General features: G+C 41.6%; 2 protein-coding genes and 1 pseudogene across 4 annotated transcripts; 2 read left to right on the forward strand and 1 right to left on the reverse strand.

Moving 5' to 3' along the window:
- Positions 1 to 5,045: 5,045 nt before the first annotated feature.
- On the forward strand, positions 5,046 to 15,794 carry LOC147903764 (cyclin-dependent kinase B1-1 pseudogene; annotated as a pseudogene).
- A 3,988-nt stretch (positions 15,795 to 19,782) lies between these two features.
- LOC147903765 (proteasome subunit beta type-7-B-like) lies at positions 19,783 to 27,919 on the reverse strand. Its single transcript, XM_087372584.1, has 8 exons — positions 27,687 to 27,919; positions 25,073 to 25,214; positions 24,878 to 24,974; positions 24,645 to 24,714; positions 24,377 to 24,481; positions 20,810 to 20,908; positions 20,554 to 20,644; positions 19,783 to 20,244 (listed from the first exon to the last, which is right to left on the reverse strand). Exons 1-8 carry the CDS (start codon positions 27,828 to 27,830, stop codon positions 20,171 to 20,173), a joined length of 822 nt encoding a protein of 273 aa, XP_087228710.1. The 5' UTR covers positions 27,831 to 27,919; the 3' UTR covers positions 19,783 to 20,170.
- A 29,362-nt stretch (positions 27,920 to 57,281) lies between these two features.
- LOC147903766 (putative polyamine transporter At3g19553) lies at positions 57,282 to 59,881 on the forward strand. 3 transcript variants are annotated; one of them, XM_087401043.1, is made up of 4 exons: positions 57,282 to 57,491; positions 57,612 to 57,686; positions 57,819 to 58,858; positions 58,945 to 59,880. In XM_087401043.1, the coding sequence occupies exons 3-4, from the start codon at positions 57,819 to 57,821 to the stop codon at positions 59,465 to 59,467; spliced, it is 1,563 nt and encodes a 520-aa protein (XP_087257169.1). In that variant the 5' UTR covers positions 57,282 to 57,491; positions 57,612 to 57,686; the 3' UTR covers positions 59,468 to 59,880. The 3 variants fall into 3 exon arrangements, with proteins under 3 accessions (XP_087257169.1, XP_087257178.1, XP_087257187.1); XM_087401052.1 differs by having other exon boundaries at positions 57,282 to 58,858; positions 58,945 to 59,026; positions 59,271 to 59,426; XM_087401061.1 differs by lacking the exons at positions 57,282 to 57,491; positions 57,612 to 57,686 and having other exon boundaries at positions 58,015 to 58,138; positions 58,288 to 58,858; positions 58,945 to 59,881.
- Positions 59,882 to 66,167: the final 6,286 nt, after the last annotated feature.

Raw genomic sequence — 66,167 nt, forward strand, 5'->3', positions numbered from 1 at the left:
CCAAGAAAGAATGGAGAAGGCATAAGAAATGTCGATAAATTTAGACTTCAAAGAGAAGCTGCAGAGGGAAATTAAAGAGCATTCAAAGACAAAGAATGAGCTACGAAGAACAAGAATGAAGAGAACAATTCTTGGAGATAGACAACGAAGCAAGAGAATTCGAAACATTACGGAGTTGAAAGCTGGCACTAGAGGATGTAAGTGTAGAGTAGAGAAAGCAAGGTAAGAGCACGTCTTATTTAGCCATTGTATTTGTATATGTGTGTCTTTCTTGCAAGTAAATCTGTGATATTGCAAAGTGTACTTGTTGCAGGGAAATTTTGAGATCTCAAAAAGAAAACATTGATCCTAATTTAATTCATGTCAAATAAATGAAGAGTTTAGTCTCCACTATTGTTGCAAAGAACATGATTGAGGAAAAAAAGTTTAAGAAGATAAAACGTGAAGTTATTAAAGACTTTGTGTTGAAAAGTAGAGCTAATGTCACTAAAATTCAAGAGGCTCTTGATGTGAGCGGAGTGAGCAAAAAAGGATATTCTTCAATTTTTAAAGTTGTGTCATCAACATTAAAAGATCAACGGATAAAACGTGTGTTGTTACCAACACCAACACAAGTGTGGAAGGGACGAGGTCTTCTCAACCAAGTACTTTCATATCAAAAGTGTATATGAAAGTGAAAAGGGACGAGGTTTATTAGACAGTACTTTCATATCAAAAGTGTATATGAAAGTGAAAAGGGAAGCACTACATATAATGCTTGGAATAATTATTTTGTAGATCTTAAGCAACTGCAGAGACTAATGGTTAAGTTCTACAATATCACATTTGAAGAATGGAAAGAAGTTTTGAAGTTTGTTGTGAAGCTAGATGAGTGTGAAATTGTCAAGGAAAACAAGATAGAGAGACTTTCTATCACTTCAATAAATTGAGCACTTGATCAATCGATCACAAGCTCAAAGTACTTCAGTGTCCAATCAAAAAAGCATGTATGGTTGTTGGGCTCATTTGAGGTATGTAAACTATCAGCTTCCAAATTAGTCTTTGCTCAAGCTGTTATAAATGTTATATGTCTTGCAAACCTATGGTTTTAAATGATAGGTGAATGATAGGTGAAGACTAAGGACCATGCAATACTTTACTGGTGGGTATTTCATCAAATAGATATACTATCGATTATAAAGAGTCAAGTCCAAAGACGTCAACTTCATGTTCTCCTTGCTTGTACTACAATGAACTAGCACATGTCTTAGATTCTAAATGGTGGAACACAACACCCAACAGAGATAAATTAGATAAAAATTTCAAAGCAATTCTTGAGATCCCATTATGCAATGTTCACATTTGTACATTGCATGCATTATGTAGGATCATTGAGAAACTAGTTTTCCCATATATTGGATTTGCATGGAAACTTCGACCCGAGAGCAGAAGAAAAGAGGCACTACAATCATTAGAATCAGTGCTATCAAAAATTGGTCTCCATGGAGGAGATATACATATCACAAAGGATCTTTAAAAATCCACAAATGGAAAAGATGTCCCTATCAAGCCATCTATTGGTGGAGTAAAGGCTAGAAGATTTTTTTCTCATCCAAAGAAAAGAAAAATAAATGGCAGTAAAACAACATATGTATCAAGGATAAATCAAAGATCATCATGCAGACGGATTGGCAAGAGATGTTAAGGTAGGTGGAAATGCTTAGATAAGGTTTTTGTTTTTTGTGACCAAGCTACCTAGAGCAAGAATGATCCACAAGCATTTGAAGAAGCGGTAAAGAGTTTTGGAGAGTCAATGAAAGAGGCTTGGACAACATGTAACATCACTCACTAGCAAACAATATTATTTTTGTGTATTTCTAATGCCCACCTGCCTATGTATCAAAACAACATATAATCTACAATCTCCTCCCTTTCTTTGTAAAAAATTATGGATGCCCTATAATTTGGTCCACATAGGGAATGGAGAAATCACATTACATGGCACAGAATGCATTCTTTAGACATACACAACATTTTCAAGAAAAACAGAAAGCTAATAGTTTAAAAGAAATCTTTCTATGGTTCTATCGAGGAATACCACAAAGGCTTCAATCCAATAAGAAAATCAATACATCATAAGTTAAGCTAGCTTTCAAATTGGCTCAAAAGGAAAGAAGGCGGAAGATTTTAGAGAACGCAAATGCAGCACAGAGACATGATCAGTGGAGGCACTCAAAGATATTTGTAAACCACAAATGGGTAGATGGAAGCTAAGTTTTAAATCTTTTTCCTCAATAATTGTCATTTAATGTAACAAATGTTTTTTTGCAATGAACAATGACTTGGATCTTTCATGCATAAGAAGATAGCACTTATTGTGTCATTGTATGCAACCATTGAAATATTTGAAATGTAATACATATATTTCTATTTCAAAATGTACATTTTTTTTGTCACGACGAATACACATAAACATAATTAAGACATTCTTAAATGATCTGTTCTCACAATTCAAGTCTACTTCCATCTTGTAAAATATACAATGCCATATAGGCTCTTTCTCCAAAGGTTTGCCAACTTTTCTTGGAATACTTCTTGTAACTTTGATTGGAAACCTTTTTTTCTTGAGCTGAGGAGCAACCAAACTCTTCTCATCTTGTGCAAAAGTTGTTGTCATCGCAGTATGATCTTCATCTGTTTTGTCGATAAGGAACACCAAAGAAGGCTCTTTATTCTATATGAGCTTATGCTTTCCATAAACTCCAAGGCGAGGGGATTGTTTACACCACAAGATAGTGCCTAGGAAGTATATGTCAAAAAGTAACCACAAGATAGTGCCTAGGAAGTATATGTCAAAAAGTAATCACAAGATAGTGCCTAGGAAGATATGTAAAAAAGTAACCAAATCTTGAGCCTTGCTTTCCAACATAACACCCAAAAATAATTAAAGCAAACTGCTTCTCTATCAGAACGATCTTATCTATTTGCCATGATATAGGATGACCACCCAAAACTTTCGACAAACACTTTGAAAAAATATGTAATAGCAGCTCCATTGTTACGAAGCAATTTGTGAAAAATCAATATCTTTGCAGTAGACAGGTCTTTAATATAATGCAAAAGGCTTGATAGTTTATCAAGCCCAAGAATTTTACTTCCAACTGCCCTCAGGTCAAAACGAACAACTTCCATACACAAAACACACTCAGATTTAAAAACGGTCCATTAAATTGCATATCTAAACTCCAAATTCAAGAAAGGTAGGTGCTTTACCTCAATATTATCATCTTTCTGGAGCACATCATCCTTAAACAAGGAGATACCCATCTCCTCCTTCCCCTCGGAGCTCTGACTTATATCCAAGCTTATTGTGAGGCTCATTCATGTTTGCATTTCTTGGAAGATTGTCTCATCCACATCTTCATACATTTTGGCTTGCTCAAAACAGATGTACAATTCTTTTAAAGGATTGAACATCTTCTAGCTCTAACAAAGGATCATCATCAATCTTGACTTCCTTGTCAACCCTGCAAGACTGAGCAATAAGGGTAATTGCATTATCCTCTCTCAAATTGAATAGACACTATATGTCATACAACAAGACATGTATACTCTTTTCCCTCAATGTTGAAAGAGGGAAGAAAGGGCACAGTGAGGTTAGAGCTTTCAGCCTCAATGTCATCCACTAGAACAACATCTCTTAGTGACTCATTTTTTAGAGCCACTAGATCCAATGCTGCAACTGCAAGCTCCTCCTCTTTTGGGTTGATATTCTCTTCCGCATCTTGTATATCTGACTTTTGTTCTATTTCCTCTTCCTCATCACTATCCTTTGCCTCCTCAATTGACCCATCAACATAGTATATGTACATTGCAAATGCAAGTGACTCTTCCAGTATCCTACAATTGCCATTGTGTATAGTGCAGATTCCCTTATTATAATCTTTAAAACCATCAAATAGTTTGTGCATTTGATACCTAATCTTGTCATTTCTGAAAATTTCCTTAATATGTACAAAGGTTTTATTGTTGACAACTTTAGATCCTTCAATTGTCAGCATGTTGAAAGACTCATACACCTCTCCAAGAAAATCCTTGTGCTATGCCAAAAGAGAATGCAAATCCATCTCCTTATTGAACATATCATGTTATTTGTGATAATGCATTTGACATTCAAACTTCTATACAAATTCAAAAAGTTGCAGTTGAGGTGACTTCTTTTCCTCGTCCTTTCCCTTAACAACAACTGCCTCTCCACCTTTGTCTAAACCCTTCTCTTGACTGCATAATACAAAATTAAATTTGAGTCCTAGCACATGTAGCTAAAGTAAATAGAAGCACTCAAAAAGCAATTCTCACAAGGAGATTCCTCCTCCCTTACAGCATAAGCTGACAGCAGGTCAATGGTCTTCCTAAATGGTCTTACTGCATCACTTGCACAAACACACATAAAGGTTAGGTTCCCCTGTTTGAATGTTTGCACATAAATGCAATATGAATGTTTTTCAGATTAAATACCTTAAAGTCGTGTTTTCAAGAAAATAATCTTTTCTATGGAAATAATACTATGTACCATAATGTTGGATGAATCATATGCTTGGACTAGGTGTAGCAGTAATAGGTATTGCCCATAAACATGATATAGGATGTTTCCTAACAATATACGCTCAAATCACATTTTCAAGAAAACACCTTGGCCTCAAAGTAACAATATCCAAGCTCCAAATAAAACATGAGGTCCAAACAAATTCATATACATCTAAAAAGAAAATGGTCTTAGATCGTGCAAAAGATGAAGCAAATGCCTAAGATTTGGTGTAGTGGAATTGTGTTCTTAAGCAAACATATAGAAAGGTAGATCAAGAAAACACATGGAAAGGTATATCCAGACTGTGGTATATTTAAATACCTGGATTTTTTATCTGCATGGATTTTTCACACTAATAGGTAGGCAAGGATGATGATGGGAGAAAAGCCAAGGCTAAAGTGTTGTCCAGATGAAGATGAGGAAGAAGATAAGGCTACGGTGTAGGAGAAAAGTGATGAAGATCAAAACTGTTGAAGGGATGGAGAAAAGTGAAGATAAGAGGAGATGGCACAGATATCCATGCAACTCACACTTGTCAGCCACACATGCCAAAAACGATCTTCTAGGTACTAGTGAATTCTTGCACCTATTTTGAGACCAATCCGGCACTAAGTAGAATTAATCTCCCCTTGTCATCTCCATCTCAAGTTTCATCTTCCTCCCTACTGGCTTACGCTATCCAACCTCACCAACTCCATCACATTGACCCACTACAACTCTAGCTCCATCACCAAGACCCACTACAGCTCTAGCTCACCCATCAAGCTGTCTGTTACCCATCAAGCATACCAATAAGGTTAGTCTTTTTGGTATAATGGTCTTGCTCTATGCATTCTAGAGAATACTACACAAAAATTCGATCCAAAACATGATTTTTCTAGTATCTTCAAGTCTGTTGCTCCAAATCGTGTTCTCAAGCAAATCAAGGTAGACATAGCACATTTTTCCCATAAACGTGTTATGTGGTCTTTTTTTGCTAAGATACTCTCAAATCGGGTTTTAAAGAAACAATCCTAGCCTCTAAGGAACAAGGACTAGGATCCAAGGAAAATTGAGGTCTAGACAAACACAGATCAAGAAAACAATATTACCCATAAATATAGCAAATTCCAAAGTGGTATATATAAATACCTGGATATTTTCTCTCCATGGCTAGCCTTTGTGACTTGTCTATGGCTCTTGCACAGGTGCAAAAAGGCGCGGATGATGGCAGGGATGATGTTGTCCAGATGCAGATAAGGATGTGGTGTTGGTTGGAGAAAAGGAAAGAAGATCAAAACTATTGGAGGGATGGAGAAAACTGAAGATAAGAGGAGATGGCACAACTATGTATGCAAGTCACATCAGTCCTGTCAGCCACACGTGCCAAAAATGGTCTTCTAGGTACGTGTGAATTTAAGCATCTAATCATCACATATTTTGAGACCAAGCCGCCACTAAGTAGAGTTAACCTTCTCTTTTCATCTCTATCTTGAGTTTTAGTTGCCTCTGTACTATCTTGTGCTATTCAACCTCACCGTTTCCCATCACACAGACCCACTGCAGCTCCAACTCCATCCTGAACCATCATGTGGACCTATCTATCATTAGGAGACACAAGCCAAGGTAAGAAATTTGGCACCCATCAAGCTCATATTACCTTCATAACTCTAAGGGAGTCATTGTGTTCTGCCTGTTGTTAAGGTAAAATGGTCTTTCTCGAGCTTTTTCTCAAAGACACTATTTGATTTGTTTCTGTTAAGCACAACTCATCTACATTCTAGAGTATTCTACATCAAAATTAGGAGGATGCTACATCAACCTTATTTGTTAGAGTATGTTGTAGACAAATTTGCTCTAAAACATGATTTCATCGGTTTCTTTAAATCTTTGCTCCAGTTGCATTTTCAAGCAAATGTTTGCCTAGCTTATTTCTTTGGTATGTTTGGATTTATGTTTAGGAGAAGACAACAATAGAGTATGGCAAGAACAAAAGCAACAGCCAGGAAGAAAGGTAAGGGACCTGACATTGCAGGGGCTGCCACAGCTACATCAAGATCAAAATCCTCAAAGAAGGGCAAGCCTATGCATAGGCTAGCAAGAAACAGGAAGAAAAGAGTCAACCAAGGTAGATCTATCTTAATGGAGCTCAGGAAGGCATATCCATCAACTGGAATTAGACTTCAGGTGGCAAAGGACTGCATTGCTTGCTCTCCTAGAAGTTGTTAAAGAGTGGCTTATAGAGTTATTCCAAGACACAATGCTGATAGCAGCATATGCACACAAGTTGACTATAATGAGAAAAGATATCCAAACACTTGTAAGGGTAAGGTGGAGATATGACAGGATCCTTAATGAAGAGGATTGGGATGATCTTAAAATGAGAAATATACTATTGATACCTCTAGCCAAGAAACCTAAAGCAAATGCAGTAAAGAAAATCGAGGTCACTCACTCACATGAGACCAGAGGCAAGGTTGCATATGAAGAGTCCCTGAGGGAGAAAGTTAAAGTAACAATTCCTACCTTGGAATCCCATACATTATTGAGGTAGTTGCAAATTCAACAGAAGCTACTACAACTTGGACCAAGGATCAGAGTGCAGCATTGTTCCAGTGAGATGGATGTTAGAAGGATGTCAGTCTCAATAACATTTATTTCAATAATTGGACCCAAAGAACTCTCATCTTGGTCCATTGCCACAAGTTTTGTGCCTATCATCCTGCTACATTTAAATTAAAAAGAGAAGATAAAGTTTTGCAAGGCAATCATGTACTTAATGTTGATGGAGTTATGAGCAACCTCACAATACACATTGTTGGCCACCATTCTATCCCAACTATTATCCAAGAATTTGGGAATTGGAATTTCATCATACCTTTTGCTCTGAATGTCAACATTGACTTACAAACATTAACTGGATAATCTTGAAAAAGTTCTACTACAAAAGCTATAAATGGCATGAAAACGTTGATTCAACTATTCTGGTAGCAATATTTGGTTTCAGGAAATATTGTACTTCTGAAAACTAGTTTGGCTCTGTATGATTTTGTGATGCTGCCATCAGGGACTGGCCAATCAATTGTATTCCACGCCAGGAGATCTTTCTTTTTTAATAAACCATGTGAGTGAGCATTATCCACATCAATTGATAAAAGTGATCATAAAAAATATACCTGATTCAGCCAGCTTTGTTGATTTTCTACCTTTGTACTATAGCTCCCCAATAGCACCATGTAAAGCATCAAAGAATCCCAATATGCACTCCATTGGTTACCACTCTTCATCTGATGAGGGATATATATCTGAACCAAAACAAAGATCCTCTGTCATAGGAAGCAAAACTTCTTTTGTTTCAACTATTTCATTATACAAATACACTTTTAATTGGGTTGGGTCTATGGTATGGAAGATAAGTAGGAGAATCTCGCAATACAAGTTCTCGATGCATGTTGACATGTTGTATCTGAACCTCTCTTACACATTTTGTGCCTTCTTTTTTACTCTGAAATCTTTTACTCTGCCCTTCCAAGAAGCCAAAAAAGTGTTAGTTGATTGTTGCTTTCTCTTCTTGTTGGGTTGCATTAGCTCACCCATGCTCCTTTCGCCACCATTGCTATCCTTTTCCAGCCACCATCCATGGTCACAGTATTGGAAACTTCTACACATGAGATCAGTGAGGCACGTCTTCGTGGCAAAGAGATACTTTGTACATGCACATCTTCGCCAAATAGAGCGACAGACCGTTTCCTAGTGGCATGACCATAGTTTTTGGTTGCCATTTGAAATCCTCACTCTAATACCTAGAAAGTCAAAGAAACACACAACAAAATAGTCAAACATTATACTTTATCACTCTAAAGTATTTTACCCAAAGTAATCGATGTTTTTTTTAAAAAAGCTGAATTAAACTTAGAACAAGCAAATGAAAGGTAAAAGGGCCTTATTGTCTTGAAAGTTTAAGAGCATCACAACAATAGTAATGCAAGGAGGAATGCTTGTCAAAGAGAGAATGGAATGGCTCATTGGCGAAAGTAAAGGAATGCTTGTTGAAGAGAGAATGGTGCCTGAGAACAAGAGAAAGTGGATGGTTGTTTTGGGTCACCACACGGGAAGGTTTCGAAATGGAGCTCTGTTTTGATTAATGAAATTTTAAATTTTAGTAAAGGTAATCTATGATCACAACTTTGAGACCCAGCGAATCGGGTCTCTAGCTTGTCGCAGACACGTCGGTTTACTCATTTAGTAAATCCTTGCTCAAGATGCTGTAGTTGAGACAATATTACCCTTATGCAGCTTGGGTGATTCCTTGCTAGGGTAGAGGAATGGACGCGCAAAGAGCCCAATGCCTGTGGAAGGTCATGATCACACCATATGCTTTGACTACCACCAATGATATCAGTGTCATTTTCTTTTGTTGCGACTCGTCAACAACGTATCCACGATCGCACTAGCATGTCAATGGAATTTTTTGAGGCCCCGAGGTATTTTGAGATTCAAGTCACCCCATCTCCGCGGAATGAGAATGCTACTGGCTCTATCGACGTGCCCGATGATAGATTCCTTCTTGCAAGTAATAGTCCATTGACTGCAAAGTGAGAGAAAATGTGGGTTCTTCGCAAAAACATTGCCCTAGCAAAGAGCCTGTTCGCGGCCCTGAAGTGACGCAATCCTCTAGTAGCAGTACTCACACATGTATTCTCGAATTTCTCCTCTTGATCGAGAAACGGCATCCACAAGTTTTGTGGATGCTTTGGCGCCAAAATATGCCGAAATGAATATGGAATTTCGCGGTTGGAAATCGGATTAATGTGAAGGGTGGAGTGTTGTTGTTAATGAAGTTAATCAATCATGTAATTAAATTATGGTGGTCCACTAACCTAATCAACTTAGGTTAATCATTGATAAGGTTTAACTATGTTAAATAATTAATTGGATGTGAACAGAGTACAATTAGAGAGGCTTTAATTGGAAAACCAATAGTTCCAAAATCATGAACACGGCGGAGATGCCAGCTTTTTTTTTCATAAAATGTGAAAAAACTTAAATAAAGCTTTTTGGGAGGCTGCGTTTGAGACCAAAATCCGGATACGCTTTTAAGAAATGTCTTGTCCATGTACACGCACCACCTTTGTTAGTCTTTTCTTCATTGTTGCAGCAGCCATGGATTGCTACGAGAAACTCCAGCTGATCGGCCGGGGCAACTACGGCAAGGTCTTCAAAGCTCGCGACAAGCTCTCCGGTCGCTTGGTCGCCATCAAGGAAACTATTGTCCCCTTAGATGACCATCTCCAGCCGCCCAAAGGCCTTCCCTCCACCTCCCTACGTGAGATTTCGCTCCTCCACCTCCTCTCTCGTTGCCCTCACGTCGTTCGCCTTCTCTCCGTCGAGTACCTCCACAAGAAAGGAAAATCCTTCCTCTGCCTCGTCATGGAATTCCTCGATACTGATCTTCACCAGTTCATCCTCCGATCTCACGCTCCCTTCCCTTGTCACACTGTCAAGAGCCTCATGTATCAACTATTCAAAGGAGTCGCTTACTGTCACCAGTATGGGGTTCTGCACCGAGACTTGAAGCCACAGAATCTCCTGATCGATGAGCAGAGCGGAGTTTTAAAAGTTGCAGACTTTGGACTTGGAAGAGCCTGTAGTCTCGAACCCTCCCATTGCTACACTACTGAGGTCATCACTCTCTGGTATCGGGCACCTGAGCTGCTTCTAGGGGCCACCCATTATTCTAGTGCAGTTGATATTTGGTCAGTGGGATGCATTTTTGCTGAGCTCGTTCGGGGGCAGCCGTTGTTCCCTGGGCATTCTGAGATTGATCAACTTTCTTGCATATTTCGTTTGTTGGGGACTCCCACCAAAGAAGTTTGGCCTGAAGTGCATGAAGTGATCGATTGGCACATTTTTCCTGTCTGCAACTCGCAAAATTTGTCCAAGCTAATGCCCAACCTTTGTCCGGATGGAGTAGATCTTCTTTGCAAAATGTTATGTTATGAACCCTCCAAGCGCATCACTGCGGGTGCAGCCCTCCAGCATGCTTATTTTGTGTCTTAAAGATGTATAGAAAAACATAAAATCTAGTCTTGAAAGAGATCCTTTTATTGGCAAGTGGACGTGTATGCCAAATACGGCTCACTTTCAGAGGCACTAGATCAGTTTTTCACAAGCTGCCAGTTCGAGATAGTGTGTAGCATCTTGAACGTTCCTTCTTTCTTTAGTCATGTATTCAATTCGTACTTATCTCCAAACTTCATGCTACAGAAAAATACTTTACTCTTTAAACCATACCCTATGGAACCCTCAATGTTGTTTCTTCCCATTGAATAAGGCTTTTGACATTGCTCATGAAAACCAAAGTATGGAATTATAAGCTAAAAACATATTGTAACGAAGTGTATTATACCATAGGAGTTAACGTCGCTTAACAAATATCGTTTGCAAAATCCAGATCACTATCGATCTTATGACAGGATCGTGTAGGGCTGCATCTTAAAGCTGTTGCAACATTTAGGATTTTTGTGATGCATGGAGGGGTTTGTTTGCAAAAGCAATGGTTGTAGGACATAAAATGCAAAAAGATCGATTCCAGTTGCACTTGTCATTGAGTCCTAATCGGTGCACTTCAACATTTCAGCAAACGAATGGAGAGTTTCTTAATCTGCAACTTTTCGCAAATGATACCAACACATTGTCAACAGCCTTGATTGGATTCCCTTGTGATAATGATTATAAAGGCTTTCTATACAGCCTTTGGTTCAGCATGTATTCCAACTGCAATTTGATTGTCTAGAGCCCGCAATCCGGATGGGCTAACAAGTATGGCTTCACTTGGACTATTCTTCAGGCATTTAGGAGCCCACTGCGGTGGTTCTTCTTGAAATTCAAACAAAAGTTAGGTAGATCAAAGTTTGTCTTCCTGAGGATTGAACATGGACTGGTTTTCAGACATCTAGGAACCCTGACGGGAGTTGATATTTGTATTTTGATCAGATCTGTTTCAATTCGTCAAATCAATTTGAACAAGGCTAGAAGGAAATACATCTGCATTTATTTGGGAATGTACGCTCTCTAAAAACGTGTGGTGGAAAGTCCGCAAATTGCTTGAAGAATTCTCTTTGGTTATTCTAGCCTGGTCGCTATTCTAGGAGACAAAGGGAGACTAAATGATGCCTATTACAATGTTTGGCAATCGATAAGGGCAGTTTTTTAAAGTCATGTATGGAAGCACATGAAGGCAATGTCTTCAACGGATGTTCTTGTGCTACTCTTCAATATGAGGAGATAGTTCTAGGCATTGGAAGAGTTCTTAAGTATCTAAAAGACATCAGTCTGTTTACTGTGTCTCAAAGATTATATCTCGTTGATAGCGTTCCTTTTCAAAAGGCAGCTTTCTATTGTATTTTCTCTTTTTGCTTTCAATAAATATAAATTTTGTCTTTTTTGACGGCAACAATAAAAAATACAAGGCTAGAAACATACTCTATATACTCCATTGACTTTATCATTCTTGCTATCTCTAGATGAACCAGAGGTCATGGGCAAGTATTGTTATATACAAAATTCACAAGTATTTGAGACTTTTTTACTTCGAGCTTGTGCAATGTTGATCACACCTTCACTACAAAATTAACATCGCATAAACATGCATAATAATTGTATTCATAGATAGAGCCAAGTTACTGCAAAATTCCCAAAAAATGGTTCTCTTTCCCAAAAAATGGTTCTCTTTCCACTTGTCATACATATAAGAACTTAACTTTTCATGCCCTCTAGGAATTCACATTAAATCCATTAGTCATTTCTTGCTCTTAGGCATATGACTTATAATGTCCCTCGTTGAAGACTCAAAGCGTCAGTAAACACATCACCGCAAGACATGCCTAGTGAGACCTTCCAAGTTCATATTACATTCCAACTAGGACATAACATTCTTTTTCTCTTGAGACATCAACATCAATATCTATTAAATGGATTCTAAAGTAGCTGGCGTCTAGTAAAGAAAGTCCATGCTTTGCAAAATTTTTCATTAAACATTCTATTTCTATACGATTCACTTAGCTCCATGCTTGGAAACGTCCATTTTGGACTGTCAAAAGAAGGCAAGGGAAGAGATTCTAATCTACTGTACTGGCCTTCTTCATCTGGCACAATGAACATTGAGTCATAGAATAAGATCCCATCCTTTTTTATTTATGATGGTGTGTGACTATACTAAAGGGGGCTTGGAAATTTGCGTGTAAGTTTTTGCGATTTGGGAAAGCAAACCAACAAGTGTAGGCTCAGCAAGTGTTGAAGAGTTCAGGGGGAACCTTCCAAACACGGCCTAGACTTTGTGGGGAGGCACCAATGGGGAATATTGGATAATGGGCGAAAGCGTGATCCAGCAAAATCGCACAAGTGAGTGAAAAGTGATGCATTAGCAAGGAGGGGCAATGCTTCTTGTAAAGCTCTTTTGTTTGGTGGCGATTGTGATAAGACTCGAGGAAGAAGCCCTAGCAGCCAATAGCCATGGTAAGACGGGGCAGAAGGGGGGGTGTAAGCATTATTTGGGATGACTGCTCTAGGCTTGATGTCCAATCTCTATTGGCAGCTAGCTCTTGTTATGAAGCTAATTGTTTATATATCACTTTCTCTCTACTACTCACTCCTCTACTAGCTCGCCTCCTTGCTCCTGTGGGAACTCTAACTTAGTGCCTATGGTCTCCTCTTGCTTTTAATTTGTTAACTTTTATTATCGTGGTTTCTCTAAGTAGTACATAAACTTGGCAATGATCTTGGTACCACTTTGTTGATAAATTTCATATGCTAAGGGAGGATTTCATGTATGCAATAGGATAAACTTTTGTGTAGATACTCCTTCTCCCTTCAATGACCCTATATACATCTCTCTTCATTAGCCATAACTCAAAAACTTCTTGGGCTCCTTTGATTCCACACCTCTTCATAGGAGGCTTCGTGCATGGCTTTCCTCCACCTCTTAGTAAACTTACCATTATGGGTATATGCCCCCCACATTGTTTATTGTGTCTCTTCAGCTACTTAATTTGGAAATTGGTTGCCGCTCCTTTTATTTTGTTTTTGCCATGCACCTAGATCTACACAAAAGATGATCCTATTGTATACATGAAATCCTCCCTTAGTGTATGAAATTTATACAACACAATTGTACCAAGCTCATTGACAGGCAAGTGTACCAAGCTCACATCTTCGCAATTGCTGATGTAGCATATGGATTCAAGATTAAAGATTGTTATCTCATGAGGGTGATTGGGTTTCAGACTGTGATTGGTGGAGCAATTGTAAGGACAACAAGTTGATGAGGATTTTGGGCAAGGTTATTGAGTTGCAGCAAGAGGCCATATTGAGATATTGTAAGGAGGTCAAGTTACTGAGGGTTTCGGGCAAGGCTGTCAAGCTGTGGGGCAAGAGGATAGTCGAGCCACTGTAAGGAGGTCAAGCTACCGAGGGTTTCGAGCAAGGCTATCAAGATTTTACAAGAGGATAGATTGAGTGAGTTTAAGGAAGTCAAGTTCCCAAGGGTTTTAAGTAACGCTGTCAAGCTTTGGCAAGAGGATAGATTGAGTGAGTTTAATAAGACCAAGTTGCCTAGGATTTTGGGCAAGGATGTCAAGCTCTCACAAGAAGATAGATTGAGGGATTATAAGGAGGCTAAGTTGCCAAGGGTTTCATGCAAGGATGTCAAGCTACGGCAAGAGGATAGGTAGAGCCATTCTAGGGAGGTCAAGTTGCCAAGAGTTTTGGACTGCAAGGCTATCAAGTTGTGGCAAGAGGATATATCAAGTATGCATGAGGAGGTGAAATTGTAGAAGGCTTTAGGCAAGGCTATCAAGTTGTGGCAAGAGGATAGAAAGAGGCAACATAAGGAGGTCGAGTTGCCGAGGGTTTCTAGCAAGGGTGTCAACAAGTTGTGGCAAGATGATACGTTGAGAATTTTAAGGAGGTCAAGTTGGTGATGCCTTCGGGCAATATAGTCAAGCTTTGACAAGGGGATATGTTGAGCCTCTATAAGGAGATCAAGTTGCCAAGGGTTTTGAGCAAGGCTATCAAGTTGTGACAACAGGATAGGTTGAGCGACTCTAAGGAGGTCATATTGCCAAGGTTAAGCTATAGCAAGAGGATAGGTAGAAGAACTGTAAGGAGGTCAAGCTTCTGAGGGTTTTGGGCAAGGCTATCAAGCTCTAGCAAAAGGACAGGTTGAGGAGCTTTAAGGAGGTCAAGTTGCTGAGTGTTTCAGGTAAGGCTATTGAGCTATGACAATCAGATAGGTCAAGCTTTTCTAATTAGGTCAAGTTGTTAAAGATTTCAGGTAAAGGTGTCAACTTGTGACAAGAGATTATATGTAGTGAGACGATAGGGAAGTCAATGAGGGTGGTATTAGGCAACTAACCAACCAATGCTCACACATTAAAATATTCAGCAAATAACTCAAACACAGATTGGGAGCTAGAATGCTCCTACCCAAGACTACGATGGCAGACTTGCCCCAAACCTTGGCATCCCTTTCGTATTTCTTTATTGTTGGAAAACCTTGCCAAAGAGATACACAGAGGAAATTCAGTCCCACTTGCATTCGATGCATAACCCACTCTCAATAGGCATCAATGCCTCAAGCAATACCCATGATGGGCTCTATTCACACCAAATTTTCTAATAGGAATTCAAAATCTGTTTCTAGTGCTAACATGAGGTCTGGAATTGTTATTAGCATTCGTTTCGGACAAGGCTATCAAGATTTGGCAAGAGGATAGGCTAAGTGATTGTAACGAGGTCAAGTTGCCTAGGGATTTGGGCAAGGTTGTCAAGCTGTGACAAGAGGCTATATTGAGTTATAATAAGGAAGTCAAGAATAGGTAGAGTGACTACAAGGAGGTCCAATTACCGAGGGTTTTGGGCAAGGATGTCAAGCTATCACCAAGAGGATAGATTGAGCGAGTGTATGGACCTCAAGAAATTGAGGGTTTTAGGCAAGGCAATCAAACTCTTGCAATAAGATATGTCAAATCAGTAGAAGGAGGTCAAGTTACTGAGGGTTTTCGACAAAGCTATCAAGCTATGGCTGGAGAAGAACGCACTAGACAGAAAGTATACAGACGCTCGAGGTGGAGCACACGGGCTCGAGTCTAGAGATAGAGAGAAAGCTATGTGCTCATTCACAAGAAACAAATTAACATGGCAAAGTTATCGGAAGGATTGTGCAGTATTGCTTTCAAAAGGAGTGTAATCGAATTCAATTATTAGAGATTGTTTATAGTGCCCCCATTGTGCTATTGGAGAAGATGAGAGAAAGCTATGTGCTCATTCGCAAGAAACAAATTAACACGAAAAATTTATGGGAAGGTTTGTGGAGTATTGCTTTTTAAAAGGAGTGCAATCGAATTCAACTATTAGAGATTGTTTATAGGGCCCCATTGTGCTTTTGGAGGAGATGAGAGGAAGCTATGTTCTCATGTTTAGTGAATGTGAGAATTCCTAGTTGTTTTATTTTCATTTGCATTTTTATGATTGGGCTAAAGTTTCACTTGCTATTTGTATCCCTATAAAGTGTATGTCTTTCTATTTGTACCCCCATCTTTTTCTCCCATTCTCTCTCTCTCTCTCTCTCTATATATATATATATATATATATATATATATGGTCAAGCTCATTTACAATCAATCATCCATAACACAACATGGCTAATCTTCCTTCTGCATCATCATCTCACCACCATCAACTTCAGCTCCAAGCTCCCTCCACCCCTTCGGATGTTAGTCGCCCTCCCCAAGAAGATCTGATCCCGCACATCCTACACACCATGTACAAATCTCTCATCAAATTTTCTAGCAAGGTTCGGTTCCTTGCTCCCCTACCACTATGTCATTCACTTGTCTTCCTTCCTATCATGTCTCTCACGCAAATAATCAACCTTTGACATCCTCTAGGACCCGATTGTCCTTTCCGTGCAGTTGTTGTGTGCTGCTCTAGATCCAGACCTTGTCAAAAGTGTGGTCTCCTTCTAGTCTCTCAACCTATCCTCTTGCCATAGCTTGATAGCCTTGCACCAAACCCTCGCCAACTTGATCCCCTTACTCTCCCTCAAACTATCCTCTTTGCCACTCCTTGACAGCCTTGCCCGAAACCCTCGACAACTTGACTTTCTCACAGTTGCTCCAACTATCCTCTTGCCACAACTTGACAGCTTTGCTAGAAATCCTCAGCCACCTAACCTCCATCTCCTCGAAAAGCACAATGGGGACCCTACAAACAATCTCTAATAATGGAATTTGATTGCACTTAAAGAAGCTTTTAATCGATGTCAAATTCCTTGTCTAACATGGCCAGAGAAGCCCATGTAATAGTGAGAAAGATTCCTTGAAGGTAATCTTACAACTAAAGTTTCACAATTCTTAGACAATTATTCATTTTCTTTACACCTCCTTCACTCCTTTATGAATAGATGATAACGTACATTTGAACTCATATGCACATAAAGGCTATGCTTTCTTAAACCAAGCACATATAGAGGTGTACCATGAAATAATTATTGTCAAGCATCCTATAATAGCTGTTATGTTCTTAAAAGTAACATTTTGTGGTACTCAAACCGTGGTTTCTTTACTTATACTTCCTACTTCATTAAATGTTGCTTAAAAGGCCTAACCATTGGGGTTCCCCTTTGATAGGTGAAATTATCCCTAAAGACTATGCTTTCTTAAACCAAGCACATCTAGAAGTGTGCTATAAAATAATTATTATCAAGCATTCTATAATAGTCTTTATGTTTTTAAAAGTGACATTTGGCAGTACTCAAACCATTGTTTCTTCAATTGCACTCCTTCTTACGTGGAAATTTTTTGTCTTGAACACCGTTTTAGCAATTTTGGGATGAATTTGATCATCTCTCTCTACCCTCTCTCTCTTCTTATTTTGCTCTTTTGCCACCCTATCTCGCACTCTCTTCTTTGCACTTGTTTCCCCTCTCATCCACCCTTCCGCCCCATCCTTGCATGTGTTCTCATGGGTAGACAATCTCATTGGTACACAGGTAAGCCTCTAACATAGAGCACCAGACCGCCTTTCGTGATACCCATGCTTAAACTTAAGTCCACCCTCTACAAATCCCCAGCTCTCACTCGAACCCACACCACCAAAAAAAGTCCTATATCTCGTTTCTATCTCCTTAAAAAAGGACAACATTTTTCTCAGTTATTTAATTAAATCTCTATTATAATAACTACTCAATAATATGTTGATTAATTGATTAATTATCACATCATAATTGGGATTAATTAATTATTATATCATGATTAGAATTAATTAATATTACTATATAATATTAAATTTCATATTAAAGATTGAATCTGGTTGCAATTTTTCTTTTTTCGAACCAACCAATTTTTTTAAAGGGCTGGTTGGTAGTCATTCCCAATTATTAAAAGCCCAATATCAAGAAAAAAACATGATGAATAATTAATCAGTAACATTGCAAGGAAATGAATTTATGATGTGTTCAAAAAAAATTTTCCTCAGTCTAAATTGTCAGGAACATATAAACAAAGTTAATTTGTTTTCTAAACCATCAGGAACATATAAACAAAGTCAATTTGTTGTTTTCTAAATCGTCAAAAATATATAAATAAAGTTACTTTGTGGTTGTATGCAAGGCAACCGGAAATCAATGAATAAAATCCCACAAGTTAAGTTTTGCACAAAAACAAATCTTCCAAATAGCCTATAAATGAATCTTCCAAACACCAATAAAGGGAGGCCAAAATGGATCATATTACATTGTAATGTCACCATCAACATTCCCTTGCAAGAAGAGATTTTCTTGTGCTTTCTCCCATACCCTAGCAGCTATTCTTATAGGGTGCAATTTTGCCTCTTTTTGTGCTGGCTGTCCAACTCCAAATAATCGTGTCAACATGCTCCCATCACCGTGGATCCTTTTTGTTATAAGTCTCCAAAAACATGTTTGTCATTTCTCTCCAAATTCCATACACATTGCCACGGATCCCACTATGAAATTGGGGTCTCCTAGCCAAAGTTCAATAGCAAAGTGGCCATAGGCATTCTGCCCATGACCATGCATTATAGCTCCCGTCAATGACACTCATAATTGCATTACAGGACCCAATGATTTTGGGATAGGTTGCAGCAGTGGAATGCATGTCTTCTGTTGAACCATCTTATCATGAATGATGCACAAATATTGTTTTGGATTTAGCTCTAAACATAATATCCAACCATAGTAAACATTTCGACAACTCATTTGTAGCATGCACTGCTTTCCATCAGATATTTTGCACGCTCCTCTCGACTTTTCGTGCATTCTTATTCCAATTTGATGGATGTGCAAATATTACATTTTGAAAAGGTGCTTGGGTTTTTACACTCACATATACAAAAATGAAATATAAACAAATTTTGAAAATCTTAAGCGCTACATTTTGCTCCTTGAAGATCAATGTTTTTATTGATCTAAGAAGTATTGAATACAAATATTTGCAAGGCAAAACAATCCAAGCTTCCAAAAAATATTTTTTTGAGAGCTATAAAGGACGGGATTCAGAGGGGGGACGCGGGGGAGAGAGAGAGAGAGAGAGAGAGAGAGAGAGAGAGAGAGAGAGAGAGAGAGAGTTGTTATTAGTTAAAGAAAAACAAATTCGACGAAGATACTTGCTGAAAGTAATACTATAGAAGAGTTCCATTCCTCGCATGATTGAACTAAAGATCGAGATCTCTTTACCCATAAAGACCGAGAGGTACTATCCAATTTCATTTCCAACATGTTGTTTTGGTCATACACTCAAGGCTCCGCAATGCCAACAAAGGCATGTTTGAACTTAGGTTTGATCTTGGGTCATTTAGAAAGTGTTGGTAAGTTAGCCATAGATTAAAACAATTAACCATTAAAAGTGTTTCCCCTTGAATTAAAGTTTTTGAATTTTAACTTCTATATTGAGATTTCTCCATGGGGCACTCCCATCCTATAAGAGCTGGGAGTGGAGAGGGCCAGGACTAGCCCCAAAAGAAGGTGAAGAAAAGTTTAGCAGGCCCTCAAGCAACAAAAAAAGGGAATGAAAGCAAGTCTAAATAGGGGATTAAGCACCTAGCCTGTTTAAAAGAAACCAGATACCAACAAACGTGGGTAAAGGAAAATAATCAACGCGGGAGGCATAAAGGGAAATTGGACTGAACACTGCCCAGCCAGCTCATGAAGGACAGAGTGACAATAAAGAGGCATTCTTTACCTTGGAATCTGAAGGCTTATAATATGTCCCCATTGTTCTGTCAAGGTATCTTCATGCCATACAAGCCCCCTGTTAAACCCAACATGATTTCTAACAAGGGTGGGAGAGTTCAATTGGCGTCAAGCCAGAGACACATCTACAGTCTTCAAAATGAAGGCACATGGCATGCCTTCACCATAGCTTGCCCAAATCACCAAGCACAGCTGACCCATGGTAACGATCAAAATCCTGATCTCTAACTTTAAAATCAATTGACTGCATCACATGGTTTCATAATTTATGTACCTCCAGCCACTCAAGCCAGGAAACCGAAGTCTTCTCACAGTTTAGATAGGCTCACTTGAAATCACTGCAAGCCTCGTTTCTACTCTTCCATTGCCTCCCCTTCCAAAACTGTTACTTGTTCTCGTAGTGGGATCACCTTAGTTGAAAGCACAGCTGCAAGGACACAAAACCAGGCCAATTCAGTACCTCGGCCTAAGCACATTAAACTTGTGATGTTATACATCAATGACTAACATGTGATTATGTTTTCAACCTAACCTATGTCAATTAATTTTCTGAAATAGTAAACTGAAAACCAATTATTATTTCAGTGCTCCCCATATGTCGCAAATAATCTGGCAGATCTTGCAACGTGGTCACAGAAAATTTAAGTTGATCACATACAAACAGATGAGTTTCCCTTTTAACTTTGACCTATGTCCTTCCTTATCAAACTCTGCTCAACAAGGAGGCAGCATGCACCTGTGTGTCCCTTAGCAAACTTGTAACCTTTCTTACTGACATAGCTGCGAGGATTGGGCTGCTTGTAGTTTCTCAGAAATTCCAGCCCTCCCTGCCATCAGGGGACGAAAGAAGCAAATTGATGCTGTTAGCTGACTGAAATTCATCCAATGCTTGGTGAATTAAAACCGATTTGTCCTCTATAGTACAAACACACGCTCCACAACAATATTTTTTTTCCAAAACAAAGCAAATAGCAAAAATCATTGAGACTCACTTTTGTGATAATGCATAAATCCACATTGCTTCCACTGCCTAAATCATTGAAAATGCCAGAACAGATGGCTGCTGCAACCAGATCCATTCCTTCTTCTCTCTGTATCATAAAGAAAAAAGGACTCCCTTAAACAAACTTCAAATAAACCAACATTCTGGACTGACAAACTTTCTCTTAACATTTATGCAGAGCAGTACTTGTTTGATCCAATCTTAGAAATTATTATTTTCCTTGAAAAGCAAACGAAAACAGTAATATGAGAGAGAAAAGTGGAGGAGAGAGAAAAAGTGAAACACGGAAAGGACTTTAGACGAGGCATGAAAAAAAGCCAAAACTAAAAGAGACAAATAACTTTAAAAAGTAAAGCTATGCTTATGTTCTCATAAGTACTCAAAAATAAGTACCATCTGGGTGTTGAGGGATTTCAAACCACCGAAGTGAGTTTTTGTATCGCTTAAGTTCAGAACACATTACTTACTCTTAGAGGTTCGGCAGAGAATAGAAAAAAGAGAGAATCCAAAGTGTTCGATTCTGTAAGACAAAAAAAGGCTACATCATGTTGAAACCCATAAGGAAGAGCCGCCTACGTGCTTCTCCCATGATACATAAGAAACAAAGACAAAAACTGCCATCAGTCCGTATCTATACATGTATATAGCTGACACGACCACGATCACTCCTAGGAGTCCAGATCTGTACACAAGCACAAACAACCGATCATAGAACCACAAAGAGAGGCGCATGCAGGCAAGCTCACTGCCCAACTGTGATGGTCACGGGTCCAAAACCCGTAGAATCCGAGCATCCCCCGAGCCACAGGCTGGGCTGCAAGCCAAAAAAAAAAAAAAACAACCAGTCCACAAGCATCTTGGCATCCCATACCACCAGGAGGTGCCCATAGGGCCTCAGCGCTGGGTAGAAAGCAGGCACGCATCCACAACACTGTCCAGGATCCAGACCAGCAAGGGAGAGCTAGACCTTCTCTGACTTGCATGACTGAAACTGAACCCCTGGGCTCCTCTATATAGGCTCGAGCCCAGTGCTGCTAAAAATAGCAGGAACCCTAACTAGTCCATTGCCCTAGCAACCCAACCTGAGAACTAATAGCTTATAGCTCTTTTAGATATTTGGCCACTTAGGCAATAATCATTGTGTGAGCCCGCTGCCCCCCTCAGCCTTTTCTTCCTCCTTGCAGCCCCCCCTGCCTCCCTCCTACCATCTCCTCCCACCCTCTCCTCCGCCTCTCCTCCCCCATCTTCGCTCCGCCTTTGCTCCCCTCCGTCCGAGCCTCCTCCTCTGCCACCTTCGTTGCCCCCGCCTCCGCCTATGCTGCCCCATCCGCCATCTGCGCCTCCTCCGCCGCCTTCGCTGCCCCCATCTCCGCCTCTGCTGCCCCCTAGGCCATCGCTACTCCTCCCGCCCCCCCCTCTGCCCACTCCGCTGCCCCCGCTGCTATCTTCGCCCTCGCCTCCCCCCGTCTCTTCCCCTTCTCTCCACCTCCTCCTCCCCGTCTTCTCCGCCCCCCCTGGCCTCATCTCCTCCTCCTCTCCGACTCATCCCACCCCCCTCCTCGCCTCCTTCCTTCCGGTTCTCCTCCTTCTTCCTTTGCAGCGGGAGCATCTGTGCTTGTTCGAAGGAGGAAAATCTTGCTGGTGACCTTTGGTCTGGCCAAAGGGGCTCTATGGCAGCACCCTCGAATCCCACAGCCATTAAGGTGCTGCTTTCTCCAACCGACAAGCAACAGATACAACAAGCATAGCGCAACCTAGGGAACCTCAGTGTTTCATCATGCACTTATGGCTATCATATACAATCCATACTTGATGCACATCAGTGGTTGGATCCACGACGACAGATCAGTCCCTACATCAACATTCGGCACCTCGTATGTCTCAAGGACATCATATGCACTTATGGTTATCGTATACAATCCATACTTGATGCACATCAGTGGTTGGATCCACGACTACAGATCAGTCCCTACATCAGCATTCGGCACCTCATATGCCTCAGGGACATCATATACATTTTTAGTGATATTACAAGCTTCTAGGCCTTTATACTGTCAGCTCCTTCTCGACAAGCCTATGACAGATGCTACATCCCATGCTGACATCAGATGACCTTCGGCTCATGACAGTTGAGCATACAAGTTTGACAGGTTGCCATACCTTGTCAGTTTTACGGGCCTCTTCTTCAACAGAGCAACGTATCACACATGCACCTTCGGCCCCAGGTTTTCAGCCCCTGGATCACTCTGTTCACATCGACTATGCGGTCTTCTTCAACTCCGCATCATTTGACAGAGATTATAGTTCTACTGCAGCATACCTCACACATTGCTATCAGTATATCACAACCCTCATATGTCACAACCTACCAGATTGTTTCTCCACAGCTACATCGACTAGCTTCACATCCGAATGCCTCTTCTTTAGAGCAGCTGCACAGTCCACGACGACTCATGACATGTTCAGCTTTGACATGTTCAACACGCAGCCATACATGCAGACCTTCACGCAGTCATCTATATCGAACAGTCTTTGATCCAGGAGGACTTGACTTTCTGCATATTTCCTTCCTCTTCCCTTCGGCCTATTTTCTGGGTTTCGTTCCCAAAGGCGAAGGATGACCCACAACTTAAGAGGGGGAAATCCACGATATGTACAGGATCATAAGTTGTACTCATTGTACATACTTCTACTACGTAGTCACTGTGCTCACATATGCACATACTACTCTGATTTCTTTTCAGTTTTCTTTTCAGTTTTGGATGCTATCATATGCATCAAACAAAATCCACAAACAAGTCTTGTATATGCACCCTCTACTTACCCAATGCAATTTAAGAGGGGGTGTTAAAGATAGTGTAAATTGCACTATCCACATAGGGCATAGGGACATGCCCTCATGAAAACCTGCTAAAAACTATTGTATGTACAAAAATAATGAAGAGACAATGAATATAGGGCTCATTACTTAACTGACTACTGAACCAAATCATGGCAATTCTCGGACAGGGGTCTTCAAGGGATGCCAAGGGCATCTGCAGCCCATGGCATGACTTCCTTACATGGAGTGCTACAGCCCTGCAGCCCACAGCAGGAGTTCAGCCCCCAGCACAATCAGCACGTCAGAGCATGGGAAGGATGACGTCAGCCTAAGGCAGCTGACGTCAGTGGAATAGGACACCAAACAACTTGCTGAAATGCGCATAGAAAACAAGGAAAAGGGGACGTGTGTGCTTCCTTTTTGGGTGAAGGGAGCCAGGATTCAGATCTCTGCCCGCACCCCTAACTTACATTCTAGTTATGTTGGAGTGAAACAAGTCCATGCTGGTGGTCTCTAAAGGGTAAAAGAAAGTTCTGAAGAAACAGGAACAGATGCGCGCATGACTAACAATGGGGCTTCTAAAAGGGCTTAATGTAAAACGTGCACAAACATCTATTCTCTATATTTGCATGATTTACTCATAGCCTGACCCTGTCAAGATTTCTTTAGGAACTCCTACTGGCAAGTGTAAAACTCATCCAAGCCTACAAACACCATCAACTATTGTAGACTTACTGTCAAGTCCTCTTTGTATCTTGATTCAAATACCGCCATGGCCGCTAAAGAGCCAGAACCCATAGTTGCAAAAGGTAAAGTGTCTGTGGATCCATGAGGGTAGACCTGCAGCAAAAGACATACAACAAGGCCCAAATGTCTTCAAACTGCTTTAGCAGCAGGCTGCATACCTTCCATCAAGATCCATAGGAGACGGATAAGCCCATAATGCAGAAACAGAAGGCCAAGCAGAACATAATAGCATGTGCAGAAAGTCCATTGAACTTACAGCATGCAAATGAGGCCCTGTTATGTCATACCCACCAAGAACCAATGCAGCACTGACATGACCTTGATAGCTGAATGCCAATGAGAAATCATCTCAGTCCCACTCTCAAGAGCTAAGTTAAGGTACATTAGGGAAATTTTACCTTTCCAACCTCATTCATCAAAAACACCTTGATAAATCTTATAGCGATAGGAAACAAAATTCCAAATTCCAAATAATAACTTCTATAATACCCGAAAAGGTGAGATTTCAATAGACTAAGGGCTGTCACAACTCGTGAGTCCCGTCCAGTTGCATATCGATGTAGCGCTAGTTGAGAGTTCACCATATCTGCCCAACAAGGCAAAAAGATTGAACCCTCATAATAGAACTAAACCATCAGACCCAACTGAACAAGGAGAGACACCCAAAAAATGCCTTCAGTATACCTGTAACATTCTCTGTATCGGCTGCTGTCCCTGCTCCACAGCAAAAAATGTTTGGTGCTAATTTATGTATTTTCTCACAATTCTTATCAGCAACAATGCTGCCTTCTGTTGCTCGAGTATCTGCTCCCAAAATAACACCATCCTTTGCATGCAACAAAAAAGACCCTGCATTAGTTTATTTGGAAAGAAAATCCAAGATCAGATTCTGAAGACTATGAAAATCGTAGTATACAATCAGGTACACAGCAACATAGACTTGATCCTAAGAAGGTAAGAATCTAAGGCAAAAGACGTGCCCAAGTCATAGACAAATAATGAGAACTTGTTGGAATTACAATAATCTGCAAGAATTTCATCACATTTCCTGCACTTGATGGATGTTTCTGTGCCATAGCAACACAAAGTTTCAGACCCAGTAACAATTCACTTGCTAAGCTGGCCACAAATATTATGGATCTTCCACAATTATTCAATTAGAAGAAACAGAACTGAGTCTAGGGCAGCTCTAACTGAGACAGGACTCAACTAGAACAGCATAGTCCCTAATTTAGCCTACACTACAGCATAGTTACGCTGAAACGCCAAAACGGCGCAACAAAGGCCTGAAACGGTGTTTCCCCCGTGCCAAACCCCCCGAAACGTGAAATGGCCCCGAAACGCGAAACGCAGACTGAAACGGCGATCCGAAATGCCGTTTCAGACCCACAACGTGCCGTTTCTGGTGCCATTTCGGGCATGACCTAAAAACAGGGCAAAACATAAAAAACGCCGCGCGCCTCATCGCGTTTTTCTGCTCTTCTGCATGCTGCTCTCCCCCACGATTTCTTGGCCTTCTGCTCTTTTGCATGCTGCTCTCCCCCACGATTTCTTGGCCCGCCTGGTTCTCTCCCGAGTCCAAAGTCCCAGCCCTACGAATGATGATGAGGAGGAGGAGGAGGCAGAGGTTGAGTCTCAGGATGAGGATGAGCTTATTATTTGATCATATATGATATCATCCTCGATGTAGCCTTTTTTGGATTTCAGCTTTCTTTTTGTTACTATGACATTTGGGCTTTGAAAGCTGAATTACCATTATGAATCATGATTGGTTTCTTAAATATCATGAATCATGAATCATTTTTCCATTTTGTAACTTGTTATAGGATTTATAAATTACCCCACCTTGCGTAATTGAAATTTGCATTGTGTGATTGGTTGAACAATGAAGCTTGAATCTTCAAAGTTCAAAGTTACAATCAATATTAATGGTACTAGGTAGAGCTATAGCTTATTGTGCACTTTTTTTGAAGGTAGAGCACTCTAAATGTGTGTATGCATTACTCTAAACCCCCTTTTGTAAACCCCCTGGATGACGTGGCGTTTTCCCGTTTCACCCCCTCTCAAAAATCCCGAAACGTTTCCGTTTCCCGTTTCCATTTCCCCGTTTCCCATAACTCTACACTACAGGGCCCTTTGCCCAATAATCAGGAACTGCTGGAATTAACAGCAAAGGACAACGAACAAAGGAAATGCTGAGGTCGAAACTAAAAAACACTCTTAGTCGAAGAAGGAAGGTGTGGTCTGCGCTCCACAGATCCATGACAAATGAAATACCTTCACCTGCAATCCGTATATGAACAAGTTATGAAAGGGAGGAGGAGGAGGAGGGAGGAGGAGGAGGAAGAAGGAGGAGGGAGGAGGAGAGGGAGAGGTGGGTTGTAAGGTTGAAGGAGAGGGGAGGAGTTTTGTTGGAGCAGGTAAGTACAGCTAATAGGCAAATTCTCCAACCATTCCTAAAATACCACTGTCCTTCTCATTCCATCTGCATGTTCCTTCATTCCTTGGACCATTTAACCTTTAGCCCGCCGTAGTTCCAGTTAATCCCTAACACATTGGTTGACAATATGCTGATCCCAAATTGTGAAGGCAGCTTAACCTTACACCCATACAATACCTCAAAAGGTGATATGCCAATAGAGGCATGCTTTCTGGAAGTGTAGCAAAACTCAGCAAGGCACAACCATCTGAGAGAAAAGTTTCTTCCAAAAACTGCTCGTGAACTAGCATCCCTATTACTAACGACTTCCTGATGAAATTGAAAATATATTCAATGAATTGTGATGAAACTGGGGAAGCCGTATAAGTGGTCTTTGTGGCGATCAAATGAGCTATTTTAGTCCACAAAGATATCATCCAATCTTTTCTTTGTAGGAGGCAACGCGTTTGACAGGGTACATATTCGTTGACATGTTGCAAAACATAATTCCATAACCCTTGCCTAATTCTTCACCTTTTCATAAGTGTTGTTAAGCCCAATATGCCCAGCCAAATGTAAACTCTGCGTTCCTCAAATCAACTTCTTGAATGATGTGTGAGGAACATGATACATTCTACGTTGACAACACAGCGGAAATTCTTGGAAACAAACAGACGTTTCAGAATGTTCCTGACTAAATCAGCTACAATATCTGTTTACACATTTTATATTCAATATCAAAGCCACAACATTGTATAAATTCCAACCATCTTTCTGGGACTGTCTGATAATACCTCGCTGTGATCTTGCATATCAATATCTAGCCATGTTCCGTTCGACACAAATCTCAAAGTCGAGGTAAATTGCAAAATTGAATACCGTGTAGACGAGACCGACGATAGTAGTGCCGGTTTTCAGGAACTTGGGGGGATGAACGCCCTTATTCTCAAGCAAGGCATTGCGGTGACATAGATCGAAGCTGAAGCCACCTTTAGGGGGCAAATCGATGGCGGCTTTAGCCATGGGGGATGGAGTGGTGGCGTTGCAAGCTGTAGGTGGTAGCCGCGATAATGTTGAAGCTCTCGCTGGAGTGAACGCCAAGGACTCTTTCTTCTCTTATATAGGTGCCACGCTGGAGCTGCATCCCATCTGACCTGTGCTCAATTTCAAGGTTGAGTTAGGGGTGTAACCCAAACCTTGTTCCGTGGGAGAGGCTGCACATTGGATAGCAGAGCCACGCTCGAGTGGCGCCCGCACAGAATTCACCGAGTTGTAGACTAGTCCCGTGCTATATCAAATGCAATGGAAGCAATGAAGCCTATCTAGCTCGCAATCCACAAGCTGGTTTTGTTAAAGGGCCACTCATGGGAAGTGCTTATATGGCTTGGTGGACTGTCAAAGGCCACGTCCGCCAAAGCTAGGGTGGACGGTCATGGCTAGATAATAAATACCATACTCCAAATATGCCAAGTGATGCTACGCCAGTTGGTAAAGGTCTCGAATCCTAGCACGACCCTCGATTGGATTTTCCACTCTCTTGGGCACCACATGAAGGCCGACCGACTTTTTCTTGAAGCGTCAGGCATGACTCGGATTCCAAGTCACAAATTTGTCGCAGGCAGGTAGCCACATGTGAAGATACTTCTAGTAATGTGTGCATTTTCATTGGCTTCCACCTTGTCTGCCGACTTACGGGTTGATTGGTGTGAACCCCCTTCAGACCACGACAACACCCAAGCCCCCTTTGGTAGGATGGCCATCATCGTGCCTTGTTGAGATCGGGCAATATTATAAAGATGATTGTTCATTCATTTGCATCAATCACGTTTAATGCCTGACGACTTCATGTCCATGAATGTTTTTGATTGGTTGACAAGTGCTTGGGCGGGGCCAAGCTTCTCTATTGTTGGACATGTCATGTGTCGTATCACCTTGCTACAAATCATTCCATGCCCCTTTCGCATAGATGGCCACTATCCCATCTAAACCATCCCTTAGTTATTTGTGCCATCAAAGGGGGAGGGTTGAGTATGATTCATTGAGCAAAAAGGAAGGGTGATGATTAAAGATAATCAAATGTGGATAGGAAAGGAGTGGCTTTGATTGGTGAGCATAGAAGCCAATCAAAGGGTAAAAGGTTTGCATGGAGCTATCAATGGTCCAACGACGTGAATGATGGAGGACTTACAAAACACGAGAGATCTTGGTCGTCTAGGAGATGAACAGTTATCTTCTTGTTGGATTTCATGGCGACTGCTTTCGACGAGGGAGAATGACATTTTAGACATGTCTGGGAGTGAAAGGTCTAGTGGACAAAGGCTAATTAGCTGTGGCTTTTTATACATTCGCTTGACTACACTCTAGTTGGCAAACAGTTCACTCATTGGCTACAAAGAAACACCACCTATAGAGAGTAATTTGTGATTGGTACAGCAAGGCATCTCTTATTTCCAAACAATCAACAAATTGGCTAGTTGAGGCACACGATAACAATGGGCATGTTGGATTGTGCGTCAAGTGAAGCATAAGCAATCAAGAAATCAGCCAAGGGTGAAGGAGTTTGTAGTAGAGGGATAGCATCTCCATTCGAGTTTTGTTTGGGCAATGTTTTCTCCCATATGTTAGGGAAGGCCCTGGTATTCGATTCGGGGATATAGACAAATTAAGGAGGTATTTGGCAAGGACTTAGCAAAAGTCATGGAAAAAGTCACAATTGCAAGTGGGGAGTTGATGCAAAGTCCAAGAGCCCATTCGAGCTTCCTGGCATCCAAATGATCTGAGTTCTCTTCTAATCTCCTCAAGGGCTCTCTTGTGAGTCTATGGTTATTGTATTTTGTTTAGTGCTTGTTGCTTGTTGTGGGCAATTATGGTTCATAGTTTTTTCATTTGTGGTTATTCAAGGTGCTGTCTAAGTGTTGTTTCTTATGAGTTTATGTGAACGTGATATGAACATGTGGCTACAAAGGCACTTGTGTGTTCGCTCTACCAACTCGTAATTCTTTGGCGCCTCCACATAGGATCAAACTCTGGACCTTCAGTTTACAAAATTGAGCTTTGTTGGTGTCAATTGTGGCAATTCATGAGCACCATGGCCTAGGATTTCCCTCTATTTCATGGCACTTTGAGAGAGGATGCTAAGAAGTTTATGGGGTAGATCGAGATCACATGTTTGATCAAGAACCGGCAAGATCCCACTTTCATGTTGCAGATTCTTACTTATTGTCTACAGGATGCAGCAAGGAAGTGGTTTTGAACTTACAAGTTCTCTCAAGCACCGGTGAACTGCCAATACAGGTGACTTTTGAGCTAGCAAGAGCTGTTGTTTTGCAGTACTATAAGAATGTGGAGGATCCCAATTTGTTGTGACACAAGATTCAAGATTTCACACAAAAGGGGTCTCTTGACTCTTATGTGCAGTAGTTCAATCAACTATGGGACTGTTGGTGTACATCATTAGGAGATGAGCAGCCTCCTTCTATGCTTTAGAAGGAGAGGTTTATTACAAGACTAAGAGGGCACACTTTGCATTGAAGCCCGTGCCAACCTTTAAGGAAGTGGTTGAGTTGGCAAAAGGTAAAGATGGAAGATGGCTCGAATGGAGCAGTTGGGCATGGGGGTGCAGCAGGTACCCAAGGAGTAGGAGTAGCCTACTATTAGTTCTCCAGTCCCACAAGTGGTGGTAAGAAGTGTAGAGGATGATGGTTTCTAAAAGGAGATGCATGAAGTAGTGGATATAACCAAGAATCTTAGTCGTAACTTCTTGGCAGGAGCAGGAAGGAGACAAGGGCAAGGAATTAGATAACCATACCAGAATCAAGAGCATGTTATTTAGAGACAAGGCGAGGGGCAAATTTCAGGTCTAGGTGCATGCCCATTAAGAGGAGTAAACCCAAGGAGATATGAGCCATATCAGTGCCTTGATTGTGGAGAATGGGGTCATACTCAGCCTAACTGTGACAAGACACTTCATAGAGAAGGAGCTATGTTTCCAATGCCAAGTTATTTGATTTTGACATAAAGGTAACAAATAGACCTAGTACAAGTAGACTGACACCTAAAGAGAAAAAGAAGCAAAAGGTGGGCACCTATATATTTGGAATGGCACAAGAGGATGTGGTCATGAGACAATCAAAAGGAGGCTGGTGTTGTTCTATAAAGCCCTGGTTAAAGAATGGAAGTGAAGTGCTTTTACAAAGTAGATTGCATGTTATATAACAAAGGGTTGATTACGTTTTCGTCACAAAAAGAAGGATTGTATGGAATATTGAAAAGGGGGAGGTGGCTAAAGGCTTGCATGGAGCTATTGGTCTAATGACGTGAATGATGGAGAACTTCCAAAATGAGGCCAAGGTGTGCTAAAATGACAGCGTAATTCTAAAACTGGTTTGCCAGAGTAGACAACTCATTCTGGGTTTGTATGAAGCAAACAGATCTTGGTTGCCTAGAATATGAACAATTATCTTCTTGTTGGATTTCATGGTGACTGCTTATCGACAAGGGAGAATGGAATTTCAAAACTATCAGGGGGTCTGGTGGATGAAGGACAAGATATGATAGCTAGGAACTTTAGAGCTATCCAGCCGTGACTTTTTATACATTTGCTTGATTGCACTCTAGTTGGTGAGATAGTTCTAGTTGGAAGGAAACACCACATATAAAGAGCACTTTGTGATTCAAGGTACCCATAGGATCTAAGGGTTTCTCTTATTTCCAGAAGGCACACGATAACATTGAGCATGTTGGATTGGGGAGGTTGCTACCACTATCCATAGTTCTAAATCCTAGCAAAGCTTCCTGTCATCCCCATTGCAAAAGTATTGGGGTCATGAGATTAGGAAGCCACATACAGCTCCTTGCAAGGTCATGGTCAAGGGTGGATCTGTCACAATCAAGTTGGTGCCAACACCTCGAGGCTCTAGATTTGTGATTCCTACATTCCGTTATCGTAGCCAGCAAGGATCTCCTTTGTTTTGAAGGCAGCTATCATGAGCTTGTAGCAACACAAGCATAAGCAATCAAGAAATCGGCCAAGGGTGAAGGTGGTCATAGTAGAGGGAGATCGTCTCCATGTGAGTTTTGTATGGGCAGTGTTCTTTCACCACATGTTAGGTAAGTCTTGGCTATCAATTTTGGGGTATAGATAGATTAAGGAGGAGTATCAATGCTAGGGACTTAGCAAAGATCATGAAGATAGTCACAAGGGCAAGTGGGGAGTTGATGCAAAGCCCAGGGCCCATCCGAGCTACCTAGCATCCAATTGATCTATCCAGTAGCAAGTTCTCTCCTAATCTTGTAGAGATCTCTTGTGAGTCTATGGCTATTGTATTTTTTCAGTGGTTGTTGCATATTGTGGGTAGTTATTGGTTCATGGTGTTTTGATTTATTGTTATTCAAGGTATTGTCAGAGTGTTGTTTCTTTTGAGTTTATGTGTACAAGATATGAAGCGGCGGCTATAAAATCATTTGTGTGTTTGCTCTACTAACTCATCAATGTATTTTAGGACCCTGTTAACCCTGTAGCAACAAGGGCTAGAAGTGTAGTCTAGGACAACAACGATGAGAGCATTGTGTGTGGAGTAGTGGCAAAGCTCCGCTAGTAATATACTGAGTCTGAAAGATGGTATGGTGAATATTAAAGGATGAGGATAGCCAAAATCCTCTTTAGAAAAGACCCAATCAAGGTGACCAACACCCTCAGAACCTGCACTTGGGAAAATCAGTGACAACATTTTGGCGCTGCTGCTGCTAGGGAGGAAGATCATTAAGCACATGGAGTTGGAGTGTCTCTTGCTCTTGAGCATCCAGTTCTGCTTTGGTGTTCACAAGTCTCTCCCTTGACGCCATGCATTCCTTCTCTAGTGCTTGAATTTGATGTTTACCTTTTTGAGGCTATTCTGCAACTCATTGTTTGTGTCTAATGTGGCATGGAGTTGATTCTCTTTGAGTAGTAATATTTCATTTAAGTGCACCATTTCCTTCTTGATATCATCACAAGTGACTTGCATTTGGGAGAGGGATAACTTGACCTCTTGCTTTTTGTTCAAGGAATCAAACAACTGTAGGTGTTTTTCTTGGAGAGAAACGGTGGCTTGTTGGGTATCCTTTCTACTTTCTGCTAGAGCATTTTGTGCAAGGAGTTGTTGCTGCATTTGTTCTGCCATGCTTTCCTTGAGCTTATGAATTTCAGTCTCGACACTTTGCAACTTAGTTTGGAGTGATGGGAGCATCTACCTTTCCATTTCTTTTTCCTACTCATCTGACACCATGGTAGCAAATAATTGAGACCATTGTTGTAACTGTTAATTGTGATGCTGTATGATCTAGAATGTGCTATGGCCTTGCTTGTATTGGACATACAATTGTGTTGCATGGTGCCACTAGAGACATTTAGGGGTTGTGACTCTAGAGTCATGGATTCTTCAACGTTGGTGACTTGTGATTATGAAGAGGCATGCTATTTGGCTCATTTATGTGGCATGGTCTCCTCTTGGATTTCCACGCTCGAGTCCATCTGTTGCTGTAGCAATACTAAACTAAGTTGCATGATTCTTTGGTAGAGTTCCACATTGTCATTCTCTAGAATCTAATCGAATTGTTGCCCATCCATGTTATTCTCATTGAGAGTAGGTGGAGGCTCTAATTCCCATTCTGGCAATAATATCAATGTTTCAAACTCCTCTATATCTTGTGTTGAGAGAGGTGTAGAGTCTTCCTCTTGCTCTATTGCAAACTCAATTATTATGGCGAATAGATGGGCAATGTAGCCTTTGCCATTATGTGTAGTGGATACATAATTGGTTAGCATCAAGGATATGTGTTGAGCCCAGTCTTGTAGCTTTTCTCGATAAAGGAGTGTAAGGGTTTTTATAGACATATAATTTTTTCTCACTCCTGTATGATTGAATATGTCAACCAAAAACTTAGTTGCCTCTTTGCATATGGGATCCAGAATCATATCATGGCGTATTCCCCCACTCTGTGACTTTGTATTAGGTGGAAATAAATCATGAATCTCAGAGAATCTTACATCTAAATGTTTCTTTGGATATTCTTCTTGTGCCTCTGGAAATGAGAAAGCTTCCTACATAGTGGATCTACTGACGTAGATTTGTAAGGGCTTTTCTTTATATGTTACTATCTGCTTTTATGTGATGTTATGAATTGACAAATGTATTCTATCATAGTAGGTGTTGGTAAGAAGTATTTTAGCTTCTCAAAAAGACTTCCTAGACCCTTTGACTGCAAGAAGTTATTTGCATCAGGTGACATGGCAAACGTTGAGACTCATGGCCATACAAGCTGTATTGTTTCAGGATTGTTTCATGTGTTGCTAGCTCTTTGTTGGTTTGGTCATCAAGGTGTTATGCATCTGCATCCTGCATAGTCAATTGCTCTACCTTGTTTTCTCCTGACTCTAGGGTCCTTAGTTTCTCTGGCATATCTTCTTGGCATGTTGCATTTATTTGCTCATTAGTATCATTGTCTAGAACCACTAGCCATGGTCTTTTTGGTGCTGACCTCTGGGTTGGTGATTCTGGATCTTGTCCTTCTTCAAGTTGGTGATTTGAGCAGGGCTATTGAGGTTGAGGTTTGGGCCGTTTGGCATGGTGTTGCTTTGTCGATGGAGTTGTAGGCCTTTTTCCCATCTTATTAGAATGTCTTCACCCTGGCATTTCACACATGAATCAGATTGCAGTTTGACAGTACCAATATAGTGCCATTTGCTAAGAGTGCCTGTTTCTTTTGTAAGTGGCTAATGCATTTTACTCTCTTTGTGATGAGGGTGGTGCCGTGTGTGTGGATCAAAGCAAGCATCTCTTGGGGATTTTATTTGTGCAATTTATTCATGGTGCTTGAAATGTGGTGTGCTATGCAATACTAGTGAGGCAGGAATTCTTGCTTTATGCTTAATTTGCTAAGGGGATCATAGGGCAACTAGGACTTAGTTATCACCTCTAAGCCCTAGGTTGAAATTGATTGAAACTACCTATATGTGTGAAGTTGTACATATGCTAGTGAGTGCTTGTGATACAATCTAGTCCTAACTATGGAAGACTTGGGGCCCCCAAATCTTCATTATTATCGGGGATGGATTGCATGTTGATGTAGTAGTGCCTCAGTCCGCTCCCGTTTATTGTTGTTATGAATTGGATTCCATCCATTGTTTCTAGCAGCACAGCTTTGATGGGGTTCATTTTTTTAACTCTATAAGGTCCTTGACCTAGAACTTTGAGCTTGCCCTTATGGAGTTTGGTATTGTATAGCGAAACCAGGTCACCTTCTTTGATGTCTCTCTCTTTGAGGTTTCTGTCAAACCTTGCATTCCTTCTTCGTTTTCTGTTATCATGGCATGGCAGGCAAATAATCTGGTCTCTGTATGCTTCTCCAATTGGTAGAGTCTTTCTTTCAACGATGCATGATCTCCCATATGTTCTTGTACTGCTATACGTAGGTTTGGTATTACAAGTTCCAGTGGAACTATAGCTTCAAGGCCATACACCAATTGAAAAAGTGTATTTCTTGTCTTGACCTTGAGTATGGTTCGGTATGCCCATAAGGCTGCATTTAGTTTCTCTGCCAAATCAGAATGCTTACAAAGCATTCTGGCTGTCAGTGTAGACAATAGTGGAGGATGTCTGACGTATACCAAGATCTGTAAGTAACTGTTGAAGCCAACACACTCTACTGTAGCGATGAAAGTTGCCCTGTACTCAGCCTCATAGCTAGATGTGGCAACTGTTGGTTGCTTCTTGCTGAGCTTGCCAAGAAAAAAACAATTGCCAGTATGTGACACTCTGGTGTCGGAACATCCTGCCTAGTCACTATCAGTGTCAGCATGCATGGTAAGTGAACCCTGATCACCATAGAAGAGGGCTAAATCCTTAGTGCCTTTGAGATATCCGAAGACTCTACAACCTTGATGAGGACAATGCATAATATTTTGTTGGTAGATTCAGCTTGTCCATTCCCTTGGGGGTAGTAAGGTGTGCTCTTTCTGTGGATCACCATAAAGCCAGACAAGAGTTCTTTTTTTTTTGCAAAAAGAGACTTCTATTAAGTATTAAAGAAAACCGTTAGAGCAAGCTCCATATAGGATACACCATGCAATGCATGAAAAGCTCAAGAGCCAAAAAGAAAGGATTGTGCTGGCTGATAGTGCCATCTCAATCCAGTCCAAACAAGAGTTCTTGAATGACCTCACTGACAAAATGTGTGCCTCTATCTGACACAATTTCAATGGGACATCCAAATCGGGTGATCACATTCTTGTACAAGAACCTTGCTGTGCTTTTGGCATTTGCCTTTCTAGCTTCTTTAGCTTCAGCCCATTTGGTAAAGTAATCAATGGCCACAATGATGTAGCATGCCTATATTCCCTTTACTACTGGATGGATGGGACCCACAAAATCAATCCCCCATTTTTCAAATGGTTGTTGTGCAATGACTATCATTAGGGGATTGAAGTCGTGTTGTGGTTTAGTAGTCTGTTGGCATACATCACAGTTTTTGACATATTCATAGGCATCTACCAAAAGTGTTGTCCACCAGTATCTGATGAGGACTTTTCCTATTTTTGCTCCCCTTGGAAATGTCCACTCACAATGCCTTTATGGGCTTCACTAAGGATTGGCATGATCTCATGTGGCATTACACATCCCCTTAAAACCTGGTCCTTGCCCATCTTGTATAGTTGCCTTGCAATGAGTTGATAGGGTGCAACTTTTAGAATTAGTTTTTTGGCATTCACTGCTGTCATTTCAAGAGGGGGTCTTCCTGCCATTAAATACCAATGATGTCTACACACCAGTTAGGCACAATGTCTATTTGAAATAATGTGGCATCTAGTAGGTCATCTTCTATTCCTTTCGGCTCTTCTCCTATCCTTAATCGTGACATGTGATCGGCAATGAAATGTTGAGCTCCTTTTCTCACCATGATTTTAAAATTGAATTCTTGTAGCAGTAGAAGTCTTCGAGTGATCCGGCCTATGGTACATGGCCGATTCACAAGATATAATAAGGGTTAATGATCTGTTAGAAGATAAAGTCAGTAGCCAATAGATAATGTCAAAATTTCTTCACGTTGTAGATCATTGCCAAGGTTTCTCTTTCTATTGTGGTGTATTTCACCTCTGCATCATTTAGTTGTCTGCTTGCAAAGTATACTGGTTAGTCTTTGTTGTGTTTGCCAGGTTGACATAACACACTCCCTACTTCATAATTGGAACCATCAATATGTACATGAAATTCTATGTCCCAATTTGGTGCCATTAGAACAGGGGTTGTGAACAATCTCCACTTGAGGGTTTTGAATGCTTGTTTGCATTCGTCTGTCCAAATGAAGTTGACTAGGAGCCTATATAGGGGTCTTGGAATCAGGCATACCTCAATATGAACCTTTTATAGTATCCGGCATGGCCCATGAAGACTTGGACTCCCTTGGCATTTAATAGGGGAGGAAGTTCCATACTAATCTTTATTTTGTCCATGTCAGTTGCAATTCCATGTTGAGAGACTAAGTGTCTCAAGACTACTCTATGTGTGACCAAGAATTGGCATTTTAGAGGATTCAAAGAGATTCCATACTCCCTGCATTTTTTTAGTACTTCTTCAAGTCATTTCAAGTGATCCTTTTTTCCTCAGTGTACACAAAACTCGTCGAGGAAGACTTGTAGGAACTTGTTGAGAAATTCCTTGAGGAAGACTTGTAGGAACTAGTACACACCTGACTAGCACCGACCCTTAGGGCTAACTAGTATGCGCCTGACTAGCACCTAACTAGCACCAGCCCTTAGGTCACTACGCTGCATCGGGTGCCACACCATGCACATGGCCTCACTGAGGACCATGTCGCACACACAATTGCCACAAGTGCCACATCGCATATGCGCACAGTTGTTGTTGAGCACCGCTCCATTTTGCCACTAGGGAGTGTAACATGCGCGCACCATGTCGTGTCGCACACCATGTCGTGTTGCAAATGCACACGGGTGTCATCGAGCATCGTGCCATCCCACCATCAATCACTGTGCCATACACACATGCAAGTGGTGTGCCATTTCACCACCGTCGCATGCACATAGCCTTGGGTGTCGCCTCCCTGCCACTGCCATCTCGCACCGCGTGCCCCCCCAAGCTCCCAAAAAAAAGAGAGCAAAAAAGGTAACCCTTACCGTAACCTTATTGTTGCCTCTATGCCAACATGGTAGCACAGAATGTCTGTGTAGAGTAGCCGCAAAGCTCCTCTTGTACTTGCATAAGGCTAGGAATAAAATCCCTCTTAGGAATCCAACTTGCATGTTCTATATGCGAGTTCTACATACGATGCCTACATGCAACATGCAACTCCTACATGCACGTTCTACATGCAACATCCGAGTTCTACATGCAACATGCGAGTTCTACATGCAATTCCTACATGCATGTTCTACATGCAACTCCTACATGCAACTTCTATATGCAAGTTCTACACGTAGAGAGAGAATGTCTTACAATTCCTACATGCAGAGAGGGAAGCTCTCCAACTTGTATAAATACCCAATAATGGAATGAAGCCCACACTCTTTGGGTCATTGTGTTGAGTTCTACTTTGGTATTCCAAGCAATTGTCTCAAGTGTCCATGCTTCCTTGCACTCCACGTCCAAAAGCATGACCTAACCTTCCAACTCCTCCTCCCCTCTCCTCCAACCTTGCAACCCATCCTCTCCCACTCCTCCTCCCCCCTCCTCCTCCTCCTCCTCCTCCTCCTCCCTCCTCCTCCACCATTCTCCTTCCTTCTCCTCTCTCTTCTTTCCCCCCATGCTCTTACACCTTCTTCCTCTCCCACTCCTATGCTCCCCCTAAATCCTTAGTTCCTCAACCCTTGATCTCCATGATCTACGAGGGAGATGAGTTCTCCACCATGTACTCTACCCTAGACCTTGGATCCTCCTTCTAACCCTTGAACCTCTTCTAAACTATGGAACCTCTCTTTGAACCTTGGAACCTCCTTCTAAGCCTTGATCCTCCCTCTAACCCTTAAACTCCTCCTAAACCCTTCAACCCCTAATGAAGGCGAAAGCCTTCATTACTCCAACCATGATGATGCACGTTCCTTTCACACATGCATGCACTATGTTTGCTTACCACACTTAAGCCAATGTCTCTCATTGGAATATGACCTGAGGTCCTGAGCTCTACACTTATACTACAAACACCGATATATATGTAGGTGACAAAATTCCTCCGAACCCTGCATACTGAGAATAACCCTACTCTTCCTATGGAAGCCGTGGGAAAAAGCCAACATTTGGTGCCGCCACCATAGGGGAGACTAGCATCTCAAGTAATGAGCAAACATACGCAAGTATGTGTAAAAAAACAAACTATTACAAACTTTCACAAACATAAGACTCTAGGGTAAGGAGAGTTTTTTTTTTTTCCAACTTTAGCCAAACATATCAACCCCAAGCATCAACCTTGGGGTACTACCTTAAGAAATTTTCTTTATTTCTTAAAAGGAAGCCACTTGAAAAACTAATCAGGCTAGGTAGTGGACATGAATGTGTAGATCTTTCAATTTCGATCATTTCACCTTTTAGTAGAAGAGCGATTTTCGCGATAGCCCCACCTCCATCCCCCTTCTCAGACGCCCAATCGATGGCGGTGGCCCCCCCCTTAAAACTAAAAAAAAAAACCCTAATTTAGCCCTACACTAACCCTAGGTTAAGTACTAATCCAAGGTTAGGTTAGGTTAATTTCACTATACTTAGGTTAAGGTTAGGTTAAACTAATCTTAAGGTTAGGTTAAACTAACTTAAGCTAGGTTAAGATACTAGGTTAGGTTAGCATTAGGTTAGGTTCTCATTAACTTTACCCCAGTTAGTATACTAACTACACTTAGTTAGAATAAGAGGTAGGTTAGGTTAGTTGCTGTTTGGTTAGGTCGACTAGATTGAAACAGTTAGGTCAACTAAGCTAGGTCAGTTACTCTCCCTCAATTCGACTTTAAGTCCATTCACATCAAACTTTTGACCAAGGACCCCCCAACCAAAAAGACCCCATTTTACCCCTACTTCAACCCTTCGTATCTCACCCGTTTGAGACACAAATTGGACCCCGTTTGAACCATGGTTTCACACATAGAAACACCATGCTACGGGGCATTTTTTTAGCCCATTGCACACCATATCGGCATCCCTAGTACTCATTAATTTGCACCCCCGAATGGGCCTCTTCTCGCACTAATTCGCTCATATATTTTTGTCGTGACCTCCGATTGACGATCCATCTGCACGGCCATATTTCCCTACACACATGGGACAATCCTAGGCACATTATTACATGACAGTCCCTACAACACTAACCCATATCTAACCCTCATAACACAATTACATCAACACCTGCACTTGCGGCAAAGACACCCTTTGCAACTCTCGCCAATCTGCATGCAGCTACGCTCCGGCCATTGCCTTCGACACCAACGCTCGCCAAATCCGCATACACCTCCACTGCGACCAATGCCTGTGACAATCCTCTACCCCGATTCCCCCCTTGACATTCAAGAAATCCCTTTGACTCCTCCGTGACACAACATGGCTGGGTGCCATGATGGGGATATTGACCTCGATGCGGAGGGGAACACTTTCTTTAATTGCAAGAATTTTGGTAACAATAATAACAATCAAGGCAGGCGCCCCCTGGGCAAACTCAAACTTCCCAAATATAATGGTAGGGGCGATCCAGCATGATTCCTCCAGCATTTTGATGCTGCATGGTGGAGATCAATCCAATGAAACCAAGGTTGCTTGGTTCCCCATGGCCTTAATCGATGGAGCGTCAAAATGGTACCTAGACCTCCTAGTGGAAGAGAGAGCCACATGGGACCTACTGCAAACAGAACTCAAGAGGCGTTTTCAAACAGAGAGACTACAAGGTGATCCCACCCTCCAACTAAGCAAGCTCGAACAAGGTCACTGAGAAGATGTATGCACGTACCTGGGTAAGATGAAATAATTAATTGTGAAATGTGACCAATGCCCCGATGCAAAGTACCTCACGGCCTGTTTCATTGCAGGAATAACGAATAAAATCTACAAAGACATGAAAAAGATTAGCAATTACAAAACCTTCAGTGCTGCTCATGCGACAACCATTGACATCGAGGATGGCATGACCGACTCTGACATCAGCAATGATGATGGAAAATCCAGTGCTCAAGATAAATGCTCTAAAAAGGGAAAATCCAAGTCCACTGCCAGAACGTCTAATGAAGATTGCCTAGAGGCCATGACCATGAAGCTAAAAGGGAAAATGATGCAAGCCATGGAACAAAAGCTTCACATGTCTCAACTGCCACCTCAGACTTATCCAAGGCCCGGGGGATTCACTCTTCATGAAAGGGGGACATCACCTGCGTGCATGAACTTCAAGAAAACCCCCTATTTAAGATCCATGTAGGATGATAAAACACCCCTATTTAAGCTTATAAGATACCACCAAAATTCTATTATGTCCCCCCTTTCCTTAAATCTACGTTCTTTCTCAAGCATTTAGATCACACAGTAAGAAAATTTAGATTACTTTCCCTATGACTATTTAAAACCATACAAAAAACCAAACTTGTTTGGACTAGTTATCCAAGGTAGTCTATACTATGTCCCCCCTCTTAAATATGGCATGGGCCCTCTAACTTAAATTCAAAATTGGGAAAAAATAAAAGGCCCCCCACCCCTAATGTATAAGCTTATGCCTCATTAAAAAAAACCCCCCTATTGTACACTCACGTGATATCATAAGTTTCCTCTTGTGAATCCCCCGGGATCCAAGGTGAGAAAATGTATGGTGTCCACACTGCAGGGCCAATCATACAACAAATGAATGCCCAGTCCTAAGAGCCACGATCACTACACAAGCAAATCCACCGCCAAGGCTGTGGTGCCATATCTGTGTATTAGTCTTGTTGGCCATGATGAAAATAGTTGCATCTTCAACATGCACAACAACCCGCCTCGACCTCAACAATACCAACCAGCACCCATGTCAATGTACACGCAACTGGCACTTGCACAAGAACCCCCAGCTCCGAGGCTGAATCGTGTTCCCATTCAGACACAAGTCCCACAATTACTTAGGAATCCGAATCCATGACCATATCCAAGAGCGCCAAATCTAGCTCCTCAGGCAGTTCCAATACAACAACTGCAAGCTGAGGAAGTACACTTGCCATTCAAGTATGAAGCCGAGTACCCAGTGTAGTATGTAGAAGGCGCAGAAGGTCTAATACTAGTCTATGCAAATCAAATTCTACCCAATACATATTGAGTGCCAATCAAGTGCTACGGTTGTGGAGAAAATCATTGGATCATAGAGTGCCCTCATCGTGGTAGCCCCGCTACTTCCAACCACTTTGCTTAGGTTGACATATGCTTAGAAAGGCAAAATAATTCAAGTTAAAAGCACCATTTTTGCTCGTATGACTACTACCATCATGGTTATAGAAGAGCTAGTGTACTTTGAAGATGTGACTGACAAGACAAAATGGCAAACTGCTATAAATGAATATATAGACTTGTTGTACAAAAATGAGTTGCATTTAAAGATACAAAGTCAAGGACAACAATCCAAATGGTAGCATTTGAAGATACAAAGCCAAATGAGTTGCAAATTGTTTTGCACAGCTATATGGGCAAGATTATGATGAGGCTTATGATTCAATAGCAAAGTTGGACTCTATAAGATTTTGATATCACTAGCCACACTCTACAGATAGAATGTTTACAAGCTAGATGCTGTCTTTATGCCAACATGGACTTAAGTAGCACAGAATGTGTGTGTAGAGTAGTAGCAAAGCTCCACTTGTACTTGCATAAGGCTAGGAATAATCTCTCTTAGGAATCGTCAACATGCATGTTCAATATGCAAGTCCTACATGCATGTTCTACATGCAAGTTCATACATGTAGTTTCTACATGCAACTCCTACATGGAACTTCTATATGCGCATCCTAGATGCAAGTTCTACATGTAGAGAGAGAATGTCTTACAATTCCTACATTCAGAGAGAGAAGTTCTCCAACTTGTATAAATGCCCCATAATGGAATGAAGCCCACACTCTTTGGGGCTTTTTGTTGAGTTCTATTTTGGTATTCCAAGAAATTGTCTCCAAGTGTCTATGCTCCCTTGCACTCCATGTCCAAAAGGATGTCCTAACCTTGCCTCCTACTTCTCCTCCCTTCCTCCTCCCTTCTCCTCCCACTCCTCCTCCCCCATGCTCTTACACCTTCTTCCTCTCCCACTCATATGCTCCCTCTAAACCCTTCTCCCTTAGATTAGTCCCTCAACCCTTGTCCTTCATGATCTGCGAGGGAGATGAGGTTTTCACCATGTACTCTACTCTGAACCTTGGATCCTCCTTCTAACCCTTGAACTCCTTCTGAGCCCTGGACCTCTTCTAAACCCTGAACCTCCCTCTAACCAGTAAACACTTTCTAAACCTTTCATTCTACAATGGAGAAGAAAGCCTTCATTACCCCAACCATGATGATGCACATTCCTTTCATACAAGCATGCATGATGTTTACTTCCCACACTTAAGCCTATGTCCTCAACTGAAACATGACCCGAGGTCCTAAGCTACACTTATACTACAAATGATGACACCGATATATGTATAGGTGACAAAAAACTTTGGAGCCTTTCATACTTGGATCACCCTACTCTTCCTTTGGAAGCCATGGGAAAGAGCCAACATTTGGCACCGTTGCTAGGGAGACTAGCATCTCAAGTAGCAAGTAGACATATGCAAGTATGTGTGAAGAACAAACCACCATAAACTATCACGAACATAGCACTCAAGGGCAAGGAGAGTAAAATTTTTCCCTCGACTCTAGCAAAAAATATCACCCCAAGCATCAACCTTGGGTTACTACCTTGAGAAATTTTTTTATTTCTTAAAAAGAAGCCACTTAAAGAACAAATTAGGCTATCTAATGAACACCAATGTATAGAGCTCAAAATTTTGAACATTTCACCTTTCTAAACAAGAGAGATCTAAGCTAACCATGAAAAGTCATGGCACGGGAAGATTTTAGGGTTTAACCTTAACCCTAAACCCCCCCACCTCCATTCCTATTAAAACCCACTCCACCCCCTTATTCTTCTTCTTCCACATCTAGCCTCCATCCTTTTCCCCATTCTAAGCCCTATGCAAGACCCTCCTCCCTATCCTTCTACCACCACCCTACTCCCATCCTCATTGTTGAGTTGCTTCAAGCCCTCCTCGCAGCGATCACCTAGCCATCCACACACCGTCCATTTGCCTTCAACAATCCCGTTACATCGAGAAAGAATTGGGAGAGCGTTGTAGGTGATCATCTCCTCCTCCCTCTCAATTTCCATCAACTTTTCCATCTGTCAAGTTTGCACCAACCCCCCCCCCCCCAAATCCCCCCAACCCTCTTCCCCTTTCCCCTCCACCCCACCCCACCCCCCCTCCCCCCCGCTCCACCACCACCTCCACCCCCCTTCCTCCACCATCCCCTCTACCCCCCCCTCAAACTCTACCCCACCCCACCCCTCCTTGCCCCCCCCCTCACAACCCCCTCTCAAGGCCTGCAAACCCACCCACCGGTGGTGGGGCAGAGCTGCCAATGATGGCACATCTCTCTAATTGACGGCAGCACCTGCCCTCCCATAGGCGCTCTGCCGCACGTGCCAACCCCTACTCCGTCTACTCCACCCCATCTTTGTCCATGCCCTCCACCTCGAGTGCCTCATCCTCTCACCTCCCACCCCCCTCCACCTCCTCCTTTCTAACCTCCACCCTCAGACCTCACCCTCCACCCTTAGCCCCTCCCCCCGGCCGCCCCCCCCCCCTTGTTTAAAAAAAAAACCCTAATCCTAATCTAACCCCACCACTAATCCTAGTTAGATTAACTAGGTTAGATTAAATTAGACTTAGGTTAGGTTATAATAAAATGAGGTTAGGTTAGTTTGAGTTAGTTAGGTTAACTGTGGGAAAGTTAGGTTAGGTTAGTTGGACTAATTGGCAGTCATACTAATTGTCTAACGATGATACTTGGGGCAAGTCACAACATGGCAAATCACCGCCACAATGATGGTGACATTGAACCAAAAGCGGATGGGTATAATTTTTTAACCCTCGCAACAATTTTGGCTGCAACAATAAAAATCAAGGCAGGTGACCCCTAAGCAAACTAGAACTTCCAAAATACAATGGCCGGGGCGATCTAGCAAGATTCCTCCAACATTTTGATGCTGCATGTCGAGCTGGAGGGGATCAATCAAATGAAACCAAGGTCGCATGTTCCCCATGGCCTAAATTGACGAAGCCTTTGAATGTATCTTGACCTCCTAATGGAAGAACGAGCCACATGGGACCTGCTAGCAACAAACCAAATTCAAGAGGCAGTTCCAAATGGAAAGACTTCAAGATGATCCACTCTCCAACTGAGCAAGCTCAAACAAGGTTGAAGGGAGGATGTATGCATGTACCTAGGCAAAATGAAACGCCTAATTGCCAAATGTGGCCCATGCCCTGATGATAACTACTTGATAGCTTGGTTCATTGCAGGCCTAAGGAACAAGATCCGCCAAGACATGAAAAAGATTAGCAATTATGAAACATTCAGTGCTACTCATGCAGCAACAATTCACATAGAGGATAGAATGATAGACTCTGACACCAACAGTGATGATAGAAGAGCAAGTGTGCAAGATAATTACTCTCAAAAGGGCAAAGCCAAGTCCATTGCATAAACATCTAATGAAGATCGCCTAGAGGCCATGACCACGAGAAGCTAAGGGAAGAAATGATGCACTCCATGGAACAAAAGCTTCACGTCACCTCTGACTTATCCAAGGTGAGAAAATGTATGGTGTCCACATTGCATGGCCAATCATACAACAAATGAATGTCCCATCCTAAGAGGTAGGATCAATGCACAAGCCAATCCACCACCAAGGTTGTGGTGCCACATCTACGTAGTCAGTGGGCATGATGAAAATAAATGCATCTTCAACATGCGCAACAACTCGCCCCGACCTCAACAATACCAACCGACACCCATCCCAGTGTATAGGAAACCAGCACTTGCACAACCACCACCAGCTCTGAGGTTGAATCACGTTCCCATCCAAATCCAAGTCCCACAATTACTTAGAAATCCAAATCCATGACAATATCCAAGAGGGTCAAATTTAGCTCCTCTGGCAGTTCCAACACAACAAATTCAAGAGTCGCAGAAGTGGATTCACAATTCAATTATGAAGCTAAGTACCCATTGTACTATGTGGAAGGAGTAGAAATCAAGTTCATCCCAACACATATCGAGCGCCAATCAAGTGCTACAATTGTGGAGAGATCACTGGATCGCAGAATGCCCTCATCGTGGTAGCCTCACTACTTTCCAACCACTCTACAAAGATTGTGGCATTGGCCATTCTTATATGGATTGTCCCCTGAAAATTAAGGCCCCACAACAAAACAAGACTAAGCTTGATGTCCCAATCGGCACTATTGGGGTAGACCATCAAAGTCTAGGGCCCATAAGCTTAATATCACAACTTGTGAATGTAATTACACACCAGCAAAAAGTAGCACCTAGGGGGCCCACTATTCTAATTCAATCCAGAAGACCTCTCCAAAAGAAAGCACAAGTGCCTACACCTCCGCCAAGCAACAATGAGTAGCCAATCAGATCAACATCAGCTCCAGATTCTAAAATAAAAGTGATTCCATTGCCTTATGTAGAAGTGGAGAAGGCTTGATTTCAAGCTTTTTAGCAACAGGTGGAAAAAGGACAAGCTCAATTCGAGGCTGAGAAGCAAGCACAAAATCCAATCACTGACTTGACCCCACCAAGTATTGACATTGTAATCTAGCCTCTGTTCCAGCAACAAGATCCACAACATAATGTTCCCCATTGCCAACTTGAAGGTGCCACACTCGCTAGCATTTTAAGTTGCCATGTTTCCAAGTTGTTTGGATAAGGATGTACCAATCATATGCCAAGAAGAATCCAAGGATGTGGATTACATGATGCGGACAATAAAAGTTCAATATCAGGGTTTGAATTTGACGAGAGTTTAGCTCACTGGAGGATCGAGAGTCAACATTTTACCACAATACATGTTCAAGCGACTGGGAATTTTTGGATTAGAGCCTACCCCATTTTAGGCTCGCATGGTGAGTCAAAGAAGAATTCAGCCAATAGGAATAATCCGGAATTAATTGATATGCATGCAAGGTATGGTGTATAAATGTTGTAATCCTATAGATGGAGGAAGAAGACATGTGTTATCCCATGTTGCTGGATAGGCCTTAGTTTAAGGCAGCTAGGGTGAAATCGGATTGGGGATTTTCCATGATCACCATATGAAATGGTAAGAAGAAACTAAAAATGGAAATGATTTCGAGTACAACCCAACAAAAGAAATAGTGACCTGTCATGGCCCAAGGGGTGAATATGGGAACACAACTGCATGACAATGAGGAGCAGAAGCTATAGATGTGAATCTATCAATGGTCCCACTATTTGAGATAGATGTGGAAGAAGTCTTCCAGGAGAGAATTAAGGAAAAAGAGCCCATTACAGAAGTGCATATAGTAACAATGGAAGATCCAGTGCCCAATGAGGTATTTGAACCAGAGGATGCCCAGCCCCACCATACCGGATCCTAAACCAGATGAGGCGGAGATCACACTTTATTAGAAATAAAGAGACAGAAGCTGTATCACGTTATCATACCAATGCATGCCCCAAAGAGGTTCCACTTCAAACAGATCTGCATCTGGTAAATCATTTGAAATATACTCCAAAGGTACTTCTTCTAAGTTCAACCCACTCAAGTAATCTGCCACCAAATGCTCACTTCCTGGTGCCATATTCCCTACTATACAATCAAACGGTTGCAAGAGAAGGATCCATTAAGCTAGTCTACCCATTGTTTGTACCTTATTTACCAAGTACATCAGTGCTTGATGATCTACATGGAATATGATCTTGTCTCCTAATAAGTAATGACAGAATTTCCCCAAGGATTAAATCATTCCTAGGCCTTCTATTTTCATGGATGAATAATTTCTTTTTGCACTCATGAGCATCTGTGACTTGCATAATACACTGGCGGATATTGACCTTTTCATTGTTTTTACATCAACACTATGCTGATTGTAATATCTAATGCATGTACAAACACATGGAAGTCTAAACTCCAAACCAGTGGGACTATAATACTAGGGCAACTACTAAGATCTTCTTTAACAATTGTAACAATTTTTCTTGTTCCTGCCCCCAACTGAACGGAGTGTCCCTTTGTCAACCTGAGGGTTGGGAAACATATGATAGAAAATGTAGAAACCGGTTGTGCCATTTCACTTGGCCCACAAACTTCTTTAACTCCTTGATATTCTGAGGGACCTTGGCATTCTGAATGCCTTCCACCTTTTGGGTATCAATTGTCATTCCCTTCTGCAAAATGATGCTACCTAGTAGCACTCCTCTCTTCACTACAAAAGCACACTTTGCTAGATTCAAGCTCAACCTGGCACTTTGGCATTTCTCAAATAACAATTGCAATGGTCTAGATGCTTAGCTTTTCTTCCAAAAACACTACAATTATCGAAGAACACTTGGCATATCTCAAAGAACAATCGCAATTGGTCTAGATGCTCAGCCTATCTTCCAAAAACACTATAGTCATCCAAGAACACCGGTATGAAGGTGTTTAGGTACTATTCAAAGACCTTTTGTTTGCATGACTGGAATGTTGGTGCATTCTTGAGCCCAAAGGTCATGACATTACTAGCATAAACTCTCCATTCTGTAACAAATGTCATTTTAACCTTGTCTTCTTAGACCATCTAAATCTGATTGTATTAGCATTACTGGCATAAACTCTCCATTCTATAATAAATGTCATTTTATCCTTGTCTTCTTAGACCATCTGAATCAGATTGTACCCGCTGAAGCCATCTAAAAAACTTTACATTTCATGACTCGCAATTTCTTCTATCAGCATATCACAGAAAGGCAAAGGAAATGGATCTGTGATGATCATCGCTATCCACACAGATACAAAATTTCAAGTTCTTCTTTGGAACAATTATGATTCAAGATAACCAAGTTACCTAATCTGTCATATAAATGAATCCCACCCTCAACAGCTTATCAATTTCCTTTTTCACCTACTTTATGAAATTTGGGTTCATCCACTAACACTATTACATTACTGGCTTGACGTCTTTCTTTAGGTTGATGCATTGAGCATAGAGGGCTAGATCTACTCGCTTCATGCCCATGTATTCCCATGCAAACACATCCTTGTAATCCTATAGCACTTGGACCAATTGTTTTTAGAATACCCTCACTCTCACCTTGGCTGGGTTTTGGCTCTTCCTCCATTCCTAGAGCTATCAATGAGAGCATTTCTTGGATTGCATTAATAAGGTGTTTTGTGTTTGTTCTTGGTGTCTTTTAGACATTTCTTATTGCTACTTTATGTATGTTTAATGTTTTGAATATTGTGAGTTTTGAAATCCTCAATTGATTTCGACCTTCATAGCCTGAAAATGGCAAAAAATATGCAATCGGCGGGTCAAAATCATTGACTAGGTAATGGCAACTACCAAGATTGAGAATGATAGTAAAAAGACTTGAAAATTATTGTTTGATAGTGGAGTTTGCATGCATGAATCTTTGATTTAGATTGGGCGTGATTTGGCCTTCAAACGGCCAAGATATGGGCCCCTGAAGAAGGGGTAAAAATGTTAGGGGGGTTAGAGATGCATTAGTGTAGTAGGGGCCGTTGTGTAAATAATGTGCCTAGGATCGTTGTCCCACATGAGTGGGGGAACGTGCCCGTGTAGATGGATTGTCAATCGAAGGTCACGGTGGAAACTTATGAGCAAAATAGTGCAAAAAAGGCCCCACATAGGGGTGCCAATTGACGAGTGTTCTGGATGCCTGTAATGGGTTGGAAGGATTCCCCCTAGCATGGTGTTTTTGTGTGTGAAGCCATGGTTTTAATCCGGGGTTCTGTTATGAATCTTTAAATTTGAGTCAATTGTAGGACTTTTTGGGGGGGTCCTGAGTCCTAACTAGGTGTGAATGGACTTAAAGTCTAGCTAAGGAAGACTAACTGATCCAACCCAATTGACTTGACTAAACTATGCAAGTTAGTGTAACTATCAGTTGAATACGAACCTAACTAGTTAGTTTAGTTAACTCAATTGAAATTTGGTTACTCTAACCTAACCATGGGCCTAACTAACTATAGTTAGTTGAACTAACTATAGTAACCTAACATAACCTAACTAGTCTAACCAAGGTTGGTGAGGGATAAGTGTTGCCTCTTTCCCACGGCTTCCACAGGAAGAGTAGGGTTATTCTCAGTATGCAAGGTTCCAAGGCTTTTTGTCACCTACATATATGTCGGTGTTGTCGTTTGTAGTATAAGTGTAGCTTAGGATCTTGGGTCATATTCCGGTGAGAGACATAGGCTTAAGTGTGGTAAGTAAACATAGTGCATGCATGTGTGAAAGGAACGTGCATCATCATGGTTGGAGTAATGAAGGCTTTTGCCTTCATTAGGGGTTGAAGGGGTTAGGAGCAGTTTAAGGGTTAGAGGGAGGTTTAGGGTTTAGAAAGAGGTTCCAAGGTTCAGAGAGAGGTTGCAAAGTTTAGAAGAGGTTCAAGGATTAGAAGGAGAACCAAGGTCTAAGGTAGAGTACATGGTGGAGAACTCATCTCCCTCGTAGATCATGGAGGTCAAGGGTTGAGGAACTAAAGGTTTAGGGGGAGCATAGGAGTGGGAGAGAAAGAAGGTGTAAGAGCATGGGGGGAAAGAAGAGAGAGGAGAAGGGAGGAGGAGGGAGGAGGAGGAGGAGAAGGAGGGAGGAGGGGGAGGAGGAGGAGGAGGAGGAGGAGGAGGGGGGAGGAGGAGAGGGAGAGGATGGGTTGCAAGGTTGGAGGAGAGGGGAGGAGGAGTTGGGAAGGTTAGGACATGCTTTTGGACGTGGAGTGCAAGGAAGCATGGATACTTGAGACAATTGCTTGGAATACCAAAGTAGAACTCAACACAATGCCCCAAAGAGTGTGGGCTTCAATTCCATTATGGGGTATTTATACAAGTTAGAGAGCCTCTCTCTCTACATGTAGGAATTATAAGACATTCTCTCTCTACATGTAGAACTTGCATAGAGAAGTTGCATGTAGGAGTTGCATGTTGCATGTAGAAGTCGCATGTTGCATGTAGAACTCGCATGTTGCATGTAGGAGTTACATTTAGAACTCGCATGTGGCATGTAGGAGTTGCATGTAGAACATACATGTAGGAGTTGCATGTTGCATGTAGGAATCGTATGTAGAACTTGCATGTAGAACATGCAAGCTGGATTCCTAAGAGGGATTATTCCTAGCCTTATGCAAGTACAAGCGAAGCTTTTCCCATACTCTACACACACACACTCTGTGCTACCTAAGTCCATGTTGGCACAGAGGCAACAAATTCTTAAATGCATTTTATTACCCGTCCTCGAGATATGACTTATTTTGAGTTCGGAGTTGGGATGCCATGCGTGTAACCTAGTGGCTGTTGAGCTTGTGGCATGCTAATCGCTCCTGCTCTAATGCTTTTGCACCATACAATTTGTATTCTGTGGTCAGGAAGCTGATCTTTTGAGGAGAGGTAGATGGCTGTGAATTTTGGAGGGGATCTCATTGCTGAGGCTGCGGACTCTATCATCGAATCTTCTCGAGAAGAGGTTTGGTGAGGGTCTTGTTGCTGAGGCTGGCATTTCTTGCTATCTTGCATACATGTTGGATGCAATTGCACCTGTAGCATTGAGCTTGTTGATCAATTTGTATGCAAGTGTGATATTTGTGCATTTAGGAAACAACTATGATGTTTGGCGGGGGTCTCGTTACTGAGGCTGCAGACTCTTTTGTCGATTCATCTTGAGCTTTGGCATAGCTTTTTGTCCTACTTGTGAATTCATTACATGCTTTGAGAGTATGGAATGAAAGTGGGGATTACTATCATTGATCTTCTTTCTCTTATAGACTATTTGAGTTGTCCGTCGTCTAGGGATCTTTTGGCAATGCGTGCTGGTGTGTGCTCTTCTTTATCAACATTCTCTATATGCGTCTAAGTAGTTGGTGTGAATATTTCTTATGTATTTGATGACTTCCATTCTAATTATTCATCAAACACTATATCTCTATGGATGTTATGATTTCTTATGATGGGATCATAGAACTTGTATGCTTTCCCTCATGACTATAGCTAACCATCATGCACTTACGTGAAATTACATCCAACTTTTGATGCTAATCATGGGGATATGCTATCCATTCAAATATATGTGATGATGCCAAATGCATGGCTTATATCTAGAGAATGCCTCATAAGGTTTCATACCTTGAATCGGTTCAATCAAAAGCCGACTAAGTAGGTATCTTGCAGTGAGAATTGATTCTACCTAATACTGAATGAGATTTGTTAGATGCTTCTACCAAGAATTGCTCTAGCATTATCTATAAAATCCTATTTTTCCTTTTAGCTACTTCATACTATCAATATTCGCACATGTGAATTGTCTTTGGATACCATTACTCTTGCAAAAGTTCTTGAATATGTAAGACATCTATTCACCTCCTCTATTTAATGTGATGCCTTTGATATTTCTGCTTGTCTGGTTGTCTACCATGATAACTCTTGAAATTTGGAAAAGAGATTAGATTTCTCCTCGAGAAAATAGACCCAACAATATCTATTATAATCGTCGATGAAAGTCAAGTAGTACATTGACCCATTAATGCTACTAGTTTGTGCACGCCTGCTGCAGGCATCTATATGTATCAAATCAAGAGTACCTCTTGCTTGAGAGGTGCTTCTTCTAAAGTTTCCTCTTGATTGTTTACAAAGCAACACGCTTCACTTTTTCCTAGAATTTAAAATTTATGAATTGTCATATTCATGCTAGCATTTTGAATAAGCATCCTTCTTTGAATGCTTCTCCAACTTCTTTTCATTTTATCACTGATTGTACATTTTATCTTCATGAAAGTTGAGTCTATAGTTATTTCCCATCATTTGTCCAGCTAACAAAAGATTCTTACTGAGTTTAGGAACATAAAGTCCATCTTGCACCGATCCTCTTGTCCATTAAAATTATTCATAGGGATTATTACTTTCCATTGGAATGGATTTGGTATGTTATCTGTAGTGAAGATGACATGCTTGGTGAGTTGGATCCTCATAATGGTTTGATTTTTGTAAACCATTCTTGATGTCCTATTATATAAGATGATGCACCACTATCAATGTACCATGGATTCTAATTTGCATGGGCAACATGATAATTATATTTTGCCTTAAATTTGCTATCAATCTTCTGCATACGTTCAACCATAAGATGCATTGTGTCAAGCTCATTGGCATAATGATTATGACTTTGATGCCCACCTCAATGATTTCCCATTTTATGGAAATCTCCTCTATCATTGTTGGATTGCTTCTTATTGCAACCTCTTTCATAATGTCCAATTTTATGATGGCAGTTATAGTATATATTTGACATATTGGTGGATGCATTTCCTCTTCCTTGAAATTTACCTCTATTGGAATGATTTCCTCTTGGTTATTATTGTTGCTCTTCTGATTTTGATATTGATGTGCACTTCTTTGAGATGATCAATCTCTATCTCTATCTCTATCTTTGTTTGATGTTGCAAGTGCTTGCTCATTCTCTTGGGCCTTTCGTGCTTGAATGGGTTACTTCTAGAGTTCCTCACCAAGTAACACTAATATTTAGATAAGCTAGAATATTTTCTCAAAGAATCTCAGAGGGCTAGAGAAGACTAGAATAGAAATACTCTCTCTCTCTCTCTCTCTCTCTCTCTCTCTCTCTCTCTCTCTCTCTCTCTCTCTCTCTCTCTCTCTCTCTAAGAGAAGTATAGGAATTGTCAGTGAAAATGAACAAAAAATTCTCATACGAATGGATGGAAATATTTCACAATGGAATGAAAGAATCGCCATTCCATCTCAATCTCATAGGAACTATTAGTGAAAATGAACAAAAAATTCTCATAGGAATGGATGGAAATATTTCACAATGGAATGAAAGTATCACCACTCCATCTCAATCTCTCTTACACTCTGACAAGGATCACAATGCCTCAATAGAAGGCAAGGAAGCTCTGATATCATGAAAAATATGAAGGGAGAGAGGAGAAGAGTGGAGATGAAGAGAGAAAGAACTAATAGAGAGCGCATTAACTTTACACTATATAATTTGAGAACAATGAATTATGCATAAGGGTTAGGGTTTGTAACCCTTATGCCTTTTTAGCACTCTTTGTGTTGAGGTTAACATGTATGCTTTATAGCATGCGAGTAACATAAAGACTTTATGAGCTTTAAAAAGAAAGCAATGCTTTTGGTTCATGAAAAACAAGGAAAATGAGGGGGTCCGGGGATTGGCTTGCCTTGCATAATACATTGAAGGTGAAACAAGAGGAAGCTTCCACCTCACAAATCCTGAGATGAAAAAAACGGAGGTGACTACACCTCTATCTCAATTTGTCCCTATCTACAATTCCAAACATTACTCTCTACCAAAGATTAGTTTTTTAAGCCATGGTTCTTTGAATGAAATTGGATTATAACTCTCCTAGTGGATAGAAAGTGCACTATGGTTGATAGTTGGAGGACTTGGAGCCACTAAGGATGGAGGCTCGTCAAACTATGTGAGTGCTTAAAAACCAAGAGAAGTGATGTGTTAGGACCTTGAGATAGCTCCAGTGGAAGCACAATGGATTGAGCACTACCATGTGAAGAGAGTAGAATGAGAGACACAATAAGAAAAAATAGATAGTAAATAAGAGGTTTCCTCATAGATTTGCAAAGAGAAAGAAAGAAAGAAAGAAAGAAAAATTAAAGTCTTCGAAAGACTGATGGGTCTATGAGACTATCAGAAACCAGATACAAAACCAGATACTAACACCCATAATAAATGCTAAATGCTACATAGTCATAATAAATGCTAAATGCTACTACAAACTTATGAAGACTGCATAAAATAACAAAGTCAAATGAACTGAGATGAACAAGAGAAAGTAATATACTTCAGTTGGTCTGAAAGAGACTACATCTCTGTTGATCCCACAACTCTTTACATTTGGCCATGAAGTAAAGAAGCTCAAAATGGTCGATGTGGATGAAACAACCATCATGGTGCATATTATTATTGCTACACATCCAAATGCATACTAAACCCCCCTTGATCCTAGCCAAGACACCCTAACCTAAAGTTTTCCTCCAACACCCCCTTCAAACTGAGAGTGGGTAGCTTCTAAATGAACTCTATAACCTGTCAACAAATTTTGCAAATCCAAAACAAAGGATTCACCTTGCAAGTCGATAGAAACTCAAACACCTACCAAACAACTCTCCACAAAACCAAGTGTGAGTCTCTAAAGGTAAGCCATCCTGAGAAAGTTACAGGCACCAACATTATCATTTGATTGGATAGACAAGACCGACTTGACTTAGAAAGACAATGGCCTCAACCCTACAGGGTGTTTTTAGCCTTATTACAGTGCTTTATTCATCTTCCAAGAACTTTGTACATCCCTAGAAAGCATACGCTTAATAGGTGGTGTCCTCCACCTCACACATCCGTGCGAAATGTTCTTGAATCTTTGCTGCATGTGCTGATTCCTTTGCTCTGGTGACCTCTGTGTTCTTCTTTTCTGTGTCTTCGCGTTTCCTATAAAAGAAATTTTCTTGGTGCCTAGGTTTTCCACAGTAACCATAAGAACAATTATTCTTCTTCAGCATCTTGCTTTTACCTTCAGGCAGCCTTCATCGAGCTTCTGTCATCGTTCATTGTCCAGAAGGATTGCGATCATCTCAGGAGAGAAACATCTGCATTGACTCCTAAGACTTTCACAATCCCAGCATAGGTCGATGGGAGGCTGGTGAGAAGGATCGCCTTGATATCTTCATCTTTGACTTTCATCTTTAGGTCTAGGAGTTGATTTAGTATAGCTCTAATTTTATTGAGATGCTCTTCCAAGGTCTTTAAACCAGAGAAAGCTTGTTTCAAAATCACCTTCAAGCTCTTCAATCAAGATCCGAACAACCTATCAATTGCCAACCAATTTTTCGCTACACTTGTCGTTAGATCGAGATAATGGTTGTTTTTAGCTTCGAGTGCTCTACCAATGATCCCAAGGGCCTTCTTGTTTTATAGCTTTCCCATTGTGTTGTCTTCTGCTTGTCGGATTCTCAGGCTCTTCTTTTGCTCCAGACACGATCGGCCATAATCCTTTCTCCAACAAGTATAGTTGGATCCCAAGTTGCCATCATGCAGGGAAATTAGAGCTGGTGTAAAGGCCACTCACTTCACGGATTCTACCTTCGACTCCATCTCTCCTGTTCTAATACCAACTGAAGAAACTACAGATACAATATACTAGAATAGCAAACTTATGAACACTACATAAAATAACAAGATCAAAAGCGATATATTCCAGTTGGTCTCTAAGACACTACATCTCAAAGAGATCTCGGATGATCCCACAACTCTCAACATCTAGCCATGAAGTAAAGAAGATCAACAAGGTCGGTGTGGATGAAAGGACCATTAGGGGCACATATCATGCGTGATTAAAGGAAGTCACTCCTCGAATTGCGCCTGGATATATTCTTCATCGAGATCCTTCCATGCAAAGCATGCATACTGGACACATCCAAATGCATACTAAACCCCCCTGATCCTAACCAAGACACCCTAATCTAGAACCCACTAAAGTTTGCCTCCAACAACTACTACCACATATGATCAGAATACAAAGTGAAATCCGGTCCAGTATTAGAGCTACAACCCCCCCTCCCCCCTCCCCCCTCCCTCCTCAAGGACGGTGGGGGAGTGGTAGCATGAAGCCAGAGATAGAGTGTTGTCGATTGTCCGTTGGTGCAGTCATGTGTGGTCTCTACTAGTCTCTAGTAGCGACGCTGAGCACCTCATTTATTCCATGCAACCTAGAAGTGTGCACCTGGGTGGGGTTGTAAGCCTTCAATTGGTTCACATGGATTATGATGGATGGGGACTCAGTGGCCTTTTAGCGCATCTGGGTGCGGCAATGAGTCTAACAGATTTCGTGAGACTCGTTTGGCCATCTGGTGCTGGAGGCATTCAGGCCAATCACGTCTTTCCACGATTGGATGGATGTGCTGTACGTGAAGAAGATGAACACGAGTGTCTATATCAAATCACGTCTCTCCGCGGGTGCTCAAAAGTCGGTGTGTGTATGGCCTGATTGCTAGGTGGCATTTGCACTGCTCTGCACGCGCGGTATCCACGTGGACGTGAAGGCTTTGAAGTTCTGGTATGAAAGTGCTTTCAGATTCAAGGGGAAGAACTGTCAAATTGAACCACAAGTCAAAATGCCGTACACACCACGTACAACTTACGTGCACACCTCTGCTAGTTTCTCAACTGCCTCATCATTTCGCCACTCGCATCTACACACACACAGAATTGGATGGTGCCATCGTCCGCTCGTTTCGAGTGGCAAAACAATTTAGATCTCCTACAGATGTGCAGCACAACCACTACTTGATCAAGGCTTCGTGTTCCTCATCCGGTCTCGATACCGCCAAGACCCATAGCTGGTATTCGTCTTTCTTTAAGAGTGGCAGCGTGAAACTACATTATATCGGAATTTTCAACGGCTTACATGCGGATCAAACTGCGCCAAAAGCAATGTCAAAGAGTCAAAGCGTTTCCTGCAGGTTAAATGAAGCCAGGGAAGCTTCAAATCACCTCTGATCGCTTTGGTGGATTACTCGTCATGCTGATTTCTTAAAGTATGTTCGAAATTCCGAACTTAACTTTGAAGTGCTTATTATAAGCACAATCAATGGAAGCCCAATGTTCAGGATATAATAATATCTGATGGGGGCCTCCTGTTTCAAATGTTCTGATTCGTAACTGAAAAGATGCAGAGGAAGGCAATCGTGACGAACATTGAATTATCCGGTGAAAAATCTACGATGGGCCAGAGTTCAAACTCTCTTCAAACGAAGAACAATGATAGAAAAGCAGATGGTCCCAACCATATGCCAAAACTTTCTATGCTTCCTCTCGTCGCTCTTATTTTCTATGAGGTTTCAGGAGGACCTTTTGGTGTGGAAGATTCTGTAAAAGCAGGAGGGCCTCTTTTAGCGCTTATCGGTTTCACAGTTTTTCCTTTCTTGTGGAGCATCCCAGAGGCTCTAGTGACGGCAGAACTGGCAACAGCATTTCCAGAGAATGGAGGGTACGTTTTGTGGATATCTGCTGCTTTTGGTCCCTTCTGGGGTTTTCAGGAAGGTTTCTGGAAGTGGTTCAGTGGAGTCATGGACAATGCTTTATACCCTTTACTTTTCCTAGATTATCTGAAGCATTCTGTTCCACTGTTTGGTACAGGGGCAGCAAGGATGTCAGCCCTTTTTGTGATGACGTTTTGCCTTACCTATTTGAACTACAGGGGTCTAAATATTGTTGGTTATACAGCACTTGGGCTTGCTTTTTTCTCCCTTCTCCCATTTTTGGTTCTAGGCCTCTTTGCAATCCCACGAATAAGGCCTAAGCAGTGGTTGGCCATTGATCTCAAGCGTACAGATTGGAGGGTTTTCTCAAATAGCCTCTTTTGGAATTTGAACTTCTGGGATAAAGCTAGCACTTTGGCAGGAGAAGTGGATAAGCCAAGAGAGACGTTTCCAAAAGCTCTCCTTGCAGCAGTTATTTTGGTTACCCTCTCCTATTTGATTCCTCTTCTTGCAGGCACAGGTGCCTTTGCTCTTGAACAGAGTAATTGGGAAGACGGTTACTTCGCTGAAGTTGCCATGGTGATAGGTGGGGTTTGGTTGAAATGGTGGATACAGGCTGCCGCTGCACTCTCCAATATGGGTCTTTTTGAGGCTGAAATGACCAGTGATTCTTTTCAGCTGCTTGGAATGAGTGAGAGGGGCATGCTCCCAAAGGTTTTTGCGTACAGGTGAGATCCACAACAGTACCCGTTAAAGAAATCAATCTCAGTATTTGACATACATTATTTATTTAGTTCTGGCTTCTTAATTGCAGGTCAAGGTACGGGACTCCTATTTTCAGCATTTTATGTTCTGCCACGGGGGTGATTGCACTTTCATGGATGAAGTTTCAAGAGGTTGTAGAGTTCGTAAATTTTCTCTACTGCTTTGGCATGCTCCTTGAGTTTGCAGCCTTCATTCGGCTCAGAATAAAGCAGCCAGAGCTTCATAGGCCATTTAAGATTCCCCTAAACACAGTCTCTGCCACTATCATGTGTATCCCACCCTCCGCCTTGCTTATCCTTGTCATGTTCCTCGCATCCTTAAGAACAGTACTTGTTAGTATATGCGCCCTCATGATGGGCTTCTTCTTGTATCCAGGGTTGGAGTATATAAAAAAAAAGGGGTGGCTGACCTTTTATGGAAACAGTGAGCATACATGTTCTATACCAGAGCAGGAGCTTACTGCATCCATTATTGATGAACAAGAAGATCATGATAATGCAAAGGTTGGATTGTTACTGGGACATGGAGATGAGGTTCTTCAGCTGGAGCTACAATCAACAACATTCAAATGAAAAGACATAGAAGATTCAGAGATGTGGGACACGAAGTTCATTCCTCAAGAACTTTGTGTATTGTGGTATAATCGGGTGCATGCTCTAGGTTCATGCTTTATTTACAGATAATGAGGAAATCTATGTGTATGGAGGGTCTTAAATTTCTCATTTGAGAGACGAGACGGTAATTTTACAGCCTTCCTATGACAGTACTATTTTAAAGAATTGTGGCTTTGCTTTTCGCATATGAGGGTGTGCAAGGCAGTGTGCAGAAAATGCATCCTCATTTGTTTGGTGGCAATACATGGGAAACAAAGCAACCTAAGTGGCCACTTGCCTTTTCCTTTTCTCTTGACCTATGTGTTTGTTGAAGAGGGTGACTGCAAGCATTGGAAATGGCTGAAAAGGTAGACTAGGCTTTTCTATTTGAGAAGTGCCTTTTATGACGTTTGACAATAATAGTCCTGTCCTCTTATTTTACTGAAGACCTTATAGCCTAAGGAGGATTATGCAGTGTGTACCTAAAAACCGGTGAACCATATTCAATGCAAATTTATGTGCGAGTTTCATTCTTGCAATTCTCAAACCTTGCAAGAAATTTTATGTCCTACTTATATTTTAGCCCCGAAGTTGAAAATGTATTGGAAAATGTTACGAGTTCGAAAGTTCTCGATTCCTTACCCACAAACCTAAAAGTTATGTGGGAATGCTAGTATGTAGTGATTTTGTCACCTTGTTGCCATTAAATTTGTACCCACCAACCAAATTGACCTCATCTTCAGTTCGGGAGTGCTGGCCCTCTCGTGCGTGTCTCTACGCTCATGAGAAGCCTATGAAAATTCGGTAGAAAATTTGGAATTCTTGCCATGACCAATTCTTCGAAGATTCAAACCTAAATAAGGATCTAAAACAGGCTTTCAATAGCCAGAATAATGATGCTTTGGTTGAAGGAGTGAACAATTGTGAGAATTCGCTTCCAGTATGTCCTTCCATACATTGAAAAATGGGAAATTCCCATTAATTAGTTGTGGAGAAGAGAAGAGGGGTGAAAAGGAAGAGGGGGAGGGCATGATTAAACCAAGGGATAAAGGGATAAAGGGGGGAGGGAGGAGTTTCAATTAAGAGGGACTACTTAAGAAGGGGGCATTAAATAAGAAGGCATGTGTTAAAGGGGGAGGGGGAATAGGGACCATTTGAGGGGGGCTTTAAAGAAGAAGGCATTTATTAAAAGGGGAGGGGAAGAGGGACCGTTTATAATATTTTAGTTAGCACTAGGTATGCTCTTTCACTCTATAGCTTAGTGGTAGGGCTCGCATGTAGGAAAGACAACATTGTCGATTCGAATCCTACCCTCTTGAATGTTGAGATATCGAGCTCCACTCGCGATATGCCAGGGTGACTGTTGTGCATTTATGTCACCGACTTGTTAGTTGGAGATGCGATTGGTACACCGCCCACGAATAATAGCTGGATGACAGCTATCCTTATCTACTCTAGTTTGTGGCTCAGTTAGTATGCCACCTTAGTTAGTTGAGTTTGGTTTGAGACCCACATATAGGGTTCTTCTATTTTCTTTGTACTAGAGTTTTTTTGGCTTTCACAACTAAGAAGAGGAAAACTGTTTTCAGCCTCCACCTTTGTGTGTATTTCCCCAATTGTTCATGTGAGAAAGCCGCATGTGAGACTCCTTCCCTCTCTCCCACTATCTTCACATGGTATCAGAGCCTTGTTCGTGGTAAGGAGCTCAAGAAAGCAAGCCAAGTTCGTGGTGTCCTGGTAAGAGGACCAGTGTTGCTTTCCTATTTCGAGTTTGGGAGCAAATCTCTGCAGGTAGCACAGCCAGAAGTGCAAGAGTGCACTGTCTTAGATTGAGATGTCCCTCGCGGTGTGGCGAGAGCGCAGTATATGCTGCGGGATAGGGCAAAGCCCTTAGTGACGTTATTTTTCTGATTCGAGGTCATTTCGGGGCCCGTTTTGGAGACGGAAGTTCTCCGCAGGCACTCAGAAAAAGGCCCTGTTTTTGTTGTGCGACCACTGTTCTGCGGGTCGGTGAAAAGTTGCCGCAGAAATTGCATCGTATGCCTTTGTGCAGAGATATTGGGAGTTGCAGATTCATGCTTGTTGCCTGTTGATGCGAAATCGTCACTAGGAAGTGACTGTGTGGTGAAATACCACTTTCGTCAGTTTTGCAGTTCTGCCCGTGTGAGGCAAAAGCTGTGTTTTTTTGCAGTGACAGAATATTTTGCAGTGTTCTGTAATGGCATCTGATTCTCTTTCGCAGATTGTCACTGAAAAGCTTGACAAGAACAACTTCCAGGCATGGAAGTTTAGAATGACGAATTTCTTGATGGGAAAAGGCTATTGGGAGTTCATTACAGGAAATGAAGAAGAACCTGTTCTTCCTAATAATGTTCCCAGTCAATAGGAAATGCAGGCATTCAAAGGATGGCATGAGAGAGCCAGGAAAGTTATGTACTGGCTGTCTATCAGTATTTCAGACTCCATGATTGTGCATATTCAGGATGCAAGTACACCAAAGGAGGCATGGGATACTTTGGCAAAAATGTACAACACAAATACGCAAGCCAGGAAAATGCAGCTCAAGCAGGAGCTGCACAATGTGCAGAGAGAAAACATGAGCATCAATGACTACCACATGAAGGTGAAGAAAATTACGGATGCACTTGCTTCCATTGGGTCGCCAGTGGATGATGACGATTTGGTTTCTGTGACCTTGAATGGTCTAGGAAAGGATTATGCACAATTCCAGACATCCATTGCCATCCGTGAAAAATTTCCAGATTTTGAGGAGTTGATTGCTCTTCTAATTTCTAAAGAGCAGAGAAATGGGGGTGCATCTTCTTCAGCAGGAACTTCAAAAGAAACTGTCTTCTACTCAAATGCTGGCAGAGGTAGAGGCAGAGGTAGAGGAGGCCGATCTGCAGGCTGTGGTAGAAATCAGAATATGCAGCAAACGCAAGAAAACCAGTCCTATGCAGGAGGACGTGGTAACTCTAGAGGCAGGGGGAGCCAAAGAGGCCGTGGTGGATGGCAAAGAGGCCAAAATGCAAACAGCAATGTTGAATGCTACTATTGTGGCAAAATGGGTCATATGGCTAAGGACTGCTATAAAAAGCAAAATGACATTATGACTGGAAAATTGCAGCAAGGCAATTATGCATCTTCTAGTAGGCAGGGTGATGACAGAAATGAGCATCTATCTATGGTGCAGCATATGACCAATTCTGTGACAAGTGTAGAAGAACGAAATGATGTGTGGTATGTTGACTCAGGTGCGTCAAACCACATGACAGGTCATGCAGAATGGATGCAAGATGCAAAGAAAATGGAAAAACCAAGATTTGTGGAGATTGGTGACGATACTGCACATCCTATTGTGCAGATTGGCAAAATTCCTTTGTCTATGCAGGATGGGAAAAAGAAATACTTGTCTGATGTATTTCATGTCCCAAACATCACCAAGAACCTGGTTTCTGTTGGTCAGATGGTTGAGCAGGGCTTGCAGGTCAGATTTAATCCTCATGGATGCTTTGTTGAGGATATGAAAAATAATGGTCGCTTGATAGCAAAAGGAAAGAAGAAGGGCAAGATGTTTACGTTGGATGCGGACATGCCTGAATTGAGTGCAGCAATGTTTACACATGGGACCAGTGTAGTTGCAGATATTGATATCTGGCACAAACGCATTGGTCATGTTAATATACAGCGACTTAAATCAATGCAAGCCCAAAATATTGTTGCAGGATTGCCTAAGTTCAAGGTTGCAGAAATGCACAAGGTTTGTGAAGCCTGTCAATTTGGGAAACAGGCAAGGAAACCTTTTCCTAGGCATGTTCAAGAGAGTAAAAAGCCATTGGAATTAATCCACTCTGATGTGTGGACTACTAAAGCTGCATCTATTGGTGGCTGTCACTATTTTGTCACATTTATTGATGACTTCAGCAGAAAACTTTGGGTGTGTTTTTTGAAAAAGAAAAGTGAAGTGTTTGGGCACTTCAAAGCTTTCAAAGCTATGGTTGAAAAAGAAACAGGCCTGCAAATAAAATGCCTAAGGTCAGATGGAGGGGGAGAGTACCTCTCAAATGAGTTTGCAAGGTTCTTACAGAAGCATGGTATAAAGCAGCAATATTCATGCAGTCATACCCCACAGCAAAATGGAATTGCAGAAAGGAAAAACAGGCATATTGGAGAGGTATCATGAGCTATGCTAAATGAAAAAGATCTACCAGACTATTATTGGGCTGAAGCAGTTGCTACAGCAGTTTATATAATGAACAGGACTCCCACTGCAGCAATACATGGCATGACGCCAGAGGAGATGTATACTGGTAGGAAACCAGATATTTCTCATTTGAAAATTTTTTGTTGCATTGCCTATGTCCATGTGCTAGATGAGTTGAGGTCCAAGTTGGATCCAAAAGCTGAGAAGTGCATCTTTATTGGTTATTCTCTGTAGCAGAAAGGGTATAGATGCTATAACTCTTCTACACGTAAGTTCACAGTGAGCAGAGATGTTGTTTTTTATGAGATGAGCAGCTGGTATAAACCAGTGAATGTGATGATTGATGTAGATGCACAAAATGGTAATGCTGCACAGATTTCACAGCAGCAATCACAAAATATTAGTGGACCTGGAGTGTCCTCTAGCAGTGGTTCACATACTTCGCCATGGACAGGCAGATTGAGATCAGGAGAATCTCCTCAAAGCAATGCAGAGAGTGGTATGCAGGTATCACGAAAAGGAAAAGAGAAGGTAGATCAGCCCATGTTTGATGTGAATGCAGGTCACTCTTCTGTGGATGGTGAATCCAGTGGCTCAGAATAGAGCATTGATGATGAGTTGGGTATTCCTTCTGTTGTTACACCTGGAGTAAGGAAAACCAGGGATGTTTTGAGAGCACCTGGAAGTGAGCCTATTTTGCGCAGGTCTACCAGGGTTAGGTATCCTGTGGATAGGCTGAAATATGATGGATTTACAGCCATTCACTATGCCTATATGGTCAAAGTGATACAGGAACCAGAACCCACTTCTTTTGAGCAAGCCATGGGAAATGAAAAATGGGAGAAAGCCATGGATGAAGAAATGGATGCCTTGGATGCTAATGCTACATGGGAATTGGTGCCTTTGCCTAAAGACAAGAATGCAATTGGCTGTAAGTGGGTTTATAAGATCAAGCACAATGCAGATGGTTCTGTGAATAGATACAAGGCAAGATTAGTTGTCAAGGGGTATGCACAGACATATGGCATTGATTATGAAGAAACTTTCAGCCCAGTTGCAAGGATGGCAACCGTAAGAGCAGCCATTGCTATGGCTGCATCAAAGGGATGGTCTTTACATCAGATGGATGTAAAGAATGCCTTCTTGCATGGTGATTTGCAGGAAGAGGTCTTTATGGAGTAGCCAGCAGGTTATGTTCATGCTATTCATCCTGAGTTTGCTTGCAGGTTGAAGAAAGCCTTGTATGGCTTGAAGCAAGCACCTAGAGCATGGTCTGACAAGATAGGACAGTATCTTGTCACTATTGGCTTTCAGATTTCCAAGGCAGATTTCTCACTTTATGTGAGAAAAACAGAGAAAGGGATTATGCTGCTGGTCATTTATGTTGATGATTTAATCATCACAGGTGATAGTGATGAAGATATCCTTCATGTGAAAATGCTATTGAGACAGAAGTTTGAGATGAAGGATTTGGGAGAGCTGCGTTATTTCTTGGGCATTGAGGTGATTAGATCACCAAGTGGGATACAGCTCTTGCAGAGGCAGTATGGATTGGACATGCTGTCCAAATATGGGATGACAGGCTGTAAGCCTATTTCAGTTCCTTTGGAGCAGAATGTGAAGCTGAGTGCAGATGCAGGTGAGCTTCTGGAAGACCCTACTATGTACAGACGCATAGTAGGAAGTTTGATTTACATGACTATTACCAGGCTAGATTTGAGCTATGCTGTTGGGTTGGTAAGTCAGTTTATGCAGGCTCCAAGGAAACCGCATTTGGATGCGGCTAGACGCATACTCAGGTATGTGAAGTCCACATTGCAGTATGGACTATTTTATGAGGCTGGGGTTTAGATACAGTTGCATGGATACACTGATGCTGATTGGGCTGGTAGTATTTCTGATAGGCGATCTACCAGTGGATATGTGTTCTCTTTTGGGAGTGCTGCAGTCACTTGGAGCAGCAAGAAACAGCCTACAGTTGCCTTGTCGAGCACAGAGGCTGAGTACAGAGGTGCAGCAATGGCTGCATGTGAGGTAGCTTGGTTGCATAAGCTACTCTATGATATGCATTACAGATGGGCCGGTTGTCATTTATTGTGACAACATGAGTAGTATACATTTGGCAAAGAACCCAGTCTTTCATGCCAGAACAAAGCACATTAAGGTGCATTATCACTATGTGCGGGAGAAGGTTTTACTAGGTCTTATTGATCTAGTTTATGGCAGCACAAAGGATCAGGTAGCTAACATATTCACGAAAGCATTGGGCACAGAGAAGCTGCGCAAGTTCAAAGACCTGCTTGGTGTGCAGGAATTGGGATTGAGCTCGAGGGGGAGTGTTGAGATATCGAGCTCCACTCGCGATATGCCAGGGTGACTGTTGTGCATTTATGTCACCGACTTGTTAGCTAAAGATGCGGTTGGTACACCGCCCACGAATAATAGCTAGATGACAGCTATCCTTATCTACTCTAG

This window comes from Dipteris shenzhenensis, chromosome 3, assembly GCF_047967505.1.
Source record: "Dipteris shenzhenensis isolate YYH24624 ecotype China chromosome 3, Dip_SZ_1.0, whole genome shotgun sequence".
Lineage (NCBI taxonomy): Eukaryota > Viridiplantae > Streptophyta > Polypodiopsida > Gleicheniales > Dipteridaceae > Dipteris > Dipteris shenzhenensis.

Coding starts and splice junctions, on each gene's coding strand:
- LOC147903765 (XM_087372584.1), bottom strand. CDS start 27,830: ATGGCTAAAGCCGCCATCGATTTGCCCCCTAAAGGTGGCTTCAGCTTC. Junction 24,975..25,072: donor CGATACAGAGAATGTTACAG/GTATACTGAAGG, acceptor CTTGTTGGGCAG/ATATGGTGAACTCTCAACTA. Junction 24,715..24,877: donor TTGAAATCTCACCTTTTCGG/GTATTATAGAAG, acceptor ATTGGCATTCAG/CTATCAAGGTCATGTCAGTG.
- LOC147903766 (XM_087401043.1), top strand. CDS start 57,819: ATGCAGAGGAAGGCAATCGTGACGAACATTGAATTATCCGGTGAAAAA. Junction 58,859..58,944: donor CCAAAGGTTTTTGCGTACAG/GTGAGATCCACA, acceptor TCTTAATTGCAG/GTCAAGGTACGGGACTCCTA.